Raw genomic sequence first — 56040 nt, 5'->3', positions numbered from 1 at the left:
ATTGACATTCATTTTGTGAAAAGTATTACTGTATATGAAGTGAAGCAAGTGCGTAATCAGCAATGCGTGTTAACGTGTGTGAATCTCATCCCCACAGAAAATAGACATCTCGGCATTATTGTGGTAATCTGTAAAAAAAATAGGGCTTCAGTGCTTGAGCCTGGCAAGTCCTCTCAACCCATTGCTTCCCACCGAGGACTGGTGCCACAGTCAAGTCCACCTTGTTGTGTGTTTCTGTGACGAGAACTCTGCTGCCTTCAATACCGATGTAGTTTCAGCCGTGTTTACGTTTTGTAATACCAGCCCTAGGAAATCTGTTTCCACTTATAAAAGCAATAAACGTTCGGGGGAATCGCACCAGAGATGACTTATTCATTGTGTGAGGGACCGTTTGCGCAGTGACTGGTCAGTGGTTATTGGGAAATAGTACATTACTTGCATTTTAATGATTACCATACCATGTCATATCGGTGTTAAGACGCAGTCCGCACAGTTATAATTCACTGTACCGTAGGGGCGCGTTCAAATGTTTAAAATCGTGCCTAAAATCAGTAGCATAACTAGCTAAACATTATTGAGGGGCCAAATTGTACAAAGTCACTCATTTCAGTTGACAATAGTGATTGCATATACAATAAAATTTCTACGATTTATTAAATGCATCTAAAATACAATGCACAGTACAATACATCAATAATTGTAATGCCGTGCATCAGTCACCACAATGTTTTATCAGTGAAAAATAATAATAAATGGTACGTATCTATGCTACAAAGGCAGTCTAGAAATTTTGGGTGGGGTGAGGGGGAATTGCCCCTTTAAACCTTCACACCCCCCCCCCCCCCGGTTGCACCTCTGCCCAGAATATGGAGCCAAATAAGTGACCAGAATGTCATTGATAATTATAATGCAAGTCCTATTGCATATACTGTACAGAACTGTATTTATTATGGCGTCATACTTCAGCAGGCCACTAGAGTGCGGACCTAACCGTTCAATTCGAGTCCAAGTGTCTCCCTGTTCAAACACGAAAGGGGGCGCCACTTGGCCACATTGATCCTGAGGCCAGTCTATCAATATTGCAGCTACTGTAATCCTAGCAGGGTGTCAAGTGAAGTTAACAGAGCGGTTTCAATAACAGTTGACCAAATGTTTAAGCAAAATATGGTGTCGGTGACAATGGCGTGTTTCCCTGACATTTGGTCATAGTTTTGTAGAATCAGTCGTAAACATGTTTTTCCACCACTGTGTCACTTTTTGTGACAACTTATGTTTGCTTTTGGGAACAAGAAGTTTTCCCAGGTCACCTGGACCTATATTTTTAATCAGCAAGTTCAATATCCGTAATAAAAAGGATAGATTAAATTGACACCGACCAATAAAAACGAAATGTGGTGTACAATATTTTCATGTTGGCGTCATGACTGACACCTCCGATTAGCACTGTTGGCTACGTTCGGTGCGAAAGAAGTTCTACTTCCATACATGAGCACAGTTCATCAAACTGGTATACCTAATGAAAACCAAAAACACCCATTTAAATCCACATTCAGAAGGGGTGGTGGTTATTCTTTTTCTAGTAGTGCGCATTTCACATTCCTCTATAACGAGGACCAGTCTCCAGAGGTTACCTACTAGTTTGCTGCCAAGTAAGTGAGACTTGTACTGGTAGGAACCTCCTGGTTACACCAGCCCACAGGGGATTATTGTGTCCGTCCGTCGTGTAGGGAGGGACTGGGTGGGGAGGGGCTGGGTGGGGGGTGGGGAGGGGCTGGGTGGGTGGGTGGGGAGGGGTGGGGCTGGGAGGGGTGGGCTGGGTGGGGAGGGGCTGGTCACCCCGTGGTGCCCTTATAAAACTCAACGTTTAACCTACTCACGCCGGCTTGTGCCCGCCCTCAGTCGGCCAGATTTGCGGAATACACCACGCCGCCGTTGATTCTAGCCATTGACCTAGCAACCCAACATTTCTACCAGCTCCCTCCGCAGGAATGTCTTTTTATTGGCCCGAAGGAATGAAACGCCGAGTCTGTTCCAGCCTGATATTTCAACTTGAACCTTGACGCTTGTTGGGTGGAACCACTGTAAGTTAATACATGTGGTGCTTAATGGACTTTCGATGTTCTCTCAAAGGGCTACTAGAAAACTGAATAGAAGTTTAGCACACAAACCTAAAACCAAATGTTTTGAAATTTGCGACAACCAAAATTATGGCTCGAATGTTATTTATTCATCTGGTTCAGCAATTCTACGTGGCTTTGAGTTTCGTGCTAAACGCCGATCGAGTAATCCACCTCGAGTGGAGTATGGGGCTTTAGCCGATAGAAAGTGGACCAAACCCGCTTACCGGCTATCTCATACTATGAGATATACTCTTTGGTTCTTTCGGTAAAGTCACGTAGGTTATAAAATAAAATAAATCATAACGTTTCGATCGCAACACAAGCAATCATCATCAGGTGAAAAGCTCTATCAGATGAGATAGATTTGTAAATCCACGGCGTCCTCTTGTCGTGAGTCATGGGTATGTTGCGAGCGGACTGCGACCACGCTGGTTCCGTGGTGAGCACCCAGGACCCGTTCAGATACCAACCAGCTCACGGATACTCTTTGGTTCTTACTTGACTTTACCGAAAGAACCAAAGAGTTTGGATCATTGCAGTCACGAAAACTTCAAATCTAGAATCAGCTCACGGATGTTGTTCGCCGTGGCCGGCAATAAAACCTCAGTTTCAAAGCGCTCCGTGCGCTAACCACTACCCCACCGCTCCACTCGCCCACCAAAAAACACATTCCTCCTGCGGAGGAAGCTGGTAGGAACGTTGGGTTGCTCGGTCAATGGACAGGGTCAACGGCGGCGTGGTGTATTCCGCAAATATGGCCGACTGTGAGGGCGGGCACAAGCCGGCGTGAGTAGGTTAAACGTTATGTTTTATAAGGGCACCACGGGGTGACCAACCCCACCCCCCACCCAGCCCCACCCCTCCCACCCCCCACCCAGCCCCACCCCTTCCACCCTCCCCACCCAGCCCCACCCCTCCCACCCCCCCCACCCAGCCCCACCCCTCCTACCCCCCACCCTCCCCACCCCTCCCACCCCCCACCCTCCCCACCCCTCCCACCCTCCCCACCCAGCCCCACCCTCCCCACCCAGCCCCTCCCCACCCCCCTCTCCACCCAGCCCTTTCCCTCCCCCCCCTCTCCACCCAGCCCCTTCCCTCCCCATCCCCCCCTCTCCACCCAGCCCCTCCCCTCTCATTTTTGGATGCACGACGGACGGACGGACACAATAATCCCCTGTGGGCTGGTGTAACCATGAGGTTCCTACCAGTATACCACCGCTGATGTATTTGTGCAGCTTCGTTGCGGCCTTTTGTTGGATACGGGAGGGAGGAGGCGAGGGAGGCTGCTGCGCTGGTGTTGTCGGGGAGGGGTTTTACTGTGGCGGTGACGTCTTGTCGGAGCCTCCTCCACCATCCACTCATCCCACCACATCCATCCCCTCCGCCGCCACAATCACAACCACCGAGCCGAGAGTATCCCCCAGCGTGGGAAGATCCGTGGAAAAGGTTTCCCTCCTACGGTCCAGTTAGGAGGAGGAGGTGGGAGCGTGTCCTTGTCGCGGAGACGAAAGCACGCACGGGAAGGGTCGCCGAGATTTTGCGCAGCGTTCGCTGACTGATGGTCACGGTGACGGTGATGGTGGTGATGGTGATGATGATGGCTGGAGCGCTCATTCCCTGGACCGTGGCGGCGATGGTGTTGGTCCCTGGTGCAGGTACGGGGTCCGAAGTCGAGAGAACTCAAGTTTTGGGATGATGATGATGCAGACGATAATGATGATGATGATGCCAACGCAGCAATAGCGGCCGCTTTTGTTCTTTATCGGAAGTGATTTGAATGGTGTTTCATTTCGGTGCGTGTGATGCGCGCGGTGTGTGATGTGTTTACTTTATGAACTACGGTGTGTGCCTGTACTGTAATGTACGGGCTGTATAGTACTGTATATGTGAGTGTGTAATGTGTAAACTGTTGACGTGTAATGTGTAAACTGTTGACGTGTAATGTGTAAACTGTTGACGTGTGATGTGTGCATCGAGGTCGACCCTGCTTCAAATGGGTTGCTGGTGCGATGTGTAAACATAGGTACGGGTGAGACAAAGGCGAGCGGGCGTGGTGCTGCTAACAGCATTTGCCTTAACAAACTGTTAAGGCTATACGGGGGGGGCTTTGTCTTTGTGTGTAATTGATTAACTATGTATAATGCATGTATCAGTTGTGTGTATAGTTCGAACCACGTGTGAATCAGTATGCATTAAGTTGACGTATGCACCGTATTCTGTTACGTTGTGTGCATGTGTACACGACCACCTGGATCCCAGGTTTGTTTCCATAACAGTGGAATATGCATCTCAAATGAGTCAATTTTGAATTCCTAGTTTCCACAACACATCTTACAGATGGCCAACTGCACTTTACAAGCTGCTGTGCAATTATAATCGGCTGTTGTGATGCCTTCAGTTTGTTCATTAGGATGTACGCCCTCAGCTGCTATTGTTGTTACTGGCTGTTGTTGTGTGTACGTGTGCCTGTTTCAGTAACAGCGATACACAGCAAGGTTGTAATAAACCAGCATGGGACAACGCTTTGAAAATTATAATCACCGTCATGGCCATGCATTCTGACCTCTTCACGGACATGTCAATGCATTATCCACCGTTCCTTACTTAAAATAGGGCGCTTGTAGTAATTCTGGCATAGTTTATATGAATCATCAACGCTTCACTGGATATTGAGGTTTTAATTATTGAGCGCAATGTTTAATTTGGTGGTCATCTTGGTTTAAAATTGACACCTTCAGTGGCTAATGGGGCCACAAAGGTCAATGCACAACCAGGTAATGTATTTTCCTGGTGACTGCTGCGTGGCAGAAGTGTATTTGAAAGTAGAAGACAAAAGCTTTGTTTAGACACCGAATGGATACAGTGAGTAACAACCGTGAAATGTTTCCCACCAGTAAGTTGAACTCCAATACATCAAAACATTTGTGTGGTCCAGTATTCTTGGGTTTTAGCCCAAAATATACAGCCGCCAAACCAACGTGTAACGGCTGACGTTTTAAAAATCAAGAACATTGGATGACATTAATGGTCACCTTTTGTGTGCCTTTAAAAAACTAAATCTGCCAGTCTCCCCATTAAAACTAACTAGAGGGAGATTCAATGCAAAAGATAAACATGCATTTTTTTAGTGACAAGAGCAAGTCAATTGTAAATGGCATCGCTTCGATATGACACCTGAGCAATGGGGGCATAATTGTGATTTATTGCAAATTATTTTGACCTCGAAACGCCAAAGCTGAGGTCAATGTAGTAGTAGATCAAATGGTGTTGCTGACTACATACAAAAAAATTCAGGGCCTCAAAGGTACTGTATATGGAGAGATTAACTCTTAGCCAAATGGAGGCTGGATTTTACCGCCTTTAGCTATGAATATTTGAGCAGGCAGTGCAATACGGCCTCTCAGGCACAGCAAGTAGCATCCACAAACACCGGTGCGGTTTAGTTACGTGCATTTCGTCTTCTTGGTATAAGACAGCCTTGCGTGTGAATGATGCCCGAGCACTCTGTAGCTGGGATAAACAGTGTTGCAGCATATTCTTGGTTCTTTCGGTAAAGTCACATAGAAGGGAAGTAATAAAATGAGAAAAATTTAACTATAAAATTCTCACGACGTTTCGATTGCAACACGAGCAATTATTTTATAATTTCCCTTCTACGTGACTTTACCGAAAGAACCTAGAATATGAATCCCTGCAGTCACGAAAGCTTTAAATCGAAAAAAAGTGTTGCAGCAGTTAGCGCCACTCAGCTGGGATCTGCGAGTTTCAGTCTGGGCCACATCAGTGGCTCGTGATATCTGATTTGTTTTTATCTCTCCCATTCGCCAGGACGCACTGACCCAGTTGCCTTGAAGCAAGTCAAGGTAGACAATATAATGTACAACTATTTTTTTTAGACAGTTGGTAAGTGGCTTTTTCTTTTGCGAAATTAAAATTTACAACCGATGGTCAAATAATTCCCATGACCTGCACTGTGAGGGGAGGCCGACATGCAGCAGTGGATTGACAAACGGCTGTCAATTATTATCATTAATTGTTACTTTGTGCGACCCACCGACCAACTCAACCATTGGGAATGTTGTTGGCTACAGTAGTGTTGTTATTGCTCCAAGACTGGACCATTCAAATTATTCTGACAAACTAGCGACGAATAATGAGCAAAAACGTAAACCATGCTGTAACAGACAAAATAAGTGAGGATTTCTTTCTTAAGCAAGGTTTCATCTCAGCATGTGTTGCCTATTAGGCTCTTATGGATGTCAGTCACGGGGCTTTTCATGGCCATAAGTGTCACCTTTTGTTGCGTGTTGTTAATACAGCAACTGTTACAAAATTGCTAAAGGAGAATACAATTGCTGATAACTATGTACTGCAAGTACATCAAAGTCCTGCCCTGGGATAAGACATTGCAGGCCCGATTGGTGTGCCGGTGCGTTAGCGAGTGAGTCGGTGCGAATAAACGAGCACCATTGTCGTTCTTCAACATCGCCTGGAAGACTCCCTGCGTGCGTGGTGGCTGCCCAGTGAGAGACCCTGGGGGTGCGGGACCCTCTAGTGACAGAGAGACACAGAGCACAGGAGCAAGAGGGCAACACGTGTGTTCTACCACCCCTGTGTTCTACCACCCACCCCTGTATTCTCGGTAAGGTTCACGGCCAGTAGAACGAGACATGGTGGGCACGTATAACGATGCTGAAACTGGTTTATAACACTGCAACAATATTTTTTTGGTTCCTGGGTACTAAGTGTTATTTCCTAATTGCCTATGCCTCAAAAGTGCAGAAAATGGCTATTATTCCCCACAAACTTTGCTTTTGTGACCAGGACAGTGATATTTTGAAATTTACCTATTTTCAATGAGAAACGTGTGCATTTGTGTATTTCGTTCACATCAAGTCCTGGTCACAAAAGCAAAGTTTGTGAGGAATAAAAGCCATTTTTTCTACTTTTTAGGCATAAGCAATTAAAAAATAACACTCAGTACCCAGGAACAAACATTGTGTTACATAGTGTGATGATTCAAACTGAAAACGTTTCACGTTTCCAGCCAATGAGTGAATAATGCTTGTTACGGCTGTGTTGGACTTAATTTAGTTTTCAATTTATACTCGTGATTTAAAATCTGTAATATAAACCAAATTTTTAATGTCACTAGGTAAGGCCCAAAATACACACACACACGGAGAAATGGCCAGTGATGTCATATAGATAATCGTAACAATAGATTTCCCAGCTGGACTTCAATTGCTGAACAAGGTATGGAGATGTTGGTGTGTGCGTATTGTTAAGCTTGGTCTGTACAGTGGTTTTATGAGTCGAAGATAAGATCATAGATTGCCATAACCAATTCCATTACACTGAGGTTTATGGCAGGGTCTTAATAGCTAAACGCTGCCATAAATGCTCCAATCTCATCTCAACAACGCAGTGGCCGCTCACAGATCACAACATGATGTAGACTGTAGAGCGTTGGAGTTCCAGAGGGAAAACAGCTACTAGCGTCACTTTTTGGGATCACGATATGAATAATACATAGATTTTTTTTCTCAACGGTTTTGTTTAACTTCACTTGTGTTTGTCGTGGTCAAATCTTGTCGACTTCCTGTTGTCCAATCAATTCAAAATTTTGCGCACGTACTCAGATCCGGTGACAATGCATGCCTGTGTGAAAATCGGCATCAATTAATCAATTAATTGCCTCCTTTCAAGCAATTGCAAAAAAAAATTATGGACGGCTTATTAATTATATATTTGTATGGAGGTCAAAAACGCAGCGGTCTCTAAACTGTGGAATCGGCTCGCACAAAAAGCTTGCGCCGTTTGTCTCTTGCGCCATTGACGTACTTCTCGACCGTGAGTTAAACGAAGTTGTTAATAAAACCGTTGTTTTTAAAAACTTTTTAAAGGACTTTATTTATATTGTGGTGAATGTAAATGAGACTCATCCTGGCCTCTTGAGTTCACATCTGGTTGAACAAAACAAATGGGAAACTTGCATATAGCAGCCTCTGGTGGCTGCAGTGATCACGTGAACCTATATACTGGAAATACAATGGACACATAATACTGTCATGTTTTATAACCGTTTTGTAAATACACTGCTGGATGAAGATGTCCCCACTGTTGTCGGTCATGGGAGACGTGTAACCATACTTCGTCACATTGGGCAGTGTTGGTTGATGAAGGTGGTAGCCACAGGATCGGTTCAGATATTATTCACTTTGAAGTGACGCTAGCTGTGGCAAGGAGTCAAACTCGGATCCCCAGGTTCATAGTGCTAACCACTGTGCCATCCCTCCAGCTTACATTTAATAGACACGAATAAAAAAAACATATATCCTTACCTGCACAGTTCAATGCATGTGTGATGAGTTTTAGAATCGTTATCATCATGCGATTTCAAAAGTCCCCGGCATTTGGCGTTTTCTCATCTGTGTTATGTCTTTAACAATGTAGTTTCACTTACAGTGATCAAGCACCTGCTGGGAGTGATGCTTTGCCGTGTCCTGAGAGTACCGTTTCTGCCTCATGAAGGAGGGGGCCCGCCTCCCGCTTGCAGGAATTCAGTCTCGTGTTTATTAGGCTGCAAATGACACCCATTACTTGGACAAATCTGGTAACCTCCCCAGTTACAGATCCTAATAGACCAGACAAAAAATATATATTTTCGACGTAATTATATTTTGTTAACATTCCAACACACTTTACTACGTTTGGATAAAATTTTATGTTTGTGATATGCTTAATAAATAAGTTATTGCCAGTTTCAAATGAATATGATGGCTTTGTTTCTTGTAATTTGGGGCAAGAATTCGATGTTTAGTGCTGTGAGTGAACGGTTATTTCACTCGTGACAAAACCACATACCTTATTGCTATTAAATAATAATAATTATAATATCAATGACATAAATATTGCCACCGGTTTCTAAAGGGTATTGTGCAGGATGTGACAGGCACACTTGTGTCTGCCATGAGTCCTATTGTGTTGCGTGGTAACCAATATTTATTGAGGCAAGGAATAATGGATCCAAATAACGTGCAGTAGGTATCAAAATCCCATAAAGGATGGTGTACAATTCGAAGAGCATAGACATGTTAGTCTCGTCATGCGCAAGCATTGGGTAGAGTTAATCTATTTTGTCAGAAGCGAGTGGTAACACTTCCACAAGTCTATGGCAGGAACCAGAGCATACTACTAAGTTGTGCAGCATCAACAGTTGGCTGTCGTTTCACTGAGAGCAAATGGAATGATGATGGTTATGGGCTACATTAATGATTTGGAGTCAAGCTGATGCACTAACTGAACTAAATCCCAGAAAGAGTAAAAGTGTTAATTCCAAATTCTTGATCTCAATACTTGCTTTCCGTTGTGAAACTAATGCAAAATACTGGAATTCTAGTGTGAAAAAACGCTTGACTGCTGAACAGCATCAAGCATCCTAACTAATCACAGTCGCCACATCACCCGCACACCAGCGAGGATCTGATCTTTCAGATGTCAACGCTCAGCAGAGGCTCACAGTTGAATTTAGATCACGATTCATAACGTCTCACCACGTCCTAATTTTTTGTATGCAGTATAATTAAGCAAGTGGCACTGCAATTACTAGCATTGCGAAAACATGAATATCTCAATGGCTTTGCCCGAGCGTGCTGGAGCGGGAAACGCACCGATGGTGTTTTTTTGCGTTCAGCAAGAGCGGTGTAAAAAGGCCCCCTTCCTCACCCCACCCACCCTGCCGCACCCTGGTCCGCGGGTTCTTGCACGGTGCCGGTGTGTCTGGCGCTAACGGGCATCCCGCCAGGCCGCATGTTCGCCTCCCATTGTTGCGTTACCCGTTGCTGCGCCAGGGGAGGGACGGAGGTGGCTCGGTTCAAAGGGATGGCACGATCCGGTGGTAGTGGTGGTGCAGCCGGATTGCGTTATATATCCAAATTATTTGTGTTGTTGCGGACATACACGATGTATGTCCAAGTCTCTCGTATTGATCTGAACGAGACGAGGGGAGGAACTAAATAATTTATCGTTCTCTCGGGTTTTTTTCCGGTTCAAGGAAGAACATCGATTTGGTTTGTAAAAACGCATGCAGGGAAACACAATAAATGTTTTATAAATATCTGGGGGACATAAGTAATTTGATATAAATCTATGTGTTGCTTTGTATGAACATTTCAAGGTTCATGGTGATTATGAGATGCTGCTATTGCGGCATGGATTGGATTATTATTTTTAATATCACACATTGATTTTTTTTGGTTTGCACCGAGCTAATCCAAAAATAGTCACACCTCAAAATGTTACCGCTGTTGGAGCGCTGCTGTGGATGAATGAAAGTCGCTCACCTCCATTCTTGTTCTTCATCAACAAACGTGCTTCTCATCATCGTCCTTGATTTGTCCATTGCTGGATGAAGGGCTGCCCATACTGATGTGACCAAAGAAATGACAGTGGTGACCTTTACGTAGAGGGAATGGTAAAATGCTGTGTCGGTGTCACTGGTGTTAAATTTCTTGTGGGGGCGATGCCACTGTGAACTGACGTGTCATTAAGCATTTCTAAAATAGTGTGGCATGCCGCTCCGAAATATATATTTTTAGGAGATAGAAAAGGTTTCTTGCATGTTCTTCATGCGCGATATGTCAAACCAGCGACATCAGTGTAGATTATTTTTTAATACAAACTGCTTTGGAAACATAATATTAATGAGTTTCTGTCACTGCATAGGTACACTGTGCCTGTAATTCATGATGATAAAGATCATCGTCAGCATCTTTTAGAGAGAATTTTGTTCCTATTTATACAACTGATTTCCTATCTTTCCATATCATGATGCTCACTTTGGAATTCATTTAAACGATTACAGTAAATGTAAATTACGATTTTAAATCTCATAATGTATATTTAAAAAAATCATCTTGCGCACAGGGCTACTTATGGATATTACACAAATAAGTGTGAGGGGTTCGTTTTTAGTCAACACATGAGTTAAAGATGACGCTTTGTCGTGTTTCTATACATTGGTAATTTTTTCTAAACCTTTGTGAACAAAAAATTAGATGACATGGTTACATTATGAGATTTCGAATGTATTTTAATCTGTTCATATTTTTGTTATCAATCAATATAAAAAATCATCAGCACCCCACTTATTGCAAACTCGCTTCACACTGTGATCCTGGAATAAGTATTATGTTCCCAGCTTTGTTTCAGGAGCAAGAAAAAAATTCCAATGATCCACCACACGACATTGATTATGCTCTGCTGAACAGGGCGGATGTCTCATACCCACAACCACATCCTGTTGTAGAAAGGCTGCCTCCCTTGTAGAGGTATGCTCGGATACATGTGATCGAGCGAGAGAACAAAACAAGTCCAAATGGGTATGATAGCTGGCAGACCCGTTTCTGTGCAATGCCTGCCTTCCTGTTACCGGGGGAGACACGTTATCGGCCGGAAAGCGCTGTTATTCCTGCCGACGACAGAAACTCCAATTAGGGCAGGCTGAGAGCCCAGCCGCGATTGTGATGATGTTTTGTGTTTTGCTGTTGTGACGCCACAGATGTTGCTTGTGCGTATGTCTCTTGCCCTGTCGTTTTAGCGCACTAATGCGGCGCAGAGAAGAGAAAAACGGGTCGCATCCTTTGACCTTCGAGCTGTGGAATAAAGTGTTTTCCACATCCGTCGAAATGGAATGCTTTTGCCAGACATTGTATTAAAAAAATGCTCTTTGAAAATCAGTTGTAAAAAAATAAGGGATTTATTTTTTTCTATTACTGTATTTCCAATTACTGCAGAGATGAGGTAGCGATAAAACTAGATGTTAAAGACTAAACACAATTTGCAAAAGTAAACTATAACATGGGGTGCTGTAGTGGACATTCCAAATCTAAATGTGAGCCACAGCATACATCCTGAGTGAATTAACTGGCTCCATATGAATACGTTTAGCCAGATTTAACCTTCAAGGGATAGGGTGGTCTGACAATAATAATCTTATTAAAGAACTATGACATGAATTCTCAAACCAGAGGGATATTTTATGTTGCTGTTGAATACGTGCTTATTTTTAATCTAAGAGGAGAACTTTTATTTTAAAGATGTCAGCAGCAACGAGCGTCGCTGCCGATCGCTTGCTGTGCAACACTCAGGTCTCGGAGTTGATTCTATTGAGTCTGCCGCATGGAGACAGCATTCACCCAGCCCTAATTCCTCGCCTTACTCGCCCTTGACCAAGGGTGGCACAGTCGGGTTTTTTACAATCGGGTTTAATTGTCTTTTTATATTAAACCCGATCATCTGAGATTGGGAGAAATCCAGTTTAATTGGTTCTAATTGTAGAACCGCACTTCGCCAACTTCTCAAAGATGGGCTTCATCCATTCCAAGCTAAGGAACTCACTGGCGCCCACGATTGTGGAGAAGCTCGTGTTCATTAAGACCAACCTGCCTGCATTCTACGACTACCCCGTGCCCGATGGCCCCGAGTACGATAGCAGCACCGACGAGGAAGCAGCCTAAGCCTATCAGAGTTTCGTATTCATTAAACCAGGTTTTAATTCTATTAAAGAAAAAACCCGATGACTGCCGCTGGAAAAATCGGGTTTTTTCCACTCATGCCCTTGACTTGTCTTACTCGGTATTTTAAAAGAGCTGCCTCAGTCGGCTGACACAATGCATTAGATCCCCAAAGCGCAGAGCTACCCCAGGCTAGGAATTTTTTGGGCAATTAAATTGTGTTTGGAGAAAGAACAAAAAAAACGCACAATAGACCTGCGTGTTGTCCGCAGGCCCATTTACAGTATTTAATAGCGTCCGATGAAGGCCCCTTCCTTCTTGGCTTGTTGTATTATTGCACTTTCTTTTGTCACAACCTGAATGTCTTTAAATATTTAGTGAGCACAGTACCGTCTTCATAAACGTTCAAACAAAACTTGCATTTACCATATTTATTATTCTGTCCAAAATGTGAAGTGTATTGTATTGTTGAGTGTAAATGAAGTGCGCTTCATTGCAATTCACAGTGGACGTGGAGCAGTCAGAAGATTTGGTGACACGATGTTCCAAGTATGCAGACTCGCCTGTCTGTTATTTTTCAACGTGGTTATCATTTTTGTGCATTTGTAATGTGAAACTAGAGCTTTCAAAAAAGGTTAAATGTCTTATATTTGCCTATTGCGATTTTAATTGTCCTCCATGAAGGTTAATAAACTCACGCGGCAATGGCGGTGGCCTTTATTTAGCGAGGAAAACCTCACCGAGTCTTAAGCACAATAAAGCTGATTAACACAACAAATTGTATGCACGGGTGGAGTGGTAATGCAGTGTTTATCACACTGTGCGATAACCTGGCGAGCTGAGTTCAACTTCTGGCAATGGCTAACATCAGTGGCTCGTGATATCTGAACCAGTCTTGGGCCCTCCTCCCTTAACCTAATCTGCGCTGACCAGCGTGGTGAAGCATGCCATAGCAGGAAATATACGCTTATTGAAAACATTCTTATTTAGGCATCATGGAATTTTGCTTTCACTGTCAAATTCAGTTTTACAAAAGCACTTCAACCTCATTTTGCTCCCTTATTTATTTAATCTTTTTTTATATCCCAGTCTAGCTTCAGTAATTTCCCTCGATAAACTTAATCTGCTGTGTCCCTCCAATCATATTTTTATTTTGTGCATTGAACTTTTAGTACGCATGACTTTTGGTTTGCTCTTATCGGTCATTACTTGAGAGATCATTTGCATGAGTTATAATAACTGTCATCAAAAAGCCTAAGATGTGATAATAGGTTTTTCCCCTTTTTTATGGTAACAAAACAGGTGTTAAGATGTTAAAACACCAAAATGAAACCTTTTACAAGGAATCATGTCTGCATTAACCACAATGCTTGTGGTCCAAATGAAAACAAAAAACATACTCTGATAATATATGCATTGTCCTTGAAACTGATTGGTCCACACCAGAGACAGCTTTCTTTTGAGCCTCGTCTCAAACGGTGTTAGACCAGAGGACGCCAAAAGGCGTGTGGATGTTTTTTCTTTGCATTGTGACCACAAGCATTGTGGTTAATGCAGACATGATTCCTTTGAAAAGGTTTCATTTTGGTGTTTTAACATCTTGACACATGTTTTGTTGCCAGAAAAAGGGGAAAAACCTATGATCATATTTTGGTACTGGCAAAGGAGGTCCCATGATGAAGCCTAAGATGGTTAATATTTTCTAGATTTGTTGTTCACACCTTTATTTCTCAGATGTCTTATCCCCCCCCCCCCCTTATCTTTATCCACTGAAGTAAATTTCTTCACCACCCATTAATGTACATGCGTCCACCACCATGCAAACCGTGTGCCTGTTTGCATGCAATATCGATAAATAAATAAAAATACATTGTCCTCCCCAATTTGCTGTGGAACGCGGAGAGGCAATCCTCGAAGCCTGAACTGTGCTGCCGAGATCCCTGGCAGTGTAGTCTTTCTAGCAAGTGGACGTATGATGTTTCTATGTGGCACTGATGAATTATTTGAAGTCATCAAAATGTGCATTTCATTTTCATGGATATAATACTTTTAACCTTAATGCACCCGCTGGTTCGCGGCTTCACCTGCTATTATAATTTCTTTCGGCAGGGTCGTTACCAGTGTTGGGTGTATAGTGTGTCGCCCAGCAGTTGTAAAGGGAGTGGGTTTGATGTCCGCTCATCAATATTGAGCATTCGAGGATTTGAAAAAAAAGCCAATTATTTACCCAGGAAAGCCTCCCTAAGGCTAAAGATTACTTTTCATGGTCCTGCATTGGGATGATTGGGAGAGCAGTGGTACAATAGTAAACGCCCTGTGTTATGAAACCCAGTTACCCAAGTGAAATGTTTTACATTTTACTGGACATCTGTGAAAAAGAGCTTCATAGCTCATCAGATTCCTCCAGTCTAAAACACGTTCCTTCAGAGTGGGCAGGTAGGAACTTGGTTGGACAGCGCATACATGCACGACAAAAAGCTCGCGGTCACGTGACACACTTCAACCAATCCGGGAGCGTACATGTTTGGGAGGGGCTATGCACGACAGACAAATAATCCCTGGTGGGCAGTGTGGAACTGTTGTTCCTACCTGTATAAAGATTCTCAATTTACGGTCATTTGCTATGTCGGTGAAGGAGGAACTCGACCAGCGATGTTAGCCACGTCATTGACAAGTGATATCTGATCTGGTCTTTGGGTGCCTCACCCAGCCCGCACTGAGCAACATGGTGAAGTATCGTCAATACAATCCCATGTTGGTCATAGAAGTTGATGCACCACATGCGCGACCTGGTCAGTGTGGGATGTGGGGGTTTGAGGGGGTTGCAATGTTGCCCAGGACCAGTTCAAATGTCGCTCACTAGTGTTAGTTATGTTCGTGACAATGTTATTCATGGCCAAGAATTAAACCTCGGTCTTTACAATTTTTGTTTACAATAATGTACAATAATTTACAATTATGTATGTGGGTGTATGTCTTATATTTCTATATGATTTATACTTGTGTAGTGACATAGAACGGTCACTACTGTGTCGGCCTGTACGAAGGCTGGGGGCCCCAAGGGGGTGCCTGGGGGGTCACGTGGTGGAGGGATCCGGACCTTCCCAGAGGTGGGGGAAGTGAAGCGTGTCCTGGGAAGGGAGGCGTGGCCTGAAGAGAGCCAGCCACACCGGGGCGGAGCCAGCCACGCAAAAGCAGATATAAGCATGGTGTGAACGCGGAGCGAGGCTGTTGTACTGTACTCCGAAGTGAAGACATCATGGGTCGTCGTCCTGGGCCAGGCAGGCCATTGCCTGCCTGGTCCAGTCTGTGTCGCGTTCCAGAGTGTTAGTGAGTTGAGGAAGGTGGTCACCACCTCATGTACAGTGTTATATTACTTACCGTTTAATAAATAGTGTTGCCTCCAAGCTGTGTGTGTGTGTGCACCTAATTCGAACCTTCTACATTTGGCGTCAGAAGGTGGAAAAATAAATATTGCTAGGTGTTATCCTAGGGAAGTAAAATGGGCACACGAAAAACAAATATAAAACTCACCTGGACGCCTTCGTACAACGGGGACGGTGTGACGACCATCCTTCGGACAGCCCCGGGGATGGCAGCCCCGGTGACAGAGAGAGAGAGATGGCGCTGCACGCGGAGCGGCGGGACTGGCATCGCACTGCTGCTTCGCCGCCATCGGGAACGGAGCGACGGAGCCGTGGGGAGAGGACACCATCGTCGCTGCGGGGGCTGGCGGGGGAGGCCCGGGCATGCGGGCCACGCGGTGGGCCCGCCATTTCGGCGGCTGCTCGGGGCGCGGTTCCCGCCAAAACGCCGCTCCCGCCAACTCGGCGGCTGGTCGGGGTGTGGTTCCCGCCAAAACGCCGCTCCCGCCAACTCGAGGGCTGGTCGGGTCGCGGTTCCCGCCAAAACGCAGCTCCCGCCAACTCGGCGGCTGCTCGGGTCGCGGTTTCCGCCAAAACGCCGCTCCTGCTGCCGAAATGCCGCTCCCGCCGACATCAACGCCTGTAGAGGGGGAGTTCCAGTCTGCTGCTCGAGCGCGAGAGGTGGATGGGTTCGCAAGAGCAGGCCGTGTTCACCATGAAAGATTCTTCGGGCCGTCCCAGTGCTCCACCTTGCCGCCCTCCGCTATTCACAGTTTGCCAGGCGAGTCGTGACATGACAAGCACCCGGCCCCAAGAAAAATAATAATATCTTCACCCATCTTGCGTGTGCCGGGTTGCGATCGCGTGTGTTTTTTTTAACTCGCTGGTTTGCGGAGCGTGTTCGTCCGGTTGTGTGCGTGATAAATTGACGCGGCGACCATGCGGGTTTCTGCTTGTAACAAGTGTTGTTGTTAATTACGGCGTCGAGATCGGTATCTTCTGGGTGTAGTTAATGATTAATTCGTTATTGGGTGTCCCGAGCTCTGTTGATATCCTGTAGGTTGCGTGTTAATGACTCGTGTTGTTACATCGTTTTGTTGCGAAATCGCCATTGTTATTGTGTATACTGTATGGAGTTTCGCTCGTGATTGTCACGTGTAACTGTAAGAAACTTTGATCGTCATTGTTGCCAAGGTACAGACCGTATGGAGCTTTGCTTGGAATTGTTAACAGTGTATGGACTGTTGGGTACTTGCTTGTGATTATTTACTATGTACGGATTGTCTGGAGTATTGATTGTGTGTGTTGCCATGTGGGGACTGGATGGAGCATTGCGCAAAATGATTGACTGTACGAATTTCATGTACTGCATATACTGTATTAATCAATTCGGCGATTCTTGGGATTTGTGTATAGTTTTTTTGCTCTCAAAATTCGAATGCCCTGAGTCCCATGGTTAATGTTGAAGGGGTTTTTGAAATGACAGGTTCGGTGTGTTTCAACCTCACTGGTTGGCTCCTGTCCGTTGTTGCACAGATGATGTCTTTTGTGCGGGAATGCCCCTTGTGTTCTACATCGATCGGGGGTGCGTTTCCGTTAATTGCTGTCAAATTGCGTTGCTCTCTCCACTCGGTTGGTATAGCTGCATGCTGCAATGCGAGTCTCGGAGATGATGTGTACGGATACGGGATGCGAGGTGTATTGTTGTGTCCATTGAATATTCGGGATCGTCACAAATTGTGCGTACCTGTTCGGCATTGGATCAGTTCTGTGGGGGATCATAATTAAAATTGTATGTGTTGTGATGGTGTTAAATTGCGATGGTGACATGCTGCCAGGGATTTTGAATTGTGGTGCTGGCTGTCACTTATCTTGGGGCGCAGATCCTGACCAGGATGGCCCAGTGAGAGTTGCGTGTCTAACACGAACATTGTGGTCCCGTCATGCTGTGTCTGACGGCTTGACCTGACAGCCCGGAGATCGAGACACTCCGTGGCTTGTCTAGCCTAGTGGGCTGTGCGCTCACATGGCTCAGAGAGTGTGGTCCCGTCATGCTGTGTCTGACAGCTTGACCTGACAGCCCGGAGATCGAGACACTCCGTGGTTTGTCTAGCCTAGTGGGCTGTGCGCTCACATGGCTCAGAGAGTGTGGTCCCGTCATGCTGTGTCTGACAGCTTGACCTGACAGCCCGGAGATCGAGACACTCCGTGGCTTGTCTAGCCTAGTGGGCTGTGCGCTCACATGGCTCAGAGAGTGTGGTCCCATCATGCTGTGTCTGATGGCTTGACCTGACGGCCCGGAGAGTGAGACACTCCGAGGTGCGTTGAAACAGTGGGCTGGAGATTTGTAAGGTTCAGGTGGAGTTGTCCTGTTACGTTGGGACTGTATCCCTCAGTTGTTAGCGGGCATGTTGTGCAGTGAGTGAACGATGGGTCGTCTCAGCTCGGTCGGTACAGCTATATGCTGCGATGCGAGTCTTGGAGAGAGACTGGGTCGTCTCAGCTCGGTCGGTACAGCTATATGCTGCGATGCGAGTCTTGGAGAGAGACTGGGTCGTCTCAGCTCGGTCGGTACAGCTATATGCTGCGATGCGAGTCTTGGAGAGAGACTGGGTCTCAGCTCGGTCGGTACAGCTATATGCTGCGATGCGAGTCTTGGAGAGAGACTGGGTTAAAATCCCCCCGATATGGCCGACGCGTGCTACTGGTTGTGACGCCGCGTCGGAAAGGCGGTGGGGTGGTAACATGGAAATTCTTCCCCCCGATATGGCCGACGCGTGCTACTGGTTGTGACGCCACGTCGGAACGGCGGGGGGGTGCTAACGGGTGACTGTCATGTCCGAAGAGTGGAGGAGAGTGTTCGTTGAGTGATGCCTCAGGAGGGTTTGGTTCTCGTCACAGGAGGCAGTATCTACCTGGCACCTTGGAGTCGCCGGTTATGCCGACCGGCTATGGACTGGGGGGGGAGTGGAGCATGCGTCAGCTACTCCTGCTCCTCCTATTCTGACTCCTGGGGGGAGGGGCCGTGCCCTTTGGGCCGCTTCTGGTTCCCCAGGCCCGGCCACATGGACTCGTTGAAGACTGGCTGCTCTACATGCCTCTCAGACTCCTTGCTCATTGCCTACGCCGTCGTTCCAATGGCCACACTCCCATGTCAGTGCATGCGTGATTCTCACGGGGGGGGGGGGGGGGGCTGTGCTGGAGCGTAAGTGGGTTAGCCAGTTTTCATGTATATTTGTTGTTAATTCCCCCGTTTTCTATGCAGTTCCCTTTTACCCTCGTCGATTCTGTATATATTACGTGATTGTATTTCTTATCGGTTGCCGGTCATTTATTGATGTTGCTGGTTCGGAGGCACACCTTTTCGATGTTTCACAGTTGTGTTACAGCCGGGGACGGCTGTGTGTTTATACAGGGGGGGGGTGATGTAGTGACATAGAACGGTCACTACTGTGTCGGCCTGTACGAAGGCTAGGGGCCCCAAGGGGGTGCCTGGAGGGTCACGTGGTGGAGGGATCCGGACCTTCCCAGAGGTGGGGGAAGTGAGGCGTGTCCTGGGAAGGGAGGCGTGGCCTGAAGAGAGCCAGCCACACCGGGGCGGAGCCAGCCACGCAAAAGCAGATATAAGCGTGGTGTGAACGAGGAGCGAGGCTGTTGTACTGTACTCCGAAGTGAAGACATCATGGGTCGTCGTCCTGGGCCAGGCAGGCCGTTGCCTGCCTGGTCCAGTCTGTGTCGCGTTCCAGAGTGTTAGTGAGTTGAGGAAGGTGGTCACCACCTCATGTACAGTGTTATATTACTTACCGTTTAATAAATAGTGTTGCCTCCAAGCTGTGTGTGTGTGTGCACCTAATTCGAACCTACTACACTTGTATACGCGCACGTTGCGTGCATTGTGTGCATTGTGTGTATCTACTGGACATCTGTGAAAAAGAGCTTTATAGCTCATCGTATTCCTACAGTATAAATATGATGCTTCTGTATGATTTGTTTGTGTGTAAATGTGTGTGTCAATTATTTTGTGTGCGTGTTTATGCATTGTGCACGTGTTGCCCATGTTCGGGGCGAATGGTATGGCCCAGCGGTAAGGGCGTTTGACGCTTGTTGCATATGTTTGTGGTTCGAATCTGGCAGGTTACCCAGGTTAATACTCTGGGTGAAATAATCATAAAATACTACGCACCGTCTGATTCGCGATGGACACTAGGGATCTCCTGACGTCATTTGAAATAAATAGGCCACTGTGTGCAACTTCCTCGTCCAAACATGCCAAACAATTCAAAACTTACCCACTAATTAATCATTCATATTACACACATCAACGTAGCCCGCTACTGGGAAACTACCACAGACTGTCCGTGAAATGTAGCACGTTCGCGATGATAGCCTTGCGGTAAGAGTGGCGTGAATATCGAATGTACTAATTATTATTCCTCAGGCTCCAAGCCGAGCGGAGAGATGTTCTGCGCGTGGTCGGACGACATGGCGAGCAACGGCTCGGCCGCCGGGCACGGCCTGCCCGCGCGTTCCCACAACGATACCATCCCCTGCCGTGAGAACAGCCACTGCTACGGGCTGTGGGAGAAGGAGCCGAGCGGCAACTACCGCATCATCAAGCAAGGTGTGCTTCCTGTGTGTGTCTTCGTGTGCATGCGTGCGTCGATGTGTCTTTGATCGCTTGTGTGATCATGAGTGTGTGTGTGTGTGTGAGCACGCGTGTGATCGTGTGTGTGTGTGTATGCTAGCGTGTGTGGGTGCATGTGTGTGTGCGTGTGCGAGTTTATGTTCACGTGTGCACGCCAGCGTAGTGGTAGAGTGGTGGCGCAGTGGTTAGCGCACTGCACTACAAACTCAGCAACTCGAGGTCAATTCCTCGCCGATAGCTAGAATTGGTGGGGATTAACATTTAAAGTGGGTAGACAAAGGTGGTTGGCCGTGGTGCTGGCCACATTTCGTGGGCTGCGCGGGCCTTAACAGGTGCTGACTAACAGCACTCGCCCAAACAGCCTTTACAGTATAATGCGGTCCTTGTTTTTGTATACCAACAGCTCTTCCTCATTCCATAAGGTCTTGCCATGTGCTAGGCTTGGTACGGCAACGTAGTGTATTCACAGCCACTTAGTTGTAGACGATAGGCTGCATTCCATGGCACATTTTTTTCATGCCTACAGAGCACCTACAGTTGTGGTAGCCCTTGTGTCCCTTGAACGTCATAGAAGTTTCTGCCCTTTCTGCTTGGAAGAAGGGCCACTGGCTGGAATGTTAATCTTCTCTCCATTTTCTATCACATGAGCTCGCGTTGGCTGCTTGTAAGGATGCATGTTGAGCTGTGCTTGAATGCTGCAGCCGGCGCAGTCCGTTAAGATTAATTTAGTCATTACCGTAACGAGCTTAGAGAGCTGCTCGCTGCTCACTGCTCTGGCTAGAGGAGTCAGTAGTGACAAACAATTATCCGCTAGGAGAACTCGAAAGGCTGCAGGGTAAAATGAGCATGTGTGGATGTGGCATGGAGAGAGGGTGATCAAGTGAGCATTAGATAACAACCGCTACCCTCTGCATTAAGCTGATGCTGTACAATGCAGACCAAACAATGATGTCATTATCCGCGCTCGCCACGGATTTGGTTGCATGCCAGTGTGTGTGGAAATTTACCGCATTACTCGTATCAATCATAGCCCTCAACTGAGTCACATGACTCATTTTTTGGAGGATCCTGCACTGTCATGCTTGGGCAGTTCCTTTTCTAAGGTTTTTTTAGTGGAAGGCAATGCCCAGAAAACCCCATTGTATAAGAAGACCTGAAAAAGTCATACACATATGCCAGCAACCTACTTGCCATGTTGCCTTCTATTAGCCACCTACTTGCCCCTTCATTTGCAGTCTCGCGTGCACCGTGATCTCGGGCAGTTCCCAACGTGTGGTTTGCGGGGAGCATTGCGTGGAGAGACTCCGCAGAGCCGTAGGAAATGGTCTGTGCAACTGTTTGTAGAAACTATCTTTTTTGCAAAACACCAAGTTTATTATTGCATCGTGGGCCATAATTTGTTTTTGAGTGTTGATGGTGGTCCGCAAGTCCATACATAGGTTGGGAACCACTGGTCTAGTACCTCTAACCAGAGCAGCAGGGTGGTGCAGCAGTCACACTCGTGGCCAAAAGGGATTGCCGACTAAGGATATTTTCTGCTTCGAGTTTTTGTATGCTCACCCCCTGTTCTGAATGGGTTTTCTCTGGGTTCTCTGGTTTCCTTCCAACATAAAAAAGCACACAATGTAACTAGGATTGGCCAAACTTCCCAAAACTGAAAATGTACCTGTAAATTTCTAATTTGGGATTACACATCACCCTATTGCATAAACATTATAGGACCCTCCCTAAAAAGAGTCTTGAGATTCAGTGAGGTTGTCCTGGGTAAACTAGCACAATAATAATAATGAACCAGGACCCACTGCTTGTGGCGATTCAGGGTGCAGATTGGCCTCTTTGACCTCATCTTGTACGAGCCTGACTCTTGCCGGTCTCCTGTGAACCTTGCCTTTTGCTCGACGACTAATTTTGTTTTGACTCCATTTATCACATCATTTCATTTAACTGAGTTTGTCGAAGCTACATTTTAGGAATATTTGTGTGCCTTCTGCATTAGGAAGCAAAAATGTGGCATCTGACATTTTGCGTCATGTCATTATAATCCCGCCGTGACACAGCGCCTCCGCCGTAGCGGTGTGGACACGCTTTGCGGTTGGTTCATACAGTGCATTCCACATGCTGTAATTTCATCTTCAAACCGTTCTCGTATCAAACACCTGTCATCGCTAGTAACTTCTATACCCAGCCTCTTTCCGCATCCTGAAATAAATCTAAAGCTTTTCTTTCAATCCATTACGGTTTGGAGTATGCTTTCACAGAGCTGTAATTTGCTCTTATTCAACTTTCAGGTTTGACTGTGTGCCCTAAGTCGCCCTCCTTCCACCCTGGTCTCCGTAGACCACAAAGGCATACGATGAATTAGGAGCACAAATGTAACGTGACGGGAAATGTTATCGGTGAGGTCAGCTGTAAGGCTCACAGATTGCTACTCTGTACCGACCGCTTGCTGTAGACTAGGTGGCTTGTGTAGAAGCAGCAAATATGTAGCAGTAGGATGCTTTATCGGTGAGGTTATTGGAAACTCAGGGGATGAATACTTTTTTAGAGCGTTGGGCCGGCACTGCTCTGAACTTGGGTTTGAATCCAGGCAGCCACGAGTGATTACATTTGGTTTTCAACTTGTGACGAGTTAATGGTCTAAGCCCAGCCATCAATGTCTGCAGAAAATAAATCTTAACATTAAATAGTTTTTTGTGCCTGTGGTTTATTCCAGCTCTGAGATTGTAAAATGTTGATGCATTGCTAGGCAACAACCACTGTTTGCAGAGAATATTAACGGTGGCTTCTAGTGCCTCTTAAAGAGACTGCACAATGAGATATGTGGTGTCATTTTTCCAGAGCTGTTCCCCATTACAAGGTGTGCATTACGTACATACAAGCGAGAGTTCTGAATGGAAGTTTCTTTGTATTGTGACATGAAGCCAATAGCACGATCGCAATGTAACTCGTAGGAAGGGAAATAAATAGATGCAACCCAACCAAAGGTGACACCATCACACGTCACAGATATTAAGAGAATTTTCAAAGGGAGCCCAGAAAACACCGTTCTGTCTGTTTGCACCGAGCTGTGTGCACTTGACGGGCGCCCTTTCTCTTGTACTTTTCTCTCTTTAAATGCATCGTACGTTGGAGTGACTGACAGCCGTCATTTCTCGTTATGCTTTGACGATCAAATCTTTCTCACCTGCATGCACCTTGTCTCGCACTCCAATCGACAAATTGGTCGCGCATCGGTGAGTTATGTTAATGAGCCAGATGAATTTGCTGAGAGCAACGTTGCCGCAACAACATCAGCCGTTCACAAAACTTTTCACAAAACTTCCATAAAATCTCAAGACAATTACTGACTTGTCAGGCGACTCGCTCAGGACGTGTGTGGGTGCTATATTGAGCTTGGTCAATCCGTAACACCTGGGTCTGTCCCGTGACCTGCCAGAGCCTTCAACAAATTACGTGGCCTTAAAGTGCACCTAGCCCGGCCCAAGCACTGTGGTAACATCACCTCCAATTCGTGGCGAATGGCAGCTGTTGTTGTTGCTGCATGTAAGTGCATGCGTGCACCTGTGTGTGTGTGTCTTTGTCTTATACACGTGTGCTTGCACGTGTGCTTGCTGCTGTGATGCCCGAGACAGGCTGCTGGCTACAGCCCGGAGAGAAGCTCAACTGCCGGCAGTCGGAGTGCCTCGTGTCGGTGCCGCCCCCCAATATCCTCAACGGACGCTCACGCTTTTGCTGCTGCGTGGGAAACATGTGCAATGCCAACTTCACGGAAACCTACATCACTCCGCCTCACCCCACCAACGTCCTGCCTCTCGGTATGGAGACCCCCTCGGCTGCTCGCGACCTGACGATGATGGTACTATTCTAGTCGTGCAACTGCGTCGATATTCTCAGTTTTCAGCAGCTCGGAGATGTTTTGTTCCATGATGTGCGGTGATGGTCGTCGGTGCGGTGACTTGGCCCGAGTAGGGGCCGCTCACAGTGTTGCCGTTGCTTTTGGTATCGGGAGAACGATTAGCTTCAGTCGCCGATTTGTTAAATTTTTTGTGTTTTTACGCGAAACAGTGAAGACCATGAGAAGGTTGTCATCTTGCCCACATTCCAAAAAATATTATTTTATTCGTCCAAGAAAGTTTATTATCAAGACATTTTGTTAAGAGGGTCCAACAATGGGATTCTTGAGTTGTTTTTGGTTTTAAAAACGAATTGAATATAGTTCTTGATAACCCAGGGCATATTCTTCTGAAGAAGATCCATTGGAATGTAGGATTTCTACCATGTGATCAGCTCCTGGAATTATACCCTGGACTATGCTCACTTCAGCAATGACATACTCATACCTGACTTTACATTTCTTATTCATGACTTATTTTTAGGCTTTATTAATTATTAATACTCACATTAATACTTAGAATGCTCACATTAATACTTGGGTTTCATTTTATTTTAAAGTTTACTTCCCATTTCAACGTGCAATTTTTTTGGCTATAAAACTTGTTGTTTTTATTATTTCAATCGTTCAACATATTTATTTATCCAGGTCCCTCTTGCAAAGAAGACCATTATTTATTTTGTCTCAACCGGGTTTGTTTCCACTTCCTAGTGAAATAAATCAAAGTGTTGTACGATGCAGCATTAATGCAACGGTGCCTAAGTCTGCACAAAACACCGCTGTGCTGTGTAAAATCGCGACCGTTCAGGCTGCTTTCACCAAACCTGGCACCCGCCGTGGCACCGACGGGGTTCCCGGTCCAGATTCTTGCCGTTGGGCCAGGTCCTCCTCCCTGGGGCCACACGATGGTAAAGGGCCGCACTGACGTTAGCGGGTGGCGCCACGCCACGGCGTGACGGAGACTGGGAGCCGGGTCTTGACATAAACAACAACTCGCGCTCCAGATAGGCATCGTCGCACGCCGCCTCCACAGCGAGTTGGGCGACGGGCGAGCGGGAATGTCGAAGCTACAGCGCCTATTGCTGAGTTCGTCACGACCATTACCGGCAAGCGGCCCATGCAGTCCCAACGGGAGAGAGCGATCGTGCCTGCATCTTGTGTCACTTCCTCATCACGGAAAGATTTAATCGCAAACTTTCACTGGAATATATCTTGCCACACTGTGTTGGGCAGATTTTTGCAGTATAAATATATATTTTTATTGTTATTCTTAAAAAAAACGAATTTTTTTAATATTCCGTATGGCCACCCGAGAATGGAAGAATGAAGTTGATTAGATTTCAAGTAAGACTCACCGTTAAATAATGGGGGATGTAATGATATGGTCGCTTAGTGTACATTAGTTGTATTGACGTGGTAGTGTTTTTTGTAATGGCTTTATCGTTTTATGTTAAGTGCACTTAAATGTTCAACAATACGCCATCATACGCGGCTTTTTTTGTGCAAGTCTCTCAGGATTGTGATCACAGCACAATTGCCGCTTGCGCTCGCGGACCGATTTGACTTTGGCGTCGACGCCTCCCTCCCCTTGTTCGTCTTATCTGTTCCTTTTTAACTCAACATTCACAGTGCCGCCCAACCTTGGAGTTACTGTACATGTCTAAACGTCAACGGCCATTGTGGTGTTGCAGATCAAATGGTTAAGTCGTGCGGTTGTACATTTGCATTCTGTTCGAAGAGGCTATACGGTCATTTTTGTGTGCTTCATTAATGTTGCATATCGTTTGCCGAGGTCTTCCTCCGCACGAGTGATAATTTGTTTGAGCTACACACCGTGGCAGTGACGTGGCACATTAGCTTTTAGTACCCATTAATAATATGCAGTATTAATGAAAACTGTATCAATTCGTAAGAGTTGCAAAGCTTTTTATTGCTGATTTAAGCTGGATAAACACATTAGCATGTTAGTACATTTGCGCATGTAAAACAAATCTGCAGCATTCCATAAATCCCAAGTGAGCGATTAAATGAAAATATCAATAATAGCCTTTGCTGCAGCATGTACAGTACAGCACAGTGCCGTATGATTCGCCACTGTAAGTTGCGTTTCCAGTCTCAGTTCTTGCAACCGTCTCGTGTTAACGATTTGTGTGCTCTACTGCACTGGAATAACATTTGGACTTGTCAGAACTGTAAAGTGTTCGTAAAGTTGTTCTTGACAGCCACACCGTAACCTTCCTCGCACAGTCATCCAGTGTGTCAGTAATGGGGGTTGTTTGACAATACTTCATCACGCTGGTCAGTGCGGGTGGATGAAGGTGGTCCCAGGACTGGTTTTTCACAGCACTCGCCACTGATGTAAGGCTGCCGAGTCCGCAACACACTGCGCTAACCACTGCACCACCACTGTTTAACATGGCATTCCCTAATTGTATTTAATGTTTGTTATTGGTGTTATTAATATGAACTTTTGATTATTACAACATTTTTACAATTGTTGTAAAGTGACTCATGCCTTCATGCTCCTTTCCCTTGTGGACTCAGGTTTCATGCATTATTTTGCAAAGTTTGTGAGGAATAGCCATTTTATATACCTTTTAGGCATAAGCAATTACAAAATAACACTTACTACCCCAGAACAAAAATTGTGTTACGTAGTGTTATCGGTGTAAGGAACAATTTGTAGGCTGCTGCTGTGCGGGTATTTTTTGCAGCAGTTGGCTAGGCTCAGAAATCAAAGGAATTCCACACGAATGCACCTCATCACATGCGGAGCGGATTTTCTGCATTTCATCATTTATCTGCCTCTAGTCTGCCCGTAGGCTCGAACTCAAACTGTCAAAAGCACTCCATTAGACATTGCCTCCAGCAGAGGTGTGGACTCGAGTCATATGACTTGGACTCGAGTCAGACTCGAGTCATGAATTTGATGACTTGCGACTCGACTTGGACTTGCATAACAATGACTTTGTCCCACCTCTGAGATGTGGACTCGAGTCATGTGACTTGGACTCGAGTCAGACTCGAGTCATGAATTTTATGACTTGCGACTCGACTTGGACTTGCATAACAATGACTTTGTCCCACCTCTGGCCTCCAGAGCCTCCCCAACAAATATATCATTTTCTCGTTGGCCATAGATATAAACCTTTTAAATATAATCAGCAGATTACAGAAATGCATGCTTTGAGTCCAACAATAATAAGTTTAATACATGACTCGAAGGTTTTGCAACAGACACTTTAGAAGTCTTCCCCTTGAGCTCCCCCATGCATCCTCCACCACTTGTTATTAATGACGCCCGCAGCCCTGGACTTGAAGCCTCTCATGTTTAGAAACAAAAAGAGAGTTTCGTGCCTCTCCCCCCCACCATTTCCCGTTCATAATGTGCTGCACAGCTTCGACCTTCGGCGGAGATGTGGAGGAGCTATCGGCGGGGAAGCATAAACAAGTGCAGGGGTCCACTGCGCCGTCAAAACAGCGGCGCGGAGAAAATACGTGGCGCATTCCACTGGTTGGGTCGGGTTTTCTCCATCGCACTCCCTCCCTTCCCCCCTCCTTCTTTGCAGCCCTTTCTCCTGCCGGAACAAAATGTTTCAATCACAATTAACGAGACGCTTAGACAGACATTTCAACAACTTGGTGTTGGCCTTGTTTTTAAGTTTCATTCTTTAGCAACGATTGTACAAAACTTTGCAAGGCAGCGTGGATTTACGAATTGTATACGTGCAGTTTGCATCGCTGGACCATGAGAGATGGCGACGGATATGGGAGGCATTCATCCAGCAGTTGATGATAAATACGGTTCTATCTCATGATGCTGGCAATAGGGGCGTGGGACATCTGGTTGGTGTGTAATCTTCGGTGAAGGCAGCCTTAAAATATTGCATTGATTGATTGATTATAAATGTATTCTTCAGCTTACTTATTTGAGGCATGTGTGCTGTAATAGATTATTTACCATTTATACAAATTATATTTAGGATAATTTATTAATCTGAGTAATAGCCTTCTTTACGATGGTCTAAAGTCGGTTTTAACTAAAGCGTTAAACTTTGCAGTCACCCCCAAACACATATCAGTGGATGACATCATTGCCCAGGTCGATGTAGCTCTTCAGGGTTTGGGACACATCGCTGCAGACGTGACAAGATCTGAAATCGCTGCAACCCTCAACAGCGCTAAGATATCCAGTCAGCAGCATCAGTAAGGAGGAGCGCTTTGAGTTATTTCAATTAAAAAAGAGGGAAGATATCATCATCCTCACAACCCACAAGGGCAATGCCACGGTCATGAACAAAATCGTGTACAATAACAAAATTCAGGACCTACTTAATGATGGTAGCTACACAAAAACTAACTGCCTTGTTACAAAAACGAACGGTATCATCACTGATTCAGCTTCATTAATTGAACAGACCAAACGGCTTACCAAAAATCCATAAAGAAGGTACACCCCTACATCCCATCGTCTCCACCATTGGCTCACCCACCTACAAACTGGCCCGATATCTGTCTGACACCTTGCAACCATTCACTGGTAAGACCACCTCCTCTGCACTTAACTCAGCTCACCTGGTATCGTCAATTAAATACATATCACTGTCCCCAGGTGATTTGCTCATTAGTTTCGATGTAGTTTCTCTGTTCACCAAAGTTCCTGTGCCCGATACCATTGCAATAATTGAAGATTTGTTCCAACAAGGACTGCTGATGTACCAGCCCTGGTGAGACACTGCCTCACCAATACATACATCGCTTGGAATGGAACATTCTACAAACTGAAGGCACTCCAATGGGTTCTCCCTTATCTCCGGTTGTGGCCAACATTTTCATGGAAAAATTTGAGACGGACGCCATCCAGTCATCCAAGTTTGTCATCTGGCCACATGGCCGACCGGCTCTGGAACAATTCCTCAACCACATCGATTCCATACACCCAGCAATCAAATTCACCATGGAGGTAGAAAAGGATGGCATGCTACCCTTCTTGGATGTCTTAATCAAAAAGAGTCCAGATGGCTCAATGAGCTACTCTGTCTACAGGAAATTAACCCATACTGACACCTACCGAAAACCTGATTCCCACCACCATCCATCCCATAAGAATTCCCTCATCAAAACGCTACACCATAGAGCTCAATGTATCTCCGACCATGAACACCTAAACAGTGAACTCAAACACGTGCACCAGGCTCTCAAGGCGAATGGATATTCTGACTCCACAATCCGCAAAGCCATCACCCCAACCGTGAGGAAGGAGGCATCTGAAGTTCCAATCAAAACCATCACCTTACCTTACATAGCAGGGATAACGAAAAAGATTTCCAAAATCTTGAACAAACACTAGATCCAGGTGCGATTTAACACAGTGCATAACATTCGTGACCTGATCCCATCTGTGAAGGACAAGATTCCTGACATGCAATATCCCGGCGTGTACAAACTAAGCTGTATCTACGGCAGAAGATACATTGGGGAAACCATACGCCTTCATTACTCTCTCACCTGAAGACGATTGCTTGTGTTGCGATCGAAACGTCGTGATCTATTAATTTTTATTTACGGGACTTGACCATAAGACCCAAGAGTATGAGTACCTACTGCCAGTGTCGGAGCTCTCTCCCACATTAACATAAGCTGCCCCGCCCTTCTCTAAACCTTTATAAACAGCTCTTTGATTGGTGTAGACCTACTGCCGGTCTCGGAGCTCTCTCCCACATTAACATAAGCTGCCCCGCCCTTCTCTAAACCTTTATAAACAGCAATTTGATTGGTGTAGACCTACTGCCAGTGTCGGAGCTCTCTCCTACATTAACATTAGCTGCCCCGCCCATCTCTAAACCTTTATAAACAGCTTGCCCTCAGAGGCTAACCTCCCTGTTCCTGATGACGACCGCTTGTGTTGAGATCGAAACGTCGTGATATTTGTATTATTTTATTCACTTTATTTTATTTATTTTATTGTTATTATTTTTCTATCTACGTGACTACCAAAATAACCATAGAATATGAATTCCTGCAGTCACGAAAGTTTTAAGTCAAAATTGAACAAACCTGTACAAATGACAATACAATTTAGAAACAGTGAAAAAAGGATGTTAAAAATGACACTATAGAATCGATTCTTGAATCAAAGCCTTAACGCCGGAATCATCATGCAGATTAATCCAGTCACTTTGAAGCTGAATCGTTGCCAATGAAATTAAAATCTAGGGGTCATAATCGCAAGATGCAGAGCGCACAGATTTACACTGTGTGGTGGTCATTATACATGGTACCAGGCACTGCGCAGATTCACATGCACAGGGTCCATGAGATTGGAAGGAGGGTGGACAGAGCCATTTAATTTAAAAAGCAAGCTGGGTTCAGTTTAAAGAGATGTATTTGCTTTGCTCCATGATCATAATTTAAAGTTCTGGCTTTTATTGTGCAAAAACGGAAATTTCACTTTCTAATGAACGTTACACTTTTGACATTGTGCACCGTGTAAAACAATGAGAAGCGGAAGTACAGTGGTTAATGCACTGCTACGAACCCAGCAACCCAGGTTCGATTCCTGCTCATGATCAAAAACAGTCACGAATATCTGAACCGATCCTGTGCTTCATCTAGGTCAACTCGGCCTTAAATTATTACTTGATGCACTGGCTAAATATCAGCACTATGGAGACAAAGGTGCTCGGGCATGGTGTTGGCAACCCATCCCCTCGTGCACCGTGCCAGCTTTTATAGGGTGCTAACAGCACTTGCCCTAACAGTCTGATGAAGGCTATACGGAGGGCATTTTTGTCTTTTTGGTGTAAATAGAAATTTCCAATTGTATTTTTGCCAAAAAAACTATGCAGTGGCAGAAAACTAAATATGCTGTAGTTTAATAATAAAGACAATAGCCAAATGAAAACATCATGTTTCTGACCAAGGAAAGCAATCATTTCCAGCACAGTAGGTGTGATGTTTTTCTAATCTCTACATGTGGTTAAATCCAAGCAGCTGAATCAGTGACTCACTTTGAGTCAAAGGCAGCATATCTGAATGCTCACGCCAAAAGCACTGTGTGGGTTGCAATCTGCTGTTTTCTTTTCATTATTGTTGCTGATAACACAGCACACATAGAAACTCTTGCAAGGAATATTCCCCCCCATTATTACTCCTGGTGGAGCCATGTGCAGGGGAATTCGCATTAGCTCATGTGAATAAGTGCGAGTTCCAGGAATTGTGTCCCTAACTTTATTTTCCATGGGTGGACCGCGAGAGGTGCATTTGGGCAAACGAGAAGTAGGGAGAGCGAGAGAGAGAGGCTGGAAGAGTGTGAGAGAGAGAGAGAGGCAGGGAGAGCGAACGAAAAACCGGGAGAGTGAGGCAGAGAGAGAGCCAGGGAGAGTGCGAGAGAGGCAGGATGAACGAGAGAAGTATGGTGGGCTGGAGGAAGGGCAGCCACAGTGCTGCCATGTCCGTGTGACAGCTGGCATTGATTTGCTCGTTTAACGGAGCTCCTATAAAAATAGTGTCGCCGAGTCTGAATATGCACCCCGCAACGCCCGAGGCACTTTGGCAGTCTGCGGTGGCTTTCTGTGAATAGAACAACTGCTGCTCCCAACTTTATGGCCGCATGTAAAATATATGTATGCGCGTGTTGTGTTGTTATGCCCTCCTATGTGCAGATTTAACCTTTACAACAACTTCCGTGTACAATTTACAAGTGTATCCGGCCATTCGGCATTCAAATCCTGTTCGTGGGTTGTGTGGAGGTGAAATGTGATCCCTTTGGAGTGAATTAAATCAAAACCACTTTGTGGAACATCAGCAGTGGTATGGATATACTGCCAGTGCTGTCGTGGAAAGTTCACTCTTGTACTACCAAAAGAGATGGGCACCCTGTCATTTGAGCAAGAAGACACATTAACTTTTCAGCGTCCGTGAACATATGTATTCATATTATATTGGCACAGTATACTGTGTACATACAATGTCGTATTCAAAGTGTCGAGGTATGTATATATATGCATTGAAATATTACTTTTTGGTTACGGGGACACTATACAACTTGGAAGAAGGGGTCGGTGGAGCATGTAGAGATGGAACCAAACAGTCTTCATTTAGCTACAAGAGGTAATATCTTATACAGAGTTTCATTATTGTCCCCTCGTTTTGCATTGTTTTTCTCCATACATTCCTATATATATAAAGCACACTAAATAAAAGCAGAACCGTCATAAAAAAAACATGCTTGGGACCCATTGACGGCCATCCTTCGTTAAAAAAATAACCATGTTAAAGGTACAGACTTAAAGTACACACAATAATCTTGGCATGGTGTGGAGGGGAGATTACACAGTGAGTGTCATGGGCATTTTGGCGTCATCTGGTCCAACACCAATGGAGACTAGGCTCTAAGAAAAGCTGTCTCGGGTGTGGACCAGTCAACTTCAAGGACAGTGCATATCATTATCATCATCAGAGTTGTTTCTTTTTGTTTGCATTTTGACTGCTTGTGTTGTGATTATTGCAAACATGATGCCTTGTATAAAGGTGTCAGTTTTTGTACCAGTTGAAAGGGTAAAAACCTATTACTATGTCATGGGCGGGTATGGCTCGCCGACCCCACTCGTGCTTGCAGGAAATGTACATGTAAATAAGAGCTAGTCTCAGCTGTTAACGTAATAAACATCGAACAAAGCAGGCATCTTATTAGTAGAGGAGGAATGCGTCGTAATTGATTAATACTGGCGTGGCTCAGGAAACCTGCGAGCAAACAGTGTGAGAGTCTCCAGACGGTCATTAGGGTGGCTAAACGTGGCCGCACGTCGCTCGCCATAGAGAATCTCACCATGGCGCGGAGATTGGGGTCTGGCCGGAAGCAGATAGCACAGACCATGCCAAATGCAGGCTCCAGACGGCAATTAGAGCAAAATAATCTCCGCGGGTTCGTTTCCTGGTCTCGGTACAAACACTTCCACATTGGGAGGGTGGGAGGGTGGTGGGGGGGAGAGACAGGATCGGCATCACTACTTGCAATGGGACTTGCAGTGCAGCCCTGCAATTCCTGGCTCATGCCACTGCTGGCGGAAGGGCCTGTCCACTGGAGGGAGCTCTAGAGCGCTCTTCTCTGTATTTTGCCGCCCTCTTCCATGCTGGCCAGACGTTTTGAAAGAGGTGGAAATACCAACACTTTACTCCACTGCACACGATCTGCAGACAGGCGAACTGACCACTTGTATGAGCCGCTTACCATTTATCCTATTCTACTGGTAATGACCAAAGCAATGCACACCTTTTTCAGGTTCGTGGCTTGCGTTCCAATTGCTTGCCCTGTGTTCGTCACCGTCTCATTGCCCAGCAGAGGGCTGGTGTGTTTCCTTTAAGGAATACATTTGCCTGGTTTATTGTTGGTGTGCAGCGTGGTGGCAAGTATTTTTGTTTGTGGATTTCCACCGTGATTTGCTGTCTGAAAAAAAATGTTGCTACAATCTGAGGCCAAATAGGCTGCAAATCGGGTGAAAAAACCGCTCCCATCCATCACCACGTTTAATAAAATCTGCTATTCTGTCCCGTTTTGTGACGTTTCAGCTTTCAGACTTGTTTTCTTGTCCCGCCGTGAAGCCTCAGAATCTTTCCTTAATGGTTTGAAAATTGTCATCTGATAAACAGTCAACGGAGTGCAGCATACAGATTACCATTGAAGCTCCCAAGCTTGTACAATATTTATCATGTGGTCCGTCATGGCCCAATGTTTGTCGACTTTTAAACTGCCAATACAGTCTCATTATTATTTCAATGTATATACTGTTCATGGACGATGGTCTAGAATAATATTGGGAGTGGAAACGAAGGAAGGGAACGCATCTGAGAGAATGTCCGCCAATGAGATGGAGTGATGAAATCTGTTTGCAGGTGCTGGGTGGATTGTGGCAATGGCTTGAGAATGCCTTCATTTAGCAGTGGAGGGATCATACCATATATAGAGTCTCCAATTGTCCAAAAGCTTTAATGCTTTTGCTACACAACTGCAGTTTTATGCAGCCACTTCATGAATATTTATACCACCACCAGAAACAAATGTTCCAATTAAATGTTGAGCCGTAACAACCACAGCAAGCTTCACAATTACGCATATCATTATTCACATCCCCCAAACCCAAGGTTTAATGAGTTATCACCATTCAGGGAATTGATTCGTTCATTTTCCCCATCTTGCTTTGTGTTGTTTGTCTTATTTATTCCATTAAGCTATGTGTAACATTAACATATAATTTACACTCTCATGAACATAATTCGATGCCATCTTTTGTGAACGTAACAATAGTTTTTATTTAGTTCGCAAATCATTGGATACCTCCTTGTGCATAGATAATAAGATTTCATGGTGCCATTTGGGGTGGCCATATATTCAATCGTGGCATGTGTGTAATTTTCCCTGTTAGTGGCCTTTATAGGCATTTACTGGCCACTAAATAATAATAGAACTGTGATGGAATTACTCCAACACTGGAAGAGAAAAAAGCTCATTTGAATTCCCTAAGAAATGCAAAGAGAACACCAAAATATATTTGAATCAAACTCTGGCATTGTTTTAGCACAACAACACACAGTTTTGCTTTGAAGAAGGATCTGGACCTGAACCGTTAACTGAGCGTATAGGTTTATGTTTATGGTGAACACGGTGCGGTGTTTGGGTGTTATTGTTGTACACCACTGGCAACAGTTCCTTAATATTATATTTGCCATGTTGCTATGAATTGGTTAAATAAAGTTAGCATTGTCCACTTCCATACATAATTAACTTTTTTGTTGAAATCCCATAAGTTATCCCTTATGCCCATTCATTTGACCGACATTGTTTCTCAGCGTGTGGCGATGGTGTTGCTGTCGTTGTCTGCGGTCGTTGGTGATTATTTGGCATCGAGACACGATGGCGTCGTTTAATTTTTGCTTCGCCGTGTGCAGGGCCACCGATGAACGGCAGCTACCGCGAGCAGGCTGTCATCATCGCGTTCACGTCCGTCTGCACTGCTGCCGTCATCATTATCATCCTTTTCCTCATCTTCCGCCTCTACACGGGTCAGTGAAGCCCGCACGGCAACGCTACGCATTGTGAACTCCAACGAGATGCAGCGGTGTCCTGCGACATTCTTTACTTGTTCATTTCTGTCGAGCGAGGGCTTGTCCTTGCTGTGAAACAGGGGCCAAACGCGGTCGAAAAGCTTGTTTAACCTGACCCGCGTTGTCGCTGTGTGTGCCTCGCACGGGAGCTACTCGAGGTGGTGCAGCTGGATATGTGAAAGCTCATTTCTTTAGAGCTGCTTTTTTTGTTTAGTTTGTTGTCCTTCCCCCACACCTCCAATTAGTATGGTTAGCTATGTACGGTGCGAAAGAAGGTCAACATACATACATGCATTTCTGCCTCATTCTATCGTTTTCGACGCTTTCTGACATGAATCGAACTGACACGTGCAGCTGTGTTTTTTATTAACATCTGACGGTAACATCATTCTGCCTACAGTAAAGAGAAAAGGAAGTTTCCACAACATTAACCTGATTGAGGCCCCATCGCTGCCCTCCCTGGCGCTTGACAGCTTGAAGCTGATCGAGGTGAGGGTTCCAGCGAGGAACACTGCACGTACGACCTCCATCGCTTTAGCGGCAAACTAGATTTTATTTCAACCTGCCGGGGGTTATCGATGCACATTGCCTAAGAAGTATGGGTACATGATGCATCCACAACATTACAATAATAAAAATATTGTTGTATATTTGGTATTTAACGCCAATCTTTCACCAATGAGCTATGTCACATAGGCGGATATAGTTTGGCAGTCGGGAGCGATGTTGCTACGTGTGATCCCAATAGAGTAGTTTGATGACGGTGTCGTCACGGTGATGGTAACCTCTTCACGCAGTGGTGACGTCACTGCAATGGTGTTGCAGCACATTCAAGGCCCTGAGTGCCTGTAATTATTGGTGTCATTAGGTCATGTGATCACATGTAGCGTGGAGACGCATTTCTAGCGTGGAGACGCATCTCTCAATGCTGCCAGTTTGGGAATACAGTCCGAATATTCTTATAAGGATAGATGTTGAATTGTTGTGAACATTTATTTTAGCTTTCATTTATATTGATAATGACTGCAAGATGTAAAACTAATTCGCAGGTTTTTGCAGTTGTGCTGCATAGCACTTTGACGTATCTTTGGGTTGTGTACCTAGTTTTGTTCGGTGCAATATCCAACGTTTCGCTCCATATTTTGGCTTCCTGAAGAAGATCCCAGCACGCGGAGCGAAAAGTCGGACATCGTGCCGAAACAACACGTGGTACAACCCGAAAATATTTCGGAGAGCTACTCAGGGGTTCAGTGTTCGGAGTTGGAGGTAAACATTGTCTCTCCACGTTTCCGCGACGCGTCGCCGCCACTCCCCGCGGTGTCTCAGGTGATCGGCCGGGGGCGCTACGCGTCCGTGTGGAAGGGCATGCTGGAGGAGCAGCCCGTGGCTGTGAAGGTGCTGGGAGCCGGCAGCCGCCACAACTTTGTGACGGAGAAAGAGATGTACCGCCAGCCTCTGATGGAGCACGAGAATATCGCGCGATTCATCGCGGCCGAGGAGCGGAGTGCGGCGGACGGGCGGCCCGAGTACATCATCATCCTCGAGTACTACCCTGACGTGGGTGACACACACAGGACATCTGTGATTTAGTGTCGGTAATCGTTATCATTCAATCATCATTGTCAACATTCACCATCATCATCTCTCAATTAGCATCGTCATCATCAGCGTGATGCCAGGCCCCACAAGTTGCACCCGAATGACATCTACAGTCTGTATCTGCAGTTATCATGGTGATCATCATCACGATCCAATAATCATCGTCATCTACACCTATATAACCCACAAGAAGTCTATCTTAGTGTAGTAAAATTATGCTTTTAAGGCTATGGAATGAGTTCTTTATTAAAAATAATGAGCAATCTTCTACATTGCTTAATTTGTGTGACGTGCCAAATTTGAAGTTACATTTCAATGCTCGTCGGAATGCTTAAGGATTGTTTTTTTGTTTTTCACAACAGCTGCCTGAGGCTACATTTTGTAGCACAGACAAGTTTGGGTTCCATTATATTTCTTTAATTTCTTTGACATTACCCTGAGCGTCTCGTGTAATTGCTTAGATACGAAACAACCAATTTGATTGTTCATTAACCTCACAATGGTCGCTCAGGTTTCCCAATAAAACCGTGCGTGCGTGTTTGTTTGTTGAATCTTACAGACAGCCGCCTAGCTCGTAAATTTTCATAATTGCAACACACCTCAAAAAACATTTGCATATTTATTGCTTCGAAGAAGTGATCTGATTTTACTACTTAATTGACTTCTAAACTAGTGGAAATGGAATAACACAACAAAATGAAATATTTAACATTTCCCCCTTGCTTTCATTTTCAAAGAGATTAAATTAGTAGAACCCACATGAATCAAGACTTTGTCAGGGTAGGGCAAAACATTTACAATTAGGTATGTTTTTGCTTTGTGTTGAAGATGGGCAAATAATCAGCTACAAGAATGATTGATTACATACACCTGTCTTTTAAAATAAATAGCACACGTTCAAAATGATCAACTAGGATTTGGAGGGATGCATTGCCCCTCTTGAGTTGACAAGTGTGCAAAGAAAACCTTTGTCTGCCATACGTTAGCAGATAAGGGTCAATTTAACCACATGACATTTAAATAATATAACATTTCTCTATCCGCCTATTGGACTTGTGAACCAATGCTTTCCAGTAGCATCCGTTTAAGCAGCGAAATTCCAAGATGTGGCCAGTAAAAACAAATGCTGCAGGGTTGCCCAATGTTATTAGGCAAGAGCTCTCGGCGAACAGCGTGGGGCCCGGTCAAGCTGAGACGACAGCCGCGTTGTGCGCATTACCCAGGATCATCACAAGAAGGTGCATGTCGCTGTTGTCGTCGCTGTGTTCCCGCGGTGTCACTGCACAGGGCTCGCTGGCGAGCTACCTGTCCCGCATCTCCAGCGACTGGCTCGCCTCGTGCAAGCTGGCGCACAGCGTCTCCCGTGGCCTCGCCTACCTGCACGCCGAGCTCGTGCGCGGGGGTACGAACTCCCCATCCTTCCCCGGGCCACTATCGCCAAAACCACGAGTGGGATCTTCCTTCCTTCCCCCCCTTTCCCTGCCTCCCCCCCCTCCTTTCCTCATTTTCTTTTCAAAAGTCAAATGATTTCCCGCTGGAATAAGCATTATGCAGTCCTCAGCTCCTGTTTTACAGTCCTGAATCAGTGTTAGAAATTGCACATTTCTCTGACGAGGATGTGGCTATCCATCGGACAGCAATGTTTGTATTCGCTATGGTTATTTTGTTATCGACTCTGGAGGAATGGACTGAATCAACCCCAAACCGGGATTAGAACTTGCACCCTTCCGATTGCGAGCTGCTCGCTCCACCCCTGAGCCAGATTTTTCTTTTCAGATTCCCCCATTTCACAATACCTTAGTGATTAAGGGACAAGTACTCTACTTGCTGTCACTTGGTGCAGTTTATTTCTGCGCACACATTGCGCTTTTTCCTTCAGTATAATTTTTTATTTATGATACTTATTAATGTGACCGTCGCATTGTGTATACACATGAAAGTTTATATATGTAGTGACGTAAATGGTGTCACGAGGGTGTTCGCGCCAGCTACTGTTACAGGAGTGCAACTGTGCGTCCAGGAGCCTCTTTTATAGCACCAGAGTAAGTACGGCATGTCAGCCAGACCTAGGGGGCATAGTCCTGGCGATGGCCTGAGAGAGAAGGCAAGGGAGGACGTGGTAGCCTGAGTGGGGCACGTGATGCTCGGTCGAGATCCTTTGGGAAAGGTCTCAAAGGGGGCGTGGCCGAAGGCGGAGCGAGGCCACGCCCAGGAGCATCAAGGGGCGGTCCCGGGCGTGTTCTTGGCTCGTCGGTGGAATCAAGCCTGGGTCCCGCGTCTGGTCGTCTCCGGGTCTTCGTCTCGAGTTAACTCGCTACTCACGTAGTTAGCCACATCACCTACTATAGAACCCGAGTTACGTTCAGTGTTACCCGCTAGGGAAGTTGTTAAATCAAAGTGTTGCCTCTCAGTCCAGAGTGTGTGCCTCCGTGTTGAACACTACAAATATATGTAAAAAACACAAAAGTGGGATACAGCAAGCGTGCTGTGACGGTTCCACCTGAAGACGGAAGCTTGTGTTGCCTCCGAAACGTCGTGATTTTTATTTGACTTTTATTAATTTTAATTTTTTACCTACGTGACTTTACCGAAAAAACGTAAGAATATGAATACTTGCAGTCACGAAAGCTTCAAATCTAGAATCAGTGGCATAGTGTGCTTGGCATGTGTACCCAGTGCAAGCAGTGAAATGGGGCCCCTCTCTAATTTCCTCCCAACTCCCCCCCTCCCCCTTTGTAGTCCAGCATCTGATCCCCTCTTGCCAGTGGTCGCTGTTGCAGTTGCACCCCCCCGCACACTCAATAGGTATGCCACTGAGTGAGATGTCCTGTCTGGGGTTGTCAAACTTTCTAAATGGAATGAACCGTCCCGTTTATACTCTGCAATTATTCTAGGATTGATATTTCCAAAGGAAATTGTTTGACTTTTCTAAGTATTGAAGGCCTAATATTCTTGTGAGTCTTTCAAAAATCACAAATCTGTACTGTCTTAGATGGTTAGCTGTGTTTCTCCTCTCTATCCTTGAGCTGGAATTCACTTATAGGAGGCCATTCGAATTAATTGAGCATCAGAATCTGATGTTATCTGTAATAGGAGCCCAGCTTTGAAACCCAAGGTCTCAGTATCGCTTGCTCAGCGCTGCAATACAGGTTAAGCATGATCTGATGAAGTTGCATTTTCACAATGTCTGAAAACCGTGCTGACTTAATGCCCGTCTGTCCCATCTATTTGCCTGGCAACCTATTCGTCTGTGTGTGTCTCTCTATATGTCTGTTTGTATGTATATGTGTATTTCACAACAGGCTTGTCAGCTTGGCTCGTGCACCCATGGCAGCCCTGCCAGGCTGACACAATACAAATTGGGCTCAGGCATGAAGCTTGGGAGCTCCCTTTACTAATGGAGCCATTCTCTTTTACCTGGGCCAACCCTGAGATCAGTCATGGCGTCTCTCGTTGAGTTCAACTTGAAGGCTTTGTTTTAAAAGACTATGGGATGTTACAAAAATAATAGTTTTTTTAACTTGGATTAGCTGAACTCAAACCTAAGGATATGGTTACAGAGGGGGGAGGGAAGGGGCCAGGTGAGGGGGGGTGCGAGGATGGAACGGATGGAGCCGAAACCACAGAGCCTTGTGGCTCATGGAGTGTGGGGGGTACGGATCCATGCCATGCTGTTGATCCTTGAATACAATTTGGCCATTTCTGGGCTGTTCCTGGGTCACCGCCAGGCCCACTTGCCAGTGGTCATAGAAGTGTAGCTTGAGTCATCAGATTCCCCTGCCAGGGCAGCCCCCTTCAGCCACGGTCTTCTCCAGTTGGGGGATGAGGGCAGAAGGGGCAGGAGCATAGGCACAGACTTGTGCATTGGAGCTGGTTAGGACTTGGCATAGTTGAGCACCAACGTTAATGGAGATTATTAGCAGATACTATCAGGATCATGGAGGAATTCACAACGTAAACCTAACAAGTGCCAAACCAAAGAATGTGCTTCAGGAAAGCTGCAATAGATGTCTTCATAGCACAGGTCTATGAGATTTATATCAACTGTTAAACATTTGATCGAAATCTGTGCTGAATCGTTATTGCAAGTATATTTTTGAGACATGATTGTGGGGATTCCTGGATTGCAGGTTACAAAGAGTCAAATGTCCCAAATATTCTAAACCTACTGTCGTCACATCGCTTCCTATTTCACACCTAAAATAATGATCGTCTCGCTGTGTCCTGCAGACGCAAGACAACAGTTTTCCTCTCGGCAGGCGCTTCATCATGTTCCTTGTTCACTTCTGTGTAGCGGCTGAGGTTGCCCTCTCCTTGTAACAATTAGACGTGAGACAGCACAATGGCATGCCGTAAATAATTCACTAAGGTCACCTGCTTTCCTGCGTCGAACCTCAAGGAGCCTTCGTGCTGTGGTCATTTATTGCATGAAGCCGGGGAATCCTGGCTCCCTTGCAACGGGGCACGGTCAAGCTTTGCCGGAAGGGCGACCTGCATCGATTGCCTTTTCCTCATTTTCCTCATGTTCAATGACCGAAAGGCTCTCGGGATGGTCAGACCTGATTAACCTTTTTCCAGGACAGGGAGTATTGATCGGAGGGTGGCTGAAGGAGTGAGAGTACGGCGTTTAATGGACTGATGACGAGTAAGGGAATGAAAGCACTTGGGTCCGGCAGTGCTGCTTCTGCTGCCCACCACCATTTGACACAATTACGCCTTACTGCCTAATGACATCATTATAGGGGTTGTGTATTAGTTTTATATGGTATGTAAAAAGAAATAACACTCGTACAGAGATTGACTTTGTTATAACCAGTTGACAGCCTATTGTGACAACACATCCTTTTTGGAAGAAAAACCTGCGCAGATTAGCATTGTTTCGTACTGTATTGGAATGAATGAAAGAAAGCTTCTAGATGAATCGAAATTATAGTACGTGACAGAGTGCATGCTTATCTCAACATGTAATCATTGTTTTCGTAATTTTGTATTTGGTACAACAACAAAATCAGAACTCTTTTATCGCTGTGGATAATTGTCCTGGGACTCGTCTCCACCATGGAATTTCCCACATGAATAAAATATTTTCCAGTGTGCAGGGTCAAGAGGTCATTAGAACTGCTCCCATTAATAATCCTCCTTTGACGAAATCCCAGCTGTTGCACAGTTGACACCCAACCTAAGAAGTGCTCTTACAGTCTCCCACCATCTCACTTTGTAGGTCTTTCCTTGCTCTCTAAATGTAAGCAAAACATCAAGTATTCTGATCAAATGTGCAAATTATCAGGAATGATGAACGAAAGTCATAAACATGTTATAACCTACAATAGATTGAAAGTGTTCGGTACTGACAATAAACTGATTTTAATATATTATTATGTCAGAATCAGAATTTTATTCATGCTGGAGAAATCTAGATGTCCAATAGGGGCGGGTCATAAAGTTACAACAACAACCAATACAAAAAAATATGGAGCAATGATTATAAAACATATATCGTAAATTAAGACTAAATGAACACACCAAATTTACTGTAATCGTTCACACTGAAAAATGTTGGCGCAAAATATAGTAGGCAACTAAAAAAACCAGTAAGCTGCATATCTGCCTGCCCTTATCACAAGTACCTTCTGACGATTGCTTCAACAACAACAAAAATACCTTCACTGCATGCTGGAATGGCTGGAGAGAAGCTGTGGGGGAGGGAATGAGGGGGGTCGAGGGGAGGCCGTGGGTGGCAATGAGGAGGTTAAAAGGGGTAATAAGTTGAGTGGAGCAATTGTGGGAGAAGGATAGTAAGGATAAAGGAGTGGGGAAGGGATCTGCAAGTGTCTTTTTATGGGTATAGTTCTGAAACTACAAAGGCCTTTTTAAGCAAATGTAGACATCAGGAGTCTCGTTTCTAGGGCCAATTGGAACCAGGCTCTGCTGGTCCAAGAACAGCGTAAGCGCTGCCCTGGAACAGCAGCAGAGTTGGTTAAGTACGGTGCGAAAAAAAGTTCTACGTATGGCACGGCGTGGGTTTTCTCCGGGTGCGACGATTTCCTCCCACATGCATAAACACTCATTCCTTGGCTGAAAATATATTCAGAAATGTTTGCACCTCCATGAATTGCGGCTTTGCAAGAAAGATGCAGTTTGTATGAATTACACTATATACAAAAATTACAATACAAATTATTTGGTGATGCTCTGTTGGCAGTGGTGTGTTCAGTTTTAGTTTTATGCATAAACACTGATTGTTATTGTTAACTGATGTCAAGGTCATCTGTGCTCTTAAGTGTACGATTTGGGTCAATATTTGTTATTGGATCGTTGCCCAGTGCAAGCACTGAGGCAGCACATTTCCTCCTGGCCATGGAACAAGGGATTTGTGTAAGGAGTCTTTTAACACTTTGGAATGCTGTGTGAGCATTGACTTTGTGTGAGAATCTCGTAATAATCTGGAGGGTATTGTTGTTGCTGCTGCAGCAGCTGCTGTGAGTTGGCCCTGCTTCTCTGTCAGGTGATTAACTGCAGTAGATAAGCCCTCCCTACCAGGTAAACAAGTGTTTTGATTCAAACACATCCCACTCGGAGACTGTGCGTCCAGATAACATTGACTGTGAACAATGGGACTCGCATCTGCATTGTTCCTGGTCACTCATGGATAGTCGTTAAAAATAGAAATTTAGTGTTTGCCAGATTTTTAATAGGGCCAATGGCCACCACATCAGAGCACTGGGGCTCAAATCTTGGACCTCACACATTATTAAACTGCGCGGTCGTGGGTTGTGAGTCTCACCCCACTCACCAGTAACAAGAAGACTATTTTAGATTTTTTCGTAATGTCGACAACTGAGTATTTAAATTTGAGCGTCACGCGACCAACACTCTGTAAAGAGCATAATGGAGCATCAATGAAATTTTAGCAATAGTTCTGATTCCTAATGGCTTTTTCAGTTAGGCGATGTAATGATCAAATCGAATTTGTTGTTAAGAACCCTCCACCACCCAACAGAGCCAAATAAATGCATTTTTATGTGTTCAAGCATTTAACGCACCGATTATTATTATCAACTCATCAATAAGTTGAAAAACAATTCTTGCGACCAAATTTAACAATTAGGTACATGAGCAATACATTTTACAATTAGAATTAGTTCGGTGATGTCCTCTTCCCGACGACATGTCACTATGTATGTATGTATGTTGAACTTCTGCTTGCTGTGAGAGAATTTTCCCCATCATAACTCGATGCCAACAACGCTATTGAAACATCATTACCCATAAAAAAAACCCCCCACAAACATTCACCTCGGCACTTATATAATTCAGTTTCGATGCATAAAAAGTGTCCAACTCTGACCGCGCCTCAAAACCGAAACGCTGTCCAAAGATGCGTGTACGGAGATAATTCTATTTTATTTTATTTGCGTGATTGATTGATGCTTAGTTCGTTTATTTATTTATGCCCTATCCCATGAACCCGTTTCCCCCACCCCCTCTCGCCGTTGGACTTCAGACCAGCACAAGCCGGCGCTCGCGCACCGCGACCTCAACAGCCGCAATGTGCTGGTGCGCGGCGACGGCAGCTGCGTGCTTAGTGACCTGGGCTTCACCATGCGGCTCTCGGGCCAGAGGCTTGTGCGGCCCGGAGAGGAGGAGGCGGCCGCCATCAGTGAGGTGCGCTGACAATTTCTTTGTGCCGACCGTCTCCGGTGTGCTCTGCTGTTTTAGCGCGCAGCTATCGTGGGTGGCGAATATCTGAACCAGTCGTGGGTCTTCCCCAATGTCGACTCCGCCTGAAATGAGTACCAGGTCCATCGTGTAAACATCCGCACTGGGGAGACGAAATCAGCCACGTGTGCTGCTGTGAGTTCGTGTGCCGAGCTTAAGCGTCGAGTGTTGAAGGCCATGAACGTGTGACAATGGACACGTTTGTCTGTAAGCCTGTGAAAGGGCTCGTTCGCAACTTGACAATTTCACCTGTGCACATTGCGTGTGACACGGCACGCCTGGGCTAGCACGGATGGAAACTGAACTTTCCGGGAAACAAACCCACGGCAGACGTCGCGAGAGAGGAACAGAGCTTGCTCAGAGGAGACGTGTGCAGATAGACGTGCCGGGAGGGCGAGCCTCGTGGCTTCTAAGCCCACCCAGCCTGGCACAAGCGCGGTGGTGGCGTCGCCATCACTTGGCGGCGAATGACTGCTGTTGCCGTTGTTGTGGATTGCGAGCCTCCTGGGCGTGGTGGCGGTGTGCGGTTGCGCTCCTCAGGTGGGCACTATCCGCTATATGGCACCCGAGGTGCTGGAGGGTGCCGTGAACCTGTGCGACTGCGAGTCGGCGCTCAAGCAGGTGGACGTCTACTCACTGGGCCTCGTCTACTGGGAGATCTTCACGCGCTGCACCGACCTCTTCCCCGGTCAGTTCCCCCGCTCCCGGCTCTGCAACTGTTGCACCGTGGACGTGCACAGGCATTGAAATGTTTAAATGGAGCGGTGGCGCAGTGGTTAGCGCTCTGATCTGTGAACTCGGTGACTCGAGTTCGATTCCCGGCTCCAGCGAACATCGGTCGAGAGTGACAACTGAACTTGTGCTGGGCACTTCACCTCCCCCCCCCCCCCTCTTTGCCAGCCGGTACTGATCAGTGTGGTGAAATATGGTCAAACAATGGCATAGAGGGGGTCTTCAGGCAGTAGCAGTTTGACAAATGACTGAACCATTATTTTACTATTTCATTTTTATAGTGGGTCTTCAGGCAGTAGTAGATTGACAAATGACTGAACCATTATTTTACTATATTTATGCCGTTTGTTTTTTTACTGGTTAATGTTTTGTATAAAAGGTATTTGGCTCGGCATTATTCAATATTTCGACCCCTCTTCTTGGTTCTTTCGGTAAAGTCACGTAGAAGGGAAGTAATAAAATAATAAAAATAAAACATAATAAAATAATTCTCATGACGTTTGGGCCACAACGCAAGCAGCCGTCCTCAGGTGAAGAACAGGTCTGTCGAGAAGACAGTCTGAATGACAACCCCAGGCTTGGAGCGTCTTTTTAAGCTGGGTTGGAGGGGGGGAAGAGCGCCTTGACAAAATAATTTGCATATCAAGAGGAATTTAGCATATATATAAGCTGGGTTGGAGGTGGAAGAAGAGCGCCTTGACAAAATAATTTGCATATCAAGAGGAATTTAGCATATTTATGGGAAATGCATAGGAGGTGGGCTGGGGGGTTTCAAAGTCATATTATGCCCATGCATTATGCAGGATTAGCAGCATCAAAGGGAGGGGGTAGGGGGTAGCATTAACAAAGGGAGGGAATGTTAATAGTATGTAGAAGCAGGAGACCCGCAGCGGAGCAAATAATGCATTCCCTGTGGAGAACACAAGATACACAGTCAATGCCAGTGAGTGGACTGCGGTCTGAAAGTCACCATAAACGTGAACAACAATCAGTTAAGATCCGAAATGGTTTATTACGTCCTTCCAATGATTTCTGAGCCAGAATCCATCTTCTCGGTTGAAATTGTCTCTGTGTTTGTATATGTGGATCGCATCATGAACGAATCTCTCATGGTAGCCAGATGGCTTGCAGAGAACCTCCGTCTTGGAGAAGTCAATGTCATGTGAGCCCACTGAATTGTAACAGTGATCTGCCACGGCTGAGGTGTTTGTCCTACCGCGTTTGAGGTCTGCTTTATGTTCACGGATGCAGTCCGAGACATGTCGTTTGGTTTCTCCAATGTAACTGCTACCACAGAGGCAACTTAGTTTGTAGACGCCAGGGTACTGTATGTCTGGAACCACGTATTTTACAGACGGGACCAGATCACGGATTTTATGTACTGTGTTGAATCGGACCTGGTTCTTGTGTTTAATCAGGATTTTGGAGATCTTTTTTGTGACCCCAGCAATGTAGGGTAAGGTGATGGTTTTGATAGGCTCCTCAACAGGATCCTTCTTGATGGTTGGAGTGATGGCCTTGCGGATTGTGTAGTCGGAGTAACCATTAGTCTTAAGAGCTTGGCGTACATGTTTGAGTTCACTGGCAATGTGTTCCTGGTCAGAGATGCATTGGGCTCTATGGTATAGAGTCTTGATGAGGGAGTTCTTCATTATTTTATTACTTCCCTTTTACGTGACTTTACCGAAAGAACCAAGAAGATGAATCCCTGCAGTCACGAAAGCTTTAAATCGAAATATTTCGACCCCGTAAACCAGTTTTTTTTACTTCGGATATCACATGCCCAGACAAGCGCTTGGCACAGCGAAAGGGCCCAGCAGTAGTGCATTCTCTCTGCATGCTGAAGAGGGTCGTGGTTCGAATCCAGCAGGCTGCCCTGGTTATTGCTATGGGTGTATTCATTATAAAACAAATGCTTTCTGTTTTGCAGCGAGCATTAAAAATCCCCTGACATTACATGTTACAAGTAAGCCATTGTTTGCCAGAGTCATGGTCCAAATGTTTAGAATTTGCCAAATTACCTGAAAAATTAATCAATCGGGATTAACACCTAGCAACATAGCTCCCTACTTACTGACAGACTAAATCCGTCTGTGAAACACAGCACCTTCATGGTAGCTCAAGAATTGTGTAAATACCAAATGTGTACTGACTTACGGAGCTCGTGGCCATGGTTAAATCGGGGCTAAAGATGCGCGATCCCGCTTGCAGGGGAGTCGGTGCCAGACTTCCAGCTGGCCTTCCAGGAGGAGGCAGGGAGCCATCCGACGGTGGAGGAGATGCAAGTGCTGGTGTCACGGGAGAAGCGGCGGCCTCGCTTTCCCGACACGTGGAAGGAAAACAGTTTGGTGAGGAAACACACGCATGCACGCATGCAAGCAAGCACACGTATGTATACAAAGACAAAGATATCCCCCCTTATAGCCTCAATAGACTCTTGGGGCAAGTGCTGTTGTCGATAGCTGGTACCAGTAATTGGCAAGTCCGCTTAGCTCCACATCCTTTTTTGTTGCATTATTCCATCTCGATTTAAAGCTTTCGTGACTGCAGGGATTCATCTTCTTGGTTCTTTCGGTAAAGTCACGTGACTTTACCGAAAGAACCAAGAAGATCATTCCATCTCTTATCTAGCCTATACCGCGCCCGTTTAGCCCCCTCTATCTGGCCGAACAAAAGCTTTTTGGGCATGCGGTGGCTGGGCATGCGGGCTATATGACCCAGCCAACTCAGCCTTGCCTGCCAGAGGAGCTCACCGATGGGCCTGTGTCCAGATTTTTCAAGGAATTGTGAGCTCACATAATCCAAACTGGTCAAACCCAGAATGGATTGTAGATACACACAGACGCAAACACAAATATATATTTTAAATCATCAACGCTGGAGGAATAACGGGCCAAGTCCATCCCTAACTAGGATTGCAACTTTTTGATTGCTAGTCAAGTGGTCTACTTCAAACTGGCCATTCTATGGTTGATGAGGTCCCTACTATAGGAATGTGGACTTTCAGTCACTGGCTCCAAGTCGTGAATGGTAATGAGCAACCCCTGTATGCATGGTTTCTTGAATAAAAAACAAGACACTGGCTTTTAGAATAATTGTATTCTATTTGATAACAAACGTGGATAAAAATCAAACAAACGATCATCGCACACATTCTCAGGGTGAAATGGTGAAATGTCGTTCCTAGACACACACAGTGCCGGCTTCAGGACGGTGCTGTTTGTTTAGCTCTGTTTCCAAAGAGCGCGAGCAGTGCAGCATTTAGCAAATATTGAAAACACATGCCCCAATCACGAGAGGGGAGAGGCAGGCCAGGGTGTACATTTCATTTCTACAACCTTTGCTTGACTTGGCAGCTTTTGCTCAAATGTGGGAAGGAAAAAAAGGAAAAGAATGCCGCTTAAGTTTGTGAACTTGCACTTGTGTACAGCGAGCACCGCTTTAAGTTTGTGAATACTTGTACGGACGTGAGACGCCCAACGCTCGGAGGACTGGAGCGCCAGTGGATTGATTGACAAGTCCCAATGGGTTGGCTTGCAATGTAGTGGAACCAAAAAAAAATCCGATTTTTAAACGGAGGCGATCTGTTATACCTCTGGTTGGCCAAGTACTGTTCCTTTGGTAATTATACCATTTTCCGTATAGGGTTTGCATTGATGCTTTGGTAAGCCAGGTCGAGGAGTGGCGCATTGCCAGAATAAATAATACCGGGCAACGTGTACGGTGCTTTTTGTTGCAGGCCATGGTCGGACGCATGCAGTGCTCACATTACCCCTATGACAAGCACCATGAGCTATTTCGAAATCCCCCTGCCATTTGTCGATGTTTATGCCGTGTTGTTTACCCAGTATTGTGGCGCTATATCAGTCAACTTAAAATCTCTTCCATTTATCAACTCTGCCCATGATCCCCCCCCACTCCAGGGTAAATAAAACGAGTACATACTCTTTGGTTCTTTCGGTAAAGTCACGTAGGTAGAAAAATAATAGATCACGACTTTTCGATCGCAACACAAGCAATCGTCATCAGGTGGGACAACCACAGCAAAAAAAAATTGATGACGATTGCTTGTGTTGCGATCTATTAATTGTTCTGCCTACGTGACTTTACCGAAAGAACCAAAGAGTATGGATTCCTGCAGTCACGAAAGTTTCAAATCAAGATTGAAAACGAGTACACTTGTGTGGAAAGTTGACAATGTTCTTCGAAGAGCCTGGCTCCCACCATAGTAGTGTGACTTTGGCACTACTGGCTCAGAGCTGGCAACAGAGATGAGCACCGCCACCCCGCGAGGTGTTGTGTCGTACCGGCCAAGCGAGCCTTGTGCATCGCGCTGCGTCGCTTCCATGTGCACGCGGCAGGCTGTGCGCTCACTCAAGGAGACGATGGAGGACTGCTGGGACCAGGACGCGGACGCGAGGCTCACGGCCGACTGTGCCGAGGAGCGAATTGCGGAGCTCGCGATGGCCTGGGAACGCTCCCGCCCACTCAGCCCCACTGGCAACAGCAACGTGCATGCCGCACCATGCCTGCCGGCACACCAAGCCGGCCACAGTGAGAGGCGAGTGCTGCTTCTGCTGCCGCGCCACCGACGTTTGTGTTAAAGCAGCACTCGTGCCCGATAGGAGGAAATGAAGAATGATCTGCTGGGAAGAAAAGAGATTACCATGAGCCGGAACTGGTAGTTACGAACGTAAATGTCATTGTGTGTTTTCGTGCCTGTGCTGTATGAGCATTTCAGGGGTTTTTTGTGTTATATCGCCTGTTGTTACGCATGATATCCGATGTTTCACTTTCCATGCGGGGAACTGGATTCGGTTCTTGAAAAGCTCTTGGCACGTGAAGCAAAACGTCTCCTTTATCATTAAAAGTGCATCAGCGAACAGCGTGGGTGGATATGTACACGATATGAGCATTTTGTATCTTTGGGTCATGCCGTTACGAACAATTGTTATTGAATAGCGCTCATTCTCCGTTATCCAGGAACACCATTCAGAACCGGAGATTCCCCAGGACAGGATTGTCCGACGGAGATGGTGCATCTCGCTCGACCGACGCGCGCGCCGACAGCTCCATCTCCACAAGTACATCCGTGTCGGGGGCAGCTACCGAGAAAAACCTCCAGAACATGGGTCGAGGGTGGCACGGGGCTCCCCCAGGGTCTCCCGAGACGAGCCTCACCACCCTGTCCAGTGCCACCCCCACCGGTGATGACACCGCCACTGGCGTCCCGGTCCGGAACGTCGCTGGCATGCTGCTGCTCGACGACACCACCGCGGCCGAAGCATCGCGTGTCGCGGCGGCGTCCGGCCCCAGCCCTGCCCGTCTCCAGATGATGGCCGCTGACCTGCAAGCAGTTAAGCTCGACCCCACCGAGGTTGACAAGAACCTGAAGGACAGCTCGGACGAGAACCTCACGGAGACGGCCTCGTCCAAGTGCTTCGACGGCGCTGCACTCAAACTAGGCCCGCTTGTGCAGCTGGCCGCCTCCGCCATTGGCGACAAGCAGAGGCGCACGGCACCACCAGACGCACGGCTGTTGCGCTCGCAGGTCCTGCAGACGCCACCACGGCCGCCCTTGCCCAAGCAGCCCAACGTGGCCGCCAGGGTGCGGCCTAGCACCCTGCCACTCCAGTTGACGACGACGGCCAACGGCAGAGGCCTCCGCGCGAAAGCCGGCAACAGCAGGGATGAGAAGTCGAACATCCGGCATGAAGCGGCGGCGGCGACCGTGGCGGTGAATACTGCTCGCCCCGTGGCTGAGACAGCCGTGGAGGACGATCGCAGGCCGGGCGAGTCAGCCACAAGGGAGGCTGCCATCGGGCTGTCTACCGCTCGAGACTCCACCTCGCAGTCACCTAGCGTCCAGGACGAACACGCGCCACTTCTGAGTGGTGAGAGGCACCATTCGAAGGGGAGGTCTGGTAACAGTAACAACAGCAACAACAACAGCGGTGGTGGCGACGCTGATGGGGTTGGTGGCGGCACCGGTGGGGTTGGTGGCAGTGGCGCTGGTGGGGTTGGCGGCGGTGCCGGCGGCGGCGGCGGCGATGGCAGCGGTACAGTGGCAGAGGAAAGCACCAGGGGGCTTGTTGCTGCTTGTCGGAGCCGGAGTTTGGCCGAGCGACGGCTGCGGAGGCCAAACTCGCTGGACCTGGGCAAGGCACTGTTTGGAGGCGTCTCGCGGGAAGCAGGTAACCATTTAGTTTATTCAATAGCTTGACTGTGGCGTCATCGCATTCAATCAACCTTTTTATTTGTCCCATAACCGCCGCCGTAAGGAGCAGCCCTCCACAGTGCAGATGGCTGTTTGTTGGGCGGCTCCCGCGGTAGCTTGTAGTAGGGGTGGTGGCACAAACTACCACAAAGTAGCTCCACACCAGTCTACCGTGCCTGAGGAAGGGCAATGTGGCGAGTTGGGCCTGTTGTATCGGTGGACCTGTTTTTATAGAGGTGGTCTGATCCATACAATAACCACTTTAAAAAAGAATCCCTGCCCTTTCCCATAAACAGGAAGTACATAAATGATGGAGTATATTTAGCAGAATCACAACGATGTCTATAAATAAAGGGGGTTTGTAGGAAATAACGTGTAAATGAAATTACATAATCCATCACGAGTCCTATGGCACCATTTTACTCAAGTTGCATTTACAATGTAATCACAATACAATTTGAAATCATATCGTGTGTAAATACGAGCGCATCTCCAGATGATATACAGAAATAGTGGGTTTAATTACTTTGTAAAGAGAGGCCGTCAGTCGAGAGCACTGATATTGCTGGTAAAAGGAGGTCCATGTTTTGGAGCTTAACTGGGAGTTGCCTCTTAAACATGCACTCTTTATGTTAATTAAATTGCCAAGGAAAAACTTTTTTTTATTGGAATCGCAGAAAATTTGTGCTCAGCCAAATTCTGCTGGAAAACATTGGTCCACAATGCTGACGAGCTAAAATGAGGGGTGTGATGATCCATTGTGATGTAAATTCTTAAAGCTCATGGTACACACATTGAATTGTGACAATCATTGTTTTCGATTCATACTTGACCTTGGTTGTTAGTCCACATGACCTCTTTAGCAGCGAGACAATGTCAGAAAAAAAAACAGTTTTTGAATCTAATCATAACCGTGAATCACGGGAGGGTTCATTCTTACGCCCGAACATAAAATATTATTTTCAATCGCGACGAGAGACACCCTGGTACATTCATTACGTTCTAACCCCCCATCCTCCATGACAGCACTTAACAATTTTCATATAACTTTGCCGACGCGCTGCTTGTGCCGCTGCCCTCCACCCCTCAGGTCAGCTGCCGATTCAAGCCGAGCGCATCAAGAGGAGGGTGAAGACGCCGTACTCACTCCGCAAGGGCCGCCCAGCCACCTGGGCTGCACTGTCCAGCAACGCGGCATCTTGCGTCGACGCCTCTTCGCTCTCTGGCAGCTTCTCGCTGGCGCTGTCAGGCAGCAGCGAGGACGCTGTGTGACCTAGTGCTGCGCAACACCAGGCCGGGTAACGGAGATGCGGGAACTGTTTTTTTTTTTTTAGGCGCCGTCGGTACCGCCGTCGCCGTGTCAGAGGACTTAGCCAGGTGAGTGGCCTCCGACAGAACAAGATCAAGGCCGAGTTCAACGAGAGCGATAGATCGGGGACTGTGGGTAACAGTTTTGTGACACACAGGGCTTAGTTTCTCAGTGAATATTTTCTGGGTAACTGCTGGACCAGAGTGTCGATGTGTGACAAGTTTCCACGGCCATACCAAGAGGTGTACTAGATGCGGTGTGCCGGTTGTGTAAATATTGTCTGGGATGCTGACCAGGACAGACCCAGGTGAAATGAAGGCCTAATTAAGTGTTCCTTTGGTCGCTGCAGTCATGAAGGTGACACAACTAGGGAGAGCACAAAGTACACATGTACAACGTACATTCGACATGTATGTATTTGCAAAGAGACATTGGGCAACGTTTTCTTAAGCGTACAGCACGTGAACGTACTTTACAGCAACCTCGCAAAAATGCAGTTTCTGTTGAGACATTATTGGGTTTTTTTATTCTGAAATCATCGGTATCACTTCTGTAAGTTCTTGTGGTATTTCTGAGAAATATCAAAATATATAAAGTTTGGGGTACATTATCGTTAGTATTGCTTAAACATCGTTATCTCGCTCTGTTAAGTTTGATGATTGGTATATTCCGACATTTAGATAAGATCTACGATTTTTAAGATCTGTTCCACATGTACAGCTTGTTCATTTATAGGACTAAATATTATTGTACAATGTTGCATACTGGCTTGGTAATGTTATAAGTCTAAGTAAAACAGCAAGTAATTAGTAATTTATAATGTCATTTCATTGCCTAGATAAGACTCGTCTTTGCTTCATATTAGAACCCCACATGCAGCATACCACGCATTCATTCATCCCTGCAGCACTTTAGTTTGCTCTGATAATTTTATTTGGTCTTTTTGTCATCGTTATTGCTGGTTTTACTGTAATTTGCAGTAAATTGCACTTTTATGCATACGTATTTTTTTATTGTGTTGAAATTTGTTCCAGAAAAACGATTGCCTATGTTACGTTGTAAATAGCCAAGAAGCGTAAGCGATCAGCACTTATTTGCGGTTCCTCATTCTGTTGGAAGATTAGCTTACATGTTTTGTGAAGTTAGCCTCGTTGCCAGAATGGCAAAAATGCTTCGGGGTAAGATGCAGTGTGCTCTTTATTGAACTGCCATTCATAATGAGATTCATGTAAACATTTATAAAAACAATGTCATTTACGAAACAATAATTAAATTTGCCGACTTATCTTAAACTTACGTTTTGTTTGTTATAAAATTATACAAAAATGCCACAGCCGTTTATGAAATGCAATAACAACAAAACTGTAAGTACAGTAGTTTGATGGTGTCTGCTGTTATACAAAATAAAAGTGAACATGCTTTGATGTACATTTACAGTTGAATTATGATCAGACTCATCCACAAACACCACTCACCCCTGTAGACTAAAGGGGCACTTGCTAATTGAAAGCACCTATTCAGGCTGGCACGGTACACACAGGGCACTTGGGGCCAGCAGAATTCACGTCGTGCTGAGACTGGACTTACGGGAGACCTACGCTAGGATGACAAACCAATTTTTACCAATATTGTGCATCATGACCAAGAATGATAAATTCATCAAATAGCAAAGTGCATTCAGGCTGGAAACAAATGAGGTAGAATTGTTTTTATTTCAGCAGGATGGGCCTCCAATGAGCTGTTAGGATATATTTGATGGGTGTCCTGCAGCGGTACTGATGTTATACAGCACAGATGCATGTATGTTGAACTTCTTTCATGCTGTACGTAGCCCACACTGCATATACAATGCACACAATTCTTGTTTTAGAACCACCAAGATACAAAATTGTTCCGGTAACTTTTTAGGAAGCAGTAGGACAAAAAGGACAACTATGAATGGGTTTCATCTTTGTGCCCTCTGCTTGGTAACTGATTTTAACAGAAGTGTCGTTTGGTTTTCACTATTTCTGCTGTGGGCGGCTGCGCTCCGGGCTGCAGAGCGGTAGTTAATTCTAGATTTGAAGTTTTTGTGACTGCAAGGATTCATACTCTTTGGTTTTTTCGGTAAAGTCACGGTAAAGTCACGTAGGTAAAAAATAAATAAATGAAAAAACAACTAAATTAAATCACGACGTTCACTGTGATAGTGAATTGGGCCGTAACGGTTCCACCTGAATATGGAAGCTTGTGTTGCCTCTGAAACGTCGTGATTTAATTTAGTTGTTTTTTCATTTATTAATTTTTTACCTACGTGACTTTACCGAAAATAACAGAGTAAGAGCGGTAGTTCTTTTTGCTGTTGTCATTCCGGGGAGAAAGGGACACAAAAGGCCATCACTATGGCAGCATCTCGGCGGCGTGGGCGAACTCTGGGGCCTCTTGAAGATGAGCCGCACGAACCACGAGGGGGCCATAGATGTGAGCCCTTGCGCAGCTGTGACGCCGTCAATACAGAGGGAACGAGGGCTCTTGTGTCGCCACTCAAGGCGGTGATTCAACCCAAGCCGCTTGCATCCACCGGGTGGGGCAGAAGGAGGGAGAGAAGACACGAGGTGGGATGAACCAAACGGCTGATAAATTCACATCAGCAGATATTACAGCCGGCGCTGCGTCCTCCATAACGGTCGTGGAATTGTTCAGAGGAAGATTAAATGAAGGATCAAATATGGATGTGCTGTAGACACTAGACACCGACGGTCCTTTGCAGGCATTTAGCGTAGAGAAAAACTTGAGTTCATCGCTGACCACAGAGTGTGATTGACAGTTAAAGCTTGCATAGG

At 45.9% G+C, this 56040-nt stretch overlaps 1 protein-coding gene and 1 long non-coding RNA gene across 3 annotated transcripts; one reads left to right on the top strand and one right to left on the bottom strand.

Annotated features, from left to right (window-relative positions):
- Positions 1 to 3370: 3370 nt before the first annotated feature.
- On the top strand, positions 3371 to 54642 carry LOC144741152 (bone morphogenetic protein receptor type-2-like). Of its 2 annotated transcripts, XM_078623802.1 has the most exons (14): positions 3371 to 3775; positions 20441 to 20623; positions 24280 to 24462; positions 35487 to 35600; positions 36043 to 36131; positions 36969 to 37199; positions 38529 to 38643; positions 39981 to 40046; positions 44746 to 44906; positions 45501 to 45648; positions 47904 to 48040; positions 50054 to 50253; positions 50676 to 51886; positions 53000 to 54642. In XM_078623802.1, the coding sequence occupies exons 1-14, from the start codon at positions 3679 to 3681 to the stop codon at positions 53179 to 53181; spliced, it is 3117 nt and encodes a 1038-aa protein (XP_078479928.1). In that variant the 5' UTR covers positions 3371 to 3678; the 3' UTR covers positions 53182 to 54642. The 2 variants fall into 2 exon arrangements, with proteins under 2 accessions (XP_078479928.1, XP_078479977.1); XM_078623851.1 differs by lacking the exon at positions 39981 to 40046 and having other exon boundaries at positions 3373 to 3775.
- On the bottom strand, positions 26449 to 30210 carry LOC144741331 (uncharacterized). The gene is made up of 2 exons (XR_013589981.1): positions 30048 to 30210; positions 26449 to 28117 (listed from the first exon to the last, which is right to left on the bottom strand). It is a non-coding gene; the product is annotated as an uncharacterized LOC144741331 (long non-coding RNA).
- Positions 54643 to 56040: the final 1398 nt, after the last annotated feature.

The sequence above is a fragment of the Lampetra planeri genome, chromosome 1 (genome assembly GCF_965212315.1).
Source record: "Lampetra planeri chromosome 1, kcLamPlan1.2.h2, whole genome shotgun sequence".
NCBI classification, from domain to species: domain Eukaryota; kingdom Metazoa; phylum Chordata; class Hyperoartia; order Petromyzontiformes; family Petromyzontidae; genus Lampetra; species Lampetra planeri.
This window is presented reverse-complemented; position numbering and strand designations above follow the sequence as displayed.

Excerpts from the sequence above, each read along its gene's own strand:
- LOC144741152 (XM_078623802.1), top strand. The coding sequence starts at position 3,679 with ATGGTCACGGTGACGGTGATGGTGGTGATGGTGATGATGATGGCTGGA. Across the intron at positions 37,200-38,528 it reads TCCTCGAGTACTACCCTGAC|GGCTCGCTGGCGAGCTACCT; the intron begins GTGGGTGACACA and ends GTCACTGCACAG. Across the intron at positions 45,649-47,903 it reads CTGCACCGACCTCTTCCCCG|GGGAGTCGGTGCCAGACTTC; the intron begins GTCAGTTCCCCC and ends TCCCGCTTGCAG.